The sequence below is a fragment of the Aedes albopictus genome, chromosome 1 (genome assembly GCF_035046485.1).
Source record: "Aedes albopictus strain Foshan chromosome 1, AalbF5, whole genome shotgun sequence".
Classification (NCBI taxonomy): Eukaryota; Metazoa; Arthropoda; class Insecta; order Diptera; family Culicidae; genus Aedes; species Aedes albopictus.
Window position 1 is genome coordinate 304471444 of NC_085136.1, and position 72089 is coordinate 304543532.

A 72089-nucleotide genomic window follows, 5' to 3' on the forward strand; every position below is an offset into this window, starting at 1 on the left:
TGTTTTCTTTCGTCATTTTCGTTGGTTCAGTCAAGAAGGTTGGAGGTGGATGTCACCTGCAGCAAGGCAGCAGCACACCAACTCAGCGACTACTCTCGGCTATCGTGCTAATGATAGTGCCAGGAATCGCATCCATGGCAACGGAGCGGTGGGCCAATTTTCGACGGTGTCCAGCATTCTCCGCAGAGAAAACCAACACGCATTGCGTGGCATGGTGAATGCATCATAATCGTCCATTATTCAAACCGGTTCTTTTCAGGACCATCGAAAATGAATCCTCAAGAGTTAATTAGATAATTTCCAACATCGATCGAGATGTAGTGCAACCAAAAAGCAAAAGACAGAGCATCGTTGCCAGCAATAGTGAAACTGGTCATTATTGTAATCCACGATCGCAATATGATGTTTGGGAAGCTATGGCTTAACGCCTTTCAATATTATAATCATTTCTGGAGCTCGATTTGAATAGGTCGTATGTGCTTTCGTCGATATAAAATTCGATCAGTTGGATTCGCTTATTGAAGCGAAAGCTGTTGAAATTAAACAAAACTTATACATACAGCCGATTCCTTACTTAGCAGGCTTTCCGTTCAATCACTAAAAGTCCTCGAAAAATAATTAATATTGCTATAGTAACTCAAATAAACTGATTGATTTTTATATCGACGAAAGCACATACGACCTATTCAAATCGAGCTCTAGATTTTATCTTTTCGACGAAAATTCTTTCAAACAACGGTTGAACATTTATCTTCAAAATGAAATAATGCTCAACCCCCAAGTGATGGCCAACCACGCGAGTTACGGAAGGTTTAACTAATTAACATCTTATGAATGCGTTCAGTGAAATGAATCATATAACAACTTTAATCAACACACCACTCCGCCGATTTTAATTTTGCCAGTATACATTGTATAGGCCTTTTATGTGATAAATCCGTTAGGCATTTATTTACGAAGGTCGGACAACAATGACCCGAAAAATCAGCTGATGTAAGACTTCAAATGAAAGGGCCCATTTTAATATATAAAAGTCAGAACTTCATTCCAGCCTTTGTCCTACGTCAACATTGCGGTTATGTCTCAAACATTACCCACCCCTAGTTTTTTTTGTTAGAATTGAGCACACATGAAAACATCAAGAACAGAATCAATCGGTTCCGTAATCACTTGTTTTCGAATGGGATGGATTTGGGTGGGTATGATGGCATTCAGCACCCTAGCACAACTTTTTAGAGCTGCTGGAAACACAACTCATCAAGGCACGAGCGGAGTATACCTTGCTTTATATTGCACATTTTTCCACGTGCAAACGCATGGTAATCGTAGTACACAGCGTTAGCAGCGCGTCCGGGTTTCATCGTGGTTCAGTCTCAGCATTCTAGGTTCAATTCCCGAAATAGAAATAAAACTCACCAGAACAAGAGAGCTGGATGAAAATGGTATAAGGAGATTGTTTTTTTCTTTTTTTTTTAGTTGCCTTAAATATACTTTCACATTAGCTATAGTTGATTAACAGCTAATATATGGCACAAGCCTTTTATATACTTTAGCAAAATCTACAGTAAAGCATGTTTTATATCAACAATAGTAGCGCCACTTTCGACTTTAAACCTACTTTAATGGTGCTTATACGACAAAAACCGCATTATACTGCATGCTTTATAATACACTATAAAGTGAATTTAATGTTCCATATACAGCTCCATGGTTACTTGGGTTTGTACTCGCAATATTTTTTATTACTTTATTTTCCATCTTGCATGAATGTATGAGGAAAAAAATATGTGGAGGAAAAATCTGTATCAAGATCATGAAATCTGTATTTTTTCTGTACTCTGTATCCTGTCTGTATCAACCTCTTAAAATCTGTATAATACAGAAAAATCTGTATATCTGGCATCTCTGGTCCCTTCTGTGCCAGCTTCCGGACCGATAGCATTCCGCAGTCTAGTTCCGGGATGTACAGCACGTTCTCCACTTTCACGGTGTTCATTCTTCCGTCTCCATCGACGCACTCCAGGAAGCCTTCTCCAACACCGGCGGAACTCAACACCGAACCGTCCACCAAGTTCACTTTCTGCATCACTTTATCGTCAATCTTCACGAAGAACTTCCGGTCACTGGTCATGTGGCTCGAGCAGCCACTATCCACGTACCAGGACCTCCGCTTCCGCTGACCTCCCACGCCGAAACAAATTCCAGGATTCTTCTTCACTGCAGCTTTCTTCACTTCCGGATCTTTTCTTCCTTCTTCACGAAGCATTGGGCACTCTCTCCGGAAGTGGCCCGGTTTCCGGCAGTTGTAACGTACTCGCTGCCGCACTCGTCCGTTTCGTCTGCTTCGCACATTCAGCGCCCGGTCGTGGCGCTCACCGGATGTTCCTTCTGCTCGCTTCTCCATCCGTCGGTGGTACTCGTCCATGAGCCGCTGCTTGACGAACTCCAACGACTGATCGGCGTCCGGACGGCTCTCCAAGGCCGTCACCAGTCCGTTGTAGGATTCCGGCAGACTCCGGTACACCATCGCTACCTGTAGCGAAGCTTCGATCTTCTGCCCCGCACACGAAAGCCGATCAAAAGGTTCTTCGATCGCGAACAGATGCTCCTCCATGTTCGCACCTTCTTCGTAGTTTAGACTACACAGCTTCTTCAGAAGCGACACTCGCGACGTAACCGTGGCTTTTTCGTGGTACTTCTTTAACTTTCCCCACACTTCGACCGCTGATCTCCCGTCTTTTATTAGCGGTAACTGACTGTCTTCGACGTTTAACACTATCAAGGCCCTAGCCTTTTGATCTTCTTTAGACCACGCCGTAGTCATCGGCACCGGTTTCGCTTCTGAAACCGTATGCCACAGATCGTAGCTGATTAATAACATTTCCATTTTGATCTTCCACGTTTGAAAGTTTTTATTGTTCAAACGCGCAATTAACACTTTCTCTGCCATTTCTTCGAAAATTCGTTTTTCCGTTGGCGCACACTGTGCTCACGAAGGTACAACCAACAACACTCGAACGTACCCGCCGTACCTACACACACGAAGGCGGTACACCGGCAGAGTTTCTTCGGTTCGATCACCTTTCGCTGGTCAAAATGGCACAATCTTCTTTCTTCACTTCGGCTGCGGGACAAAATGGTGCACCACAAAGTCTATCCGGCACCTTGCAACTCGTTCTGGGCGCCTCTTGCTCCGAAAGAGCAATAATTCCGCCGATCACTTTTACCACACAAAGTCTGTCCCAGTCACAGCTGTTCTTCCACCCCACAGCTGCACTCGCCGAACGAACGTTTAATTAATTTTTCTCCCACCGACCGGCACCACACAGAAGCAATCATCCGCGGGATGGTTTTGCACTTCGCGACTGTCCGAGCACTTTTACGGTTCCGCCGCCAGAACTGGGCCCATATAGCCAGTTGGATATGTCACTGAGGCCAACACTGTCTACGGGGGACCACTACCCAGGGCCACCCACAAATTACTGCGGGGGAACTTTCGGTTAGCGTAACGGCGGAGAACACGGGAGTACAAAGCAAGATGCGTTTGCTCGTCGCGGCGGTCGGTTTATTTACTAACAACAAACAATGTATAATGCAAAAACAATAACAATCAACAGAATACATACATACATTAGGCAGGGTCAGCGCAGGGCATTGATGATAAACATCGCAACATATATTAGGCTGGCCCAAATATTTCAACAGAGAATCCTCTCAGAATTCTGTGCAGAATCCTCTCAAGATTCTGTGGAGAATCCTCTCAGGATTTTGCAGAGAATTCTGTCACGATTCTGGAGTCCTGTTAGAATTCCGGGCAGAATCCTGTCAGGATTCTGGTCTTCATCAATAGATGCCTGCTGTACATAATTCGTGCATGGTGGTCTCACAGTTGGATCTCCAACGTGGAGCTTCATCGTCGATGTCTTAAAAAGCCGATAGCGACAGAAATTCTGGAGCGAAAGTGGAGGTGGGTCGGCCACACTCTACGCAGGGGCGGAAACGAAATCTGCAAGCAAGCGTTAGATTGGGACCCAGCAGGACATCGCAGCAGAGGCAGACCCAGAGGCTCATGGCGGCGCTGCAGTCTCAATAACGAAATCAAGCAAGTCGACAGAAGTTTGATCTGGCCACAGGTCTTTCAATTCGGCCCTCTGCATCACAGTGGGTGCCCAGGACTGAAAGTAAGTAAGTTCCATCAAGAAATGCTGCGAACAATACTCGGTGGCAAAGAAGAAAGCGGTATCTGGTGGCGTCGAAATACGAATTACATTGGCAATGTTGTGCGGTAAATCAAGGGCTTTCGGAGAGTTTGCGTCTTTTTTCAGTACATCAGCATCCGACACAGCATCAGTACTGTGTTATTAAATAAGAATTTGGATATAAATAATATCCGTCTGATCTATGGAAGGAAAAACTGGCATTAAGCTGAGATAAATACATTGGAAACTGTGGTTGGCAATTACAAATACTGTCATTAAAACATTGATCAAGTATGGTTTATTGAAGCCTATTCCCCTATTCTGTGGACATATGTGTTGTGATATTTCCAATCAATCGCACAAATTTGTTAAGGCCGGGGAAACCAGTTGCGATTTAAAAGCAGCAATTCATCTATATAATTCTTGTATATTGGGTCCCAGCACCCAGTCGGATCCGGGACACAGTGCACTACACAGTTCACCAGCTGCGATTTGAAAGCGGCAATCCCCTCAGATGACACTCGTCTGCCCAAGCCCAGTTCGAGGTATCGCAGGTTTGGATACTTCCTCGCCAACTCGAGCAAATCCTCGTCGGACAACCAATCGGGATGGTGTATTACAAATCGCTTAAGCAGTGGGTTCGTTGGCATATTACCTATCTGTGTATCAATTCCCTTGAAGGTAAGATCTTCTAGTTGATCTAGTTGCTCCAAATCAAGAAGGCTGCTGAGGGTTCCATTCCGATATGTCAGATCATCAATTACCAGACGCTGAAGTTCTCGGAAGTTTCGGCAGATGTGTTTCAATCCTGTCTCGAATGTCCAATCGTCGTCCGGAAAAATCGAAAGTGTTACATCCATGGCGATAACGTTCGGTAGTAGATGTCTTAGTCGTTCGATGCAACTCTCTTCACATTCAAATAGCTCCATGCTTAGGTTTTTCACGCTCACCAACGGATTGCATATTGGGCTATTTGCTGGAACTTCATAGACTGGTCCAAGGCCTAAAGTCTGAGAAGAATTGCAGTTAGTTAAAAACAAAGAAAGCAAAATGTTGCAACAGTTCAACTTACCTTCAAGTATTTAAGACACTCCAACAAATGAAACGGAATCGAATTGAAGCGAGGAACCTTGAATTCGAACAATTCGATTCCTGAACATGCCTTAGTTATCAAATCAATCCCTATTTCTTCAACGACGCAATCCAGTCTGACTTCCTTCAGAAGCTTAAATCCAGCGAAGAATGTTCGTAGATCCCTACCATTTTGTGTCACGCTCAGATTTTCGCCAATTTTCAGCACTTCAGCTTTCGGAAACTGGAGCTGTTCTAAAGGGATAAAAAGTTCTGTTGAATACAAATCCACGTTCTTGAGCTGAGGAGCTAGTCGTTGCAACACAGCCATGGAATCCATTGCATCCTTTGAATTGGTAAAGCTGATGCTGAGATGGGTCACGTTGGGAACATTTAGACTTTCGATCTGCAATTCGTTGTTCAACGGTCCTGGAGTTTGAACTTGCAAAAATGGAGGTATTGTATGCCAGTCCCTGAAGTCCAATCCAACTATCAATTGTTGCAGATTTGACAAACGGCTTAACACCATACATACTTGCTCTGAGCCTAAATGTCCCTTACACTGGAAACTCTCCACATCTGTAGCAAACCGATCCAAAATCTCCAACACATACTGGAAAGGAAAATTGCTGTAAACGTGCCTATTCAGCAAAATATTTCTATAACGGCGGTTGCTTTTGTGTATGAAGTTTCCAGGAGGTCCTATTTTGAGCGCTACTTTACGCAAGAATCCTGGACTGAAAGCCAATCTTTCCCACGTTGTACACACTAGCGAAGCCGACTTACGATCCAAAAATGGAAGAAATGAGAATATCTGCTCCAACACTTCTTCCGGTAGACCTTGGATTGGGAAAAGTTCGTTGTTTATCGCGGAATTGTACTCGAGTGTAACACTTTCAATGGAACTAGTGGTGCTTTCCATTTTGCTGTTTGTTTAGTTTCTTGAACCTAGGTACATTACTTGATCAATAGCACCATACGGACCACTTCAGTTGAGTTCTATCTCCACAGCTGAGTTGCGTTTGTATAACGAGTATAAGAATACGGCTGTAAGCAAATAAAAATAACGAATTTACCACATGCGTACAATCTTATTAAACCCGATTTAATCCACCTATGGTGAACAGAACCCTTCTTACACTTATTAAAACTAAATAGTTGTATATTATTTATTATTGTATTGTTGTATTATTTGTATTTAACATATTTATTTTGTGTGATGGACCAAAAGTTCTAGAAAATATTGTGGATTTGGCATCTAGTGGATTGGTTTCCAAAATAGCATCATGGACCATGGACTAAACTACCAGAAATGCCAGACACCTTCTAGAATCTTGTGTGAAATTTTAAAAAAATAGCTTACATATTCTGGAATATTGTATCTTTTAACTGCCAAAAGATCTTGAATCGATTAACAAATGGATAAAAAAATCAGCGAGATACACTTTGTCTAATATCTCTTAATCAGTCGAATAAATAAGCTCTGAAGTACTTGGTATTCATGGTTATGGTAGTATATCTACTATGCTAATCAGTTTTGGAAGTAGCTAGTTATTTTGGCTGTCCAGTTCATGCATTTCTTCCACAATATACAGGGTGTTAGGTTCCTGAGTGCAAACTTTTTAAAGGGTGATAGAGGACCATAAATGGAGAAAAAAAATGTTCTACGCATATGGTCAAATCTCAACCGTTACGTAGTTATTGAACGTCCCATGTTTATGACTCTTATTGCCTTAACTGGCAATAACTTGAAAATGGTCAAATTTATCGAAGTTTTTTTACCCTTATTCGAAAGATTATTGAATTTTCTAACAAATGGCACCTTTGAATCGATTGGTTCAGTTAAACAACTAAGTTTTCTAGAGCAAAATAGCTAAAAATAGTGTATTTTTTTTGGTTTTTGTCAATTATCTTTGAAACATGCGTAATGAATTAAAATTCTTTCTTTTGCAAAGTTGTGGCCCCTATTACACTCTACAATTCGTTCTTTGACACCAAACTTCTAGCTCTTATCGTTTAGTTGCAATTTTGATTTAAATGTGCGGCACAACGCGCAAAAAAGTGCTTTCCATGACAGTTGCAAATTTATGATCTGAAATGCGATGTTAAAATCGAATTTGCAACAAAACGATAAGAGCTAGAAGTTTGGTGTCAAAGAACGAATTGTAGAGTGTAACAGGGGCCACAACTTTGCAAAAGAAAGAATTTTAATTTATTACGCATGTTTCGAAGATAATTGACAAAAACCAATAACAATACACTATTTTTAACTATTTTGCTCTAGAAAACTTAGTTATTTAACTAAACCAATCGATTCAAAGATGCCATTTATTGGAAAATTCAATAATCTTTCGAATAAGGGTAAAAAAACTTCGATAAGTTTGACCATTTTCAAGTTATTGCCAGTTAAGGCAATAAGAGCCATAAACATGGGAAGTTCAATAACTACGTAACGGTTGAGATTTGACCATATGCTTAGAACATTTTTTTTCTCCATTTATGGTCCTCTATCACCCTTTAAAAAGTTTACACTCAGGAACCTAACACCCTGTATAAATTCAAAGCTTTCATTTAACATATTGTTAGTTTTCATAGAATTCTGTTTATTTTTAATTTGTTATTTATAATTTTATTGAAAACAATAACCTGCTAGTATACACTTTATATGAGGTCAGCATTATTCATTGAACAATAATTTCCCATAGACTGGTCAAAAGCTCATGCAAGATAACAAATGAATATAATAATAAAAAGGAATTCGAAAGATATCTCAGTAACCAAATGTCCAATCGAAATAAAATTTCAGGGTCTTTTACAAGGATACTGTAGCTTTCATTTGGTGCTAAGAGAACCCAAATCGGTTGACAGACGGCTGAGATATTTATTATGATACACTTGGTCAAAAATCTCTCAAAAGGTTAACCTGTATTACTCCCAAGTACTCTTTGCAAGATATCTCGATAACCAAATGTCCAATCCTAATAAAATTGTATAGGGTTCTACTAGGATGTTAAAGCTTTCATTTGGTGCCAGGAGAACCGAAATCGGTTGACAGACGGTTGAGATATTTATTATGAAGTTTAGTTGTATAAATCCAAAGTACTTTTCGAAAGATATCTCGGTAACCAAATGTCCAATCGAAATAAAATTTCTGGGCGATCTACTAGGATGCTGTAGCTTTCATTTGCTGCCAAGAGAACTCTCAAAAAGCTAACCTATATTACTTCAAAGTATTCTTCGAGATAAGTAAGCACAGCATGCCGCCTCATACATACTTTAGGGGCTATTCTCACTGCGACGTCCGAGCCGTGACATACATCACTTCGTTCTCACTACACCGTGCAGATCCGCCCCAAACATGTCACTTATTTTCTACAGCAAGTTTAACAGGTGGATCTCACTCGGATTGATTGACCTGAAGAAAAAACCTTTGAAACTACCGGAAACAAAATATGTTTTCTTGGAATTTGGATTGGAGTTTATTCTTTTTTCCTACAGAAATTTCTAAAATGCATTTTTGTGTAATAATCACAAATGAGTAATCCATCAATTTTTCGATAATTTCCTCCAGGAATTTTCCCAGTTATTCCTTCGGGAACTTCACTTTGGATTTCTTCAGGAATTCTTCCTGGGATTCCTTCAGGACTTCCTCCTAAGATTCCTTCAGGAATTCCACTTGGAATTCTTTCAGGAATTCCTCCTGAGATTCCTTCAGGAATTCCTCCTGGGATTCCTCTTGTGATTCCTTCAGGAATTCCTCCTGGGATTCCTTCAGGAATTCCTCCTGCAATTCCTTCAGGAATTCCTCCTGGAATTCCTTCAGGAATTCCTCCTGGGATTCTTTCAGGAATTCCTCCTGGGTTTTCTTCAGGACTTCCTCCTGAGATTCTTCCAGGTATTCCTCCTGGGATTCCTTCAGGAATACCTCCTGGAATTTCTTCAGGACTTCCTCCTAAGATTCTTCCAGGTATTCCTCCTGGGATTCCTTCAGGAATTCCACTTGGGATTCGTTCAGGAATTCCTCTTGGAATTCTTTCAGGAATTCCTCCTGGGATTCCTTCAGGAATTCCTCCTGGGATTCCTCCTGGGATTCCTCCTGGGATTCCTTCAGGAATTCCTCCTGGGATTCCTTCAAGAATTCCTCCTGGAATTCCTTCAGGAATTCCTTCTGGAATTCCTTAAGGAATTCCTCCTGGGATTCCTTCAGGAATTCCTCCTGGATTTTTTTCGGAAATTTCTCCTGGGACTCCTTCAGGAATTTCACCTGAGATTCTATAAGGTATTCCTACTGGGATACCTTCGGGAATTTCTCCTGGGATTCCTACAGGAATTCCTCCAGGGATTCCTTCAGGAATTTCACCTGGGATTCCTTCAGGAATTCTTCTTGGGTTTCCTTCAGAAATTCCTCCAGGAATTCATTCAGGAGGGAATCCTCCAGGGTTTCCTTAAGGAATTTTTCCTTGGATTGCTTCAAGAATTCCTCCAGAAATTCCTTTGAGAACTCCTCCAAAGATTCCACCAGCAATTCCTCCAGGGATTCCTTTAACAATTTCTCCTGGGATTCCTTCAGGATTTCTCCAGCAATTCCATCTGGGATGTCTTCGGAAATTGCTCCAGGGATTCCTTCAGGAATTACTCAAGAGATTCCTGCTGGAATCCTTCAGAGATTCCTTAAGGAATCCTCCATGGATTCCTTCAGGAATCGTGGATGGATTCCTTCAGGAATCCTGCATGCATTCCTTCGGTAATTCTCCATGCATTCCTTCAGGAATCCTCCAGGAATTACTTCAAGAAACCTCCAGGAATTACTTTAGTAATTCCACCAGGGTTTCCTCCAGGAAACCATCCAGGGATAATTTCAGGAAATCCTCCACAGATTCCTTCAGGAATTTCTCCTGAATCCTCCAGGGAATCCTTCAGGAAATCTTCCAGGGATTTCTTCAGGAAATCTTCCAGGGATTCCTTCAGGAATTCCTCCTGGAATTCCTTCAAGAATTTCACCTGGGATCCCTCCAGGAATTCCTCCTGGGGTTCCTTCACGGAATCTACCAGGGATTTCTTCAGGAATTCCTCCAGGGAATAATTCAGTAATTCTTCATGTGATTGTTTTGAAGATTCCTTAAAGGGTTTCCTACAGGAATCCTCTAGGCATTTCTTCAGGAATTTCTCCAAGGATTCCTTCAGGATTTCTTCTTGGGTTTCTTTCAGAAATTCCTAAAGGAATTCATTCAGAAGGGAATCTTGCAGGGTTTCCTCCAGGATTTTTTTCTTGGATTGCTTCGTGAATTCCTCCAAAGATTCCTTCAAGAATTACTCAAGAGATTCCTGCTAGAGAATCCTCTCAGGATTCTGTAGAGAATACTCTCAGGATTCTGTGGAGAATCCACTCTGGATTCTGTGCAAAACCCTCTCAGGGTTTTCTGCAGAATCCTCTCAGGATTCTATGTAGAATTCTCTCAGGATTCTGTGCAGAATCCTATCAGGTTTCGGTGCAGAATCCTTTCATTTTATGTGCAGAATGCTTGCAGGATACTGTGCAGAATCCTCTCAGGATACTGTGCAGAATCCTCTCAGAATACTGTGCAGAATCCTCTCAGGATACTGTGCAGAATCCTCTCAGGATTCTGTGCAGAATCCTCTCAGGATTCTGTGCAAAATCCTCTCAGGATTCTGTGCAAATTCCTCTCAGGTTTCGGTGCAGAATCCTTTCAGAATTGTGTGCAGAATCCTCTCAGGACTCTGTGCAGAATCCTCTCAGGATTCTGTGCATAATCTTTTCAGAATTATGTGCAGAATCCTCTCAGGATTCTGTGCAGAATACTCTCAGGATTCTGTGGAGAATCCTCTCAGGATTCTGTGCAGAATCCTCTCAGGATTCTGTGCAGAATCCTCTCATTCTGTGGAAAACATTCCCAGGATTATGTGGAGAATCCTCTCAGGATTTTGTAGAAAATCCTGTCAGAATTCTGGGCAGAATCCTGTCAGGATTCTGGGGGGAATCCTCTCAGGATTCTGTGCAGAATCCTCTTAGAATTCGGTGCGAAATCGTCTCAGGATTTTGTGCAGAATCTTCCCAGGATTCTATGCAGAATCCTCTCGGGGTTCTGTGCAGAATCCTCACAGAATTCTGTGCAGAATCCTCTCAAGATTTTGTGGAAAATCCTCTCAGGATTCTGTGGAGAATCCTCTCAGGATTTTGTGCAGAATCCTCTCATGATTCTGTGCAGAATCCTCTCAGGATTCTGTGCACAATCCTCTCAGGATTCTGTGCAGAATCCTCTCAGGATTCTGTGTAGAATCCTCTCAGGAATATGTGCTGAATCCTCTCAGGAATCTGTGCAGAATCCTCTTAGAATTATGTGCAGAATCCTCTCAGGATTCTGTGGAGAATCCTCTCAGGATTCTGTGGAGAATCCTCTCAGGATTCGGTGCAGCATCCTCTCAGGATTCTGTGCAGAATCCTCTCAGAATTCGGTGCAGAATCCTCTCAGGATTCGGTGCAGAATCCTCTCAGGATTCTGTGCAGAATTCTCTCAGGATTCTGTGCAGAATCCTCTCAGGATTCTGTGCAGAATCCTCTCAGGATTCTGTGCAGAATCCTCTCAGGATTCTGTGCAGAATCCTGTCAGGATTCTGTGCAGAATCCTCTCAGAATTCTGTGGAGAATCCTCTCAGGATTCGGTGCAGAATCTTCTCAGGATTCGGTTTTGAATCCTCTCAGGATTCGGTGCAGAATCCTCTCAGGATTCGGTGCAGAATCTTCTCAGGATTCGGTTTAGAATCCTCTCAGGATTCTGTGCAAAATCCTCTCAGGATTCTGTGCAAAACCCTCTCAGGATTCTGTGCAAAATCCTCTCAGAATTCTGTGCAGAATCCTCTCAGGATTCTGTGCAGAATCCTCTCAGGATTCGGTGCAGAATCTTCTTAGGATTCGGTTTAGAATCCTCTCAGGATTCGGTGTAGAATCCTCTCAGAATTCGGTGCAGAATCCTCTCAGGATTCGGTGCAGAATCCTCTCAGGATTCGGTGCAGAATCTTCCCAGGATTCGCTGCAGAATCCTCTCAGGATTTGGTGCAGAATCCTCTCAGGATTCTGTGGGGAATCCTCTCAGGAATCTGTGGGAATCCTCTCTGGATTCTGTGGGAATCCTCTCAGGATTCTGTGGGAATCCTCTCAGGATTCTGTGGGAATCCTCTCAGGATTCTGTGGGAATTCTCTCAGGATTCTGTGCATACCCCTTTCAGGATTTTATGCAGAATCCTCTCAGGATTCTGTGCAGAATCCTCTCAGGATTCTGTGCAGAATCCTTCCAATTGTGGAAGAATGTTAGGCGTTATTTCTCAAGGATCCGTAAATAATGTGTGTTCATATTTTAAAACTTGACCATGGGATTACCTGCAACTACGCACCAGATTTTTTTCTGAGTTCTAGTAAATGTTTCGAAACGAGAAGTTGTTATCGGAATTTCATCAGTTTTAATTTGAAAAGGATGATTTAAAAAAAACTACTGCTCTCAAAACAATTCCTAGCGAAAATGATAACAGGATTTAAGCCGTGAAATTCCACTCAAAATATATTAAAAATTCGAAAACGATGAGAAAACTCCCTTAGGAATCTCTTGGAAAATCACCACTAGCAATACATGACTAAAACTATGCTACCTGCCGTGCAGCCACCGGAGAGTGGCAGATATCGTCTCCCGGCACGCTGAAGTGAGAATAGCCCTTAAAAGTTGGAGCCCACATTGCGGCTCTCTATGCACTGCATGAACGTCCTATCAATCCAATCCATTTCGACGATCACATCACATCTGTTGGCCTATCGATAGATGGTCATGTGCGCATTGATCGTAAACACAGTGCGACAATAACCGTTACCGTTTGACAGCTTCTAATCTGAACACTTTTAATAAGACCCCCTCTAATCTAATAAAAAATGGGTCAAACGTCATTCTGATAATGAACGGGGTGAAATGGAACGCAGAATCAAAACAAAACATCAAATAAGGCTGCCAGCAGTGTGTTCTTCCATCGCCCACAGGGTTGCTAGAAGTTCAAACTAAAAATGAACCCCGTTGGTTTGCATAAGATGTCGTCCAAACCAACGCAACTTTCGCTCGCGGCAGCGATTTTTTACAGGCGAAGGTACTTCGAAACCGATCCACGCATGGTCAAGCGAACGCCATTGTACAATGTTTCCGTCGTATATCACTGGCGATACTCATGGACGAGGGTGCTATGACCGTAACCAATAGAATTGATCATGACCGTAACCAATACAATTGATGATGCTTCAAAAATTTTGGTCGTTGACAGAAGTTCACGACTTTTGTTTTATTTTGTAAACTAGTGTTATTAACCGTCATTGTACCCTTAACCCTTCAGCGCGCGCGCTGTTGTAAAAAGTACAGCACTACCAAAAAACCTCGCTTTTCGTAAACAGCGCGAGCGCGGTGCAGTTTCAGTTGCTTGATGTCGCGCGTCCTGGAAGGTTAATTGAATCTTTATTAGACGAGTATCAAAATACAACAGAATTCACAATATAACACTTAATTGCTGGAGAATAGACATGATCTATCATAACTTAACGAAAGTAATCACTGTGTAATGTCAATCAGTTTCTTCTCAACAACTTTAGACTTGACAACTTCGCGCAATTCACAGGCACTCAGCTTGGTTTAACAGACAGAAGTTTCATTGTTGATTCAGCATTGTACATATCGGACTCGACAAGCATGAGTCACATCCGGAAGCTTCCGAAACATATGTCTAGCAAACGAAATGCCGTTTATACATAAAGCTGAAATTCCGACATTTTGTCAAACCAACTTTGAATAGTAAGCCAGTCAAAATGTCAGCTTGATACAGCATTTCGTTTGCTAGATGTATTGTGAGTTTCATTGGCCACTGGATTCCAAGGTCGATTCGACACCATATTTCAAACGTGCTTTTCAACGAACCTCGTCAATTTGATGTCTCTTTGCTCCCACTTTTGCACACCTACCTTGTTTTTTGATGCGACCTTCTGCTGTCATCGTTGAAAAAAGAAAGAGAGCGAAGATGTAATGTGAGTGAGGCAGCAAAAAAGCACGTGCCACTGCGTCACTTTTGACACTTTCGACTGTGAAACCAGGTGTGAAGGCAAAAACGGACGATTTTTGGGACTGCTCGCAGTACGAACGTTCCGAGCCGACGACGGTTCGATTAGGGAATACCCGCACAATATGTTTGGGAAATGACAAAATGCGACTCCGTATAATCGAGTCCGACATGTGTAAACACGAAACGTACCCAGAGAACAAGTAAGACCGTGTTGTATCGGTCGGCAGCCAACTGTAGTACTGGCTTTCTAACTCTGCTGCTGCCTATGCTTGCTCCTAATGATAATCGGGCAGCAGGACGGAGAAACAAAGGCGGATGGGGTTTCAGTGTGTATTTATCATCGCAGATAAGGGCAAATCGCTCTTGTTGTGAATCAGCGTGGAGAAATGCCGGACTGGCAAAAGCGTTGACTCGATTCTCTGGACAACGATAATATTAGGCCAAGGTATTGCGGCGCTCATAATAAATCCACATTAGGCGGCGGCGATATGGCCGCTTGGAGATTCCCGCGATACAGACGCATTGTCAAAACAGAACAGATAGGGTAGTTGTTCCCTTCGTTGTGGTAGTACCTAATGTTGCGATAATGGCAATTGAGCACTTTTTCGACTAAAATATTACCAAAAGGTATTTTTAATAGATGTATGGTGCTTCAATTATGAGATTGAGCCTTTTATTTGCTTAAGATTTGCCGAAAAACCTATTTAAAAAAATATTTTCCTTAATGTGCTTGCTGCTGTGTTCCTATTTTTGCGGTAGTGTTCCTAATGTTGCGGTATCCCATATGATTTCAATGGGATACCGTTACAAATAGGAACAAATACCGCAACATTAGGAACACAATATTCGTTCAGATAAAAACGAATAAAATGTTCATAACAACACCAAAGTGGCAATATTTCGTTATTTTCCTGTAGATTAAGGATGGATTTCATTATTTTCAATTCAATCCATGTAAAAAGTTTGCTTGGGGCGATACAATTGTGGTTTAAACATGAACCAAGTGCTTAACTCCTCCATGATCGGATCAAATACCCTATGCAATTCTTATTAAACTTTTCCTAGCCGGGCTAGTTTGTATTGATCAACATACATTTAGTAAAATTCTGCTCCGCGAATGCGGAAAGAAAAAGCCACACTTCAATATTTTTGGCAAGAAATTTAAAGGCTACACCGTTTTCATTCTACACATCACTTGTTTTCTGATAGAATGCGTTTGGGAGCGTAAGATTACTAAAGGCACTGACACCCAGTCCCTTAATTTTCAGCCAGAACTGAAAAACTTATTTTGATCGGCTTTAGCATTGAACCAAATTAATCCAGATGATCGTAAGGATTAGATTGATTAAGGTCCATTTCCAAATCTTTCTCATTATCTGGAAAAGTAGTCTTATGTTTGCATGTTTCGTCAATCACATCAGACGGACATTCAAGCACCACAACATGGTGGCCATGCGAAGGATTTGTTGTTTGCCGAAAGCTTTCTTCCAGTAGTGGTATGGGATATAAAACCAAACTCCAAATATGTACCATGATAAGCCTCAACGACTGACGTCGGTAAAAGAACGGCCGGGAATTCGTTTTAGCTCCAACATCAGAAGGAAAGTGCACTAATTTCAGTTTTGGAATACATATAATATGTAATTCTCATCTCTCATACCTGTTCTTCAACATAAGTGTACCAAATTCTAATTTCGAATTAATCCTCAAAGTTGAACAGGTCCCCTATTGATAATTTGAAACTAACAAGAAACTAAGCTTTTCTGCTTAGAAACGAGAATTCGTGAGTGATGGATTGAAGAATTTGTGGGTTTTTGGAAAGCCGAAGATGTTTTGTCACATTTCGAGTGTGAGAGGAAAGGGCTTAATTAGTTCCGTAGATGTGTGCCGACGCGGATAGTTTCAATATTTCTTCGTTCGCCGCGTTCTTCTTCTGCAGATGATCGGATTGAAGAAAAAACTCACTTCGCGAGCGTGTTTGTGTGCAGAGATACTCTGTTCTCGTGAGGAAACCTTCAAAAATGGATTCCCCTGGGAGTTTTCGTGTTTCGGCGTGTTTTCAGTGCCGATTTGTTTCTGAACATGCGTGGATATTGTTTTACTTAATTGAATGCCGAACGGCAGCGCCGTGCCGAAGCTAAGAGTAGACTCCTAGAGGAAACCGAGTGCCTTCGCAACCTGATCTCCCAGCAGCTCCAGACGTACCAGGATCTGATGGACATCAAGAGTTAGCTGGACAAGCTGCAGTCGTCCGAGGAATTCCATATTACAGGGGTGATGTAAGCCAGACCATAGCACCAATGCGGCCAGATCAGAAGCGCTGAGTAATACACCACAGTATGTCACCGCCAAACGCAAGTGTACCTTGCTGGACGAAAAGGACGAGCGCAGTGTTTCGGACTTTTTGGTCACTTGGCCAAGGGAAACATCATATCAAATTAGATAATTTGGTGAGTTCGTTCTGATTTAATCTGGTAATCATGATCATGGAGTTCAAACTCCAACAATAACATTCCAATCGCAATGCCTACGTATAGTGAATTCTAGACCATTCCTTTACCAAAAACCCAACTTGCTATTTACGAAAGCGTCGGTGAGTCGCTGGCCTCTCGATAAATAGATGTCATCCCATCCCTACTTCCCCATCCCCTCCACATAACTTGTTTCTTCTCGTTTCAGAGCGCGAGCAATGGCGCTTAAACCTAGGCTTGTTAGCCAGGACACATGGTCCAAATGCCTGTGCCCCATCCCTGACGCAAAAAGGCCCAAGGAATGACAAAATCTCTTAGCTACGTCACTCCCAACGTTGATGTTTAAAGATACTAAAACACTTACACTCACATTAACAGATCTACATGATCTACTCAAATACACTTACACAATCTGAAACTTGTCGCATCACTCGCTTATAGTGAATCCTTAATCAACCCATTCCAAATATCCAACTCCTTGACACTTATGGGGGCCCGGTGAGTCGCTGGCCTTTCATAAAGTAGGTGTCATATTATCACATCTCTTCCTTTCCTCGTAACGGAGAAGATGGGCGTGGCCGGCAATGGAAGTGCTCATGTCTTTTTTGCTTCAACCTCTGATTGGATAGCTGTTCCTTCCCAAATAGCATTCCATAAGCAATTAGAATAGGAGTATTAAAGATTAAACATGACATCTTTCAGTATGCAATCTACGAATTACTCCGTTACCACGCAACGCAAGACCACGCGTCGCCTCTGTGCAGGAGTTCTTCCAGGGTGCGTTCAAATCACCCTTCAAAAATTAATTAGGAGATTTATTCAAGAATTCCTCTAATACCTTTGTCTGCAACTTCTGCACGAACAAATTTCTTCAAAAATTTCTCAAAAAATTCATCATGAAATTTGGACCCTCCAACGCTAAGGAGTTTTTTCCTACCCCCCTGTTGGGCAAAATAAGCCACTGCGTCAAATTAACTGAACTTTTGTGTCCAATCTCAGGAATTCCTCCAGGTATTCCCCAGGGACTTCTCCAGGAGCTCCTCAAACGATTGTTTCTGAAATTATTCCTATGAAACTAAATCTCATCAGAAATTTTTCAAACATTTCTATATAAATTCCTGTAGGTAATCTTCGAAGAATAACTCCAAAATGTTTGTAGAGGTTCGGCTGGGAAGTTGACTTATTTCTCGGGGATTTCGGCTTTCAGTCAAAGAAAAGCGTTGATTTTCTCATCTCATCGCCAGCGTTTCGATCCAGATGTTGGGATCTTCTTCAGGGCTCGAAATTAATCAATTTTGTCTAATCCCGTGTACATCTCACGGTTGATTGTCGCGTTTTGAATTTGCACTCGCAGTCTCATTTACTGCCAGCACCCTCGAAGGTAGTAGATGGGTGGAAAAAAATGGGAGGTCTACACCACGACACTTACCAACACTGCCAGAGCTAACAGCTGATCGAACATTACTTTTCTTTGACTGAAAGCCGAAATCCCCGAGAAATAACTCCAAAATGTTTATGTAATTTCATAAAACACTTCTGTGAATATCTGTGTAGGAATATCTCAGTGAATTTCCGGAGGAATCACTACACACTTAAATTCAGAAATTGATTTCGGTAAACGGTTTACCGAAAATCCAACAGCTGATATCTCGGTAAAATATTTACTGATTCTCGGTAAAAAATTTACCGAGATTTCGGTAAACCATTACCGAGTCTCGGTGAACTTTGCCGAGATCTCGGTAAAAAGTTGGATTGCCGAGATCTCGGCAAAGTTTTAACGACATCTCGGTAAAACTTTTACCGATATTCAGTAAAAATTATTACCGGATTCTCGGCTGTTGGATTATCGGCAATCTGTTTGCTGAGGTCGGCGATTTAATTTAAGTGTGTAAAAGAATTCCAGGAAATATTTCTGAAAGAACCGAAGAAGGAATTCCGAAAAGAAACAACTTTTTATGAAATTTCTTTGGTAACTCCTGGCGAAATTTTCTAATGGATTCCTGGAGGACCCTTGGAAGAATTTCCGAAGGAATTCCATAGTAAGTTTTAGATGGAATTCATGCAGCAATTTCTGAAAGAATCCTTAAATACATTTTTAAATAAATTATCTATCTAACTCCTGAAGAAATCGCTGGAGAAAAAATTTACCGAGATTTCGGTAAACCATTACCGAGTCTCGGTGAACTTTGCCGAGATCTCGGTAAAAAGTTGGATTGCCGAGATCTCGGCAAAGTTTTAACGACATCTCGGTAAAACTTTTACCGATATTCAGTAAAAATTATTACCGGATTCTCGGCTGTTGGATTATCGGCAATCTGTTTGCTGAGGTCAGCGATTTAATTTAAGTGTGTAAAAGAATCCCAGGAAATATTTCTGAAAGAACCGCAGGAGGAATTCCGAAAAGAAACAACTTATGAAATTTCTTTGGTAACTCCTGGCGAATTTTTCTAATGGATTCCTGGAGGACCCTTGGAAGCATTTCCGAAGGAATTCCATAGTAAGTTTTAGATGGAATTCATGCAGGAATTTCTGAAAGAATCCCTAAATACATTTTTAAATAAATTATCTATCCAACTCCTGAAGAAATCGCTGGTGATATTCTTAAACAAATCCCTGCAGGATTATGTAATAGAATCCCAGGGAATTTTCTGAAATAATTCTAGAAAGAGTTGCTAAAAAAATAGGTGATATTCCTACAAGGATTTCTTAAGGATTCTGAGTAAAAATTTCTAATGGTATGCTTAGGAAAATTTCTGTTGAAAACATTGTGGAATACCCGGAGGAACTCATTGGAATCACTAAAAGAATATCTACAGGAATCACTAAACATAAAGAACTTCAGGAAAGTTTCCTGGAGAAACTCCATGAAGCAATTTATAGAAGAAGCCCTGAAAGAATTTTCGAAGCAATCGATGGAAGAATTCCTAAAAGAATGCTGGGATTACTATGTAAATATAATTTCTGGAGTTATTTCTGAAGGGGGAACGTCCATAAATTTCGCCATGTTTTGAGGAGGAACAAGGTTCGAAGAGTGTCATATTTTCAAAGGGGGGGCCTATACAAAAAGTATGCCATATGGGGGAGGGATTGAAAATGAATATTTTTTCCATAAATCATTGGAGCCATTTCAGGAGGTTCTTCATAGAAATTCTTTGGAATTTTTTTTAGAGGAACTTAAGGCATCTCTTGAAAATATTTCTGAAGAAACATTCAGATTTTTTTTTTAAATCTTTGGAAAAATTCTGAAAGAATTCTGGGCTTAACAATAGTTCGCTGTTAGAATGTCTGGAATCCATGGATGATTTTGTGAAAGAATCACCTGAGAAATTTCTAAAATAATGCATACAGGAGCTTCTTAAGCATGTTTAATAGGGTGGCCCACACTTATATGAAAAACAAAAATTGCGAGAAATGTCAAGTCTTACCTCCTAAATCAGTTGTTTTGGACTCCCAGAAGCTACGTTCAAAATTTGAGCAAAATCGGTTGAGCTTAAGGGGGCGCTCAAAACGCTTGAAGTTTGTATGGGGAAACTTGGCCAAATGTATGCAGAAATTGAAAGTTTTCGAATTTTGCCGCTAGGTGGCGCTGTAAGCGTTCAATAATCCAACCCTTTGGTATTATTGTAGGTGACTATATGCCAAACAACTTTGTCGAAAACCGTGAAGTGATCCGACGGCTGTGAAAAAAGTTATACCTTAGGCAAAGTGAGGCAAAGTATTGAGATTTCATTATTGATATTATTCCTTTACATGTAGGGTATCGCGCTACTTGGGCGGTGGCTTCTATATTCGTCTGTTTGCCACTATAACTCAGTAAATTTTGAACCAATTGACTTGAAATGTTGTACACGGGTAGATACTATACCTATCTCACCACATTCCAAAAGTTGTGCCAATTGGTTCAAATTTGACTGAGTTATAGTGGAAAACAGACGAATATAGAACCACCGCCCAAGTAGCGCGATTCCCTATTGGAAAAACAACCATTAAGTCCACATCTAAGAATGTTAATAGTGTTGCGGGTGTTACACTGAAAGTGGTTAAATATAGAAGTGAACCAAAATCATGCATGCGAAACATTAAATCGTGGCTTTTTCAATACCTTGCCGAACGGTTAGCAAGAAAGTAGACTCGGATCACATCAAAAACTACCGGTAGTGATCTAAAACTGATTCCGGGTGCATGCGGCATGTCAAATAGCGGAATTACGAATGAGAAAAAAAAATCAATTCTAGCGATTGACCAAATCGTGGCTTTTTGATAGCCTGGTAAACTATGGGTAAGATTAAAAGTAAAGAAATGGTCTAAGTCTTCATATATGCAAGAGAACGAAGTTTTTTTCATTTTCTCTTGCGTCTAAAATTACTGCGCAAAACTTGGGTGAGGGTGGATGAGCCCTCGCTCTTCTCATTGCGATTGAAATTTGAATGGAAAATTTCCCTTTTTGCATTTTTCTCACAAGGAGGTAAAATTTTACATTAATCGTGTTACCAAGGATAATATAATATAGCTTAAAGTGTGCTAAAGAAAACTTTTCCGAAGATCGTAAAGTGATCTGTGGTTGTGAATAAAGTTAAGGTGGTCAAGCAGTCAACTGAGAGGTCTGATATTGTTTATCTCTATTTTGTCGTTGAACATAACATCAGAATATGTGTCATCAATAAGTTTCACAAATCGATGGCGGCTTTGTAAAATTATTGCTATATAAAGTGTTCCCAGGATTTCGAATTTTTCGGCTAACGTCGAAGGAATGATCATCAGTACATATTCGATGAGAAAGGCACTATCACCACTAGGCGGATTAATCTGTTTTTTTTTTCTAGCTATTTACAAAATGTTCCAATTTCCTTACTGTTACAATGTGTTGACTGGACCAAGGCAGCGGAAGAAATGTTAAACAGTTGGAGTTGACAAGTTGGAATGCGAGAACTTCCAAGCGATCACAATTCTGAATGCCGCCTACAAAGTGCTATCCCATATCATCTTCCGTCGTCTTTCACCTAAAGTTAATGAGCTTGTGGGAAGCTATCAAGCCAGCTTCGTCGATGGTTGCTCGACAACGAACCAGATTTTCACCGTGCAGAAAATCCTCCAAAAAATGCCGTGAATACCAAGTCTCAACGCACTACCTGTTCATCGACTTCAAGGCGGGGCGTACGATAGTATCAACCGCACAGAGCTGTGGAAAATGATGGACAAGAACGGCTTTCCTGGGAAGCTGACCAGACTACACATTATAACAGCGATTGACGGTGTGCAAAACTGTGTAAGGGTTTCGGCTGAACTATCATTACTTTCTTTTCTTACCTAACCGGTTAGACTAAGGCCTGAGTATCCTCTATTGTACGTAGGAGTCGTCTCCTTTCGACTCGGTCCATGACGGCTGTGCGTCTCCAGTCCCACCCCCTACGAAGGTTCCGCAAACCGCCCTCCACTTGATCGACCCCCCGCTCGGCTGGCTCTCGAGAACCATTTCAATCCAACAGCCTGATGACGTGACCCGCCCACAGTAGCCTCCCGATTTTCGCGGTGTTGATAATGGTTGGTAATCTCAGCAGCTGACGCAGTTCGTGGTTCATTCGTCATCTCCAAGTTCCGTCTTCCATCTGCACTCCACCGTGTTGCGTACCATACCTTCCTTGCGAAAACTCCAAGGGCGCGTTGATCGTTTGCAGGTAGAGTCTATGTTTTGTTGCCATAGATGACTACCGGTCTAATCAGCGTTTTTTTTAGGTTAGTTTACTTCGTATGACGGCGAACTTTATTCGATCGTAGAATACTGCAGAGTCCAAAGTAAGCTCGACTTCCTGCCACAATGCGTCTCTGAATTTCTCTGCTGGTGTCGCTGAGCCCGCCCAAGTACACGAATTCCTCAACCACCTCGATTTCATCACCGTCGATAAAAAATCGGGGTGACGGGCAAGTTTATTCCTCCCTAGCGCTCCTTGCCATCATGTACTTTGTCTTCGACACATTAATTATCCGATTCGTCCGGCTTCACTCTTTAGTCGGATGTACGTTTCCGCCATCGCCTCAAATTTACGAGCAATAATATCAATATCATCAGCGAAACCAAGCAGCTGAACGGACTTCGCGAAAATCTTTCCACTCGTGTATATCCCCGCTCTCCTTATTACACCCTCTTCAGCAATGTTAAACCTATACCTTGCCGTAACCCTCTGCGAGATTCGAAGGGACTCGAGAGTGTCCCTGATACTCAAATTACGCCCATCACTCGATCCATCGTCGCCTTGATCAACCGTATCAGTTTATCCGGGAATCCGTATTCGTGCATAATTTGCCATAGCTGGTCTCGATCGATTGTATCACACGCCGATTTGAAATCGATGAACAAGTGATGTGTGGGCACGTTGTATTCGCGGCATTTCTGCAACACCTGGCGGATGACTTTTTAGAGCGTCCATGGGTCAATCGGTGATGGACAGCGGCATAAAATTTGAGGGAGTATCTTGTAGGCAGCACTCAGTAATGTGATCGCGCGGTAGTTCCCGCAACCCAACTTGTCGCCCTTTTTGTAGATGGGACACACGGTACCTTCCATTCATTCCTCCGGTATTACTTCCTCCTCCCAAATCTTGGTAATGACCCAGTGTAGTGCTCGCACCAGCGCTTCTCCACCGTATTTTAAAAGCTCGTTTGGTAGCTAATCTTCTCCAGCGGCTTTGTTGAGTTTCAACCGGCAAACCTCCTCCTCTATCTCTTGGTGGTCAGGGCCGGAGGGAAACTAGTTATTCAGCTCATTCAAATCTCGCCGTGAGCTGCAACAAGGTGATAGTCTCTCATACCTGCTGTTTATTATCACCCTGAAAGGTGTTATGCGACGAGCCAGGCTCAACAGCCGTGGCACGTTTTTCACGAAATCCGGCCAATTTGTCTGTTTTGCGGATGACACGGATGACCCCTATGTTTTGAGTTGTATGTGGTATAATATGCCTGCGTAACGTTCCATCACAATTTTTGAACATCGAAGCAAATCGACAGGAAAGCATTAGGAAGAAGTCTTTGATCGTTAGGTGCTACGATCAAAACTCGGCGGCAGAGATGAAAACGGTATCTGGAGGCGTCGATTTACGAAGTTCATTGGATAAGTTATGCAACAGGTTAGGGGCTGTCCATAAACCACGTGGTCATTTTTTTGGGACTTTTCGACCCCCCCCCCCCGCGTGGTCATTTGTCCATACAAATTTTTTAATTTGTCCATACAAAATGGTTATTGGCCGAACCCCCCCCCCTATGACCACGTGGTTTATGGACAGCCCCTTAAGGCTTTCGGATAGTTTGCGTCTTTTTTAACAGCATGTCATAATTTATACAAAATCACTACTTTATTATTCATTTGGTTCAGAGTTTCAATAAATTTTTATATTAATTATCAGCCACTTGTTTTGGTCTAAATTTAGCGATTATTTGCTAAAACTCTACTTAATATTGTATCTGACGGGACACAGTGCACCGCACAGTTCACTAGTTGCGATTTGAAAGCAGCAATTCCCTCAGATGTCACTTGTCTGTCCGGTCCCAGCTCGAGGTTTGGATACTGCCTCGCCAACTCCAGCAAATCGCCGTTGGACAACTGCTCGGGATAGTTCATCACAAATCGCTTAAGTAGCGGGTTCGGCGGTATATTTACTATCCGTGTATGAATATCCTTGAAGATAAGTTCTTCCAGTTGATCTAGATGCTCCAGGACCAGAAGGCCGCTCTCTAACTTTCGATTGCGAGTGGGCCTATCGGAAACTTCCAGACGTTGAAGTCCTCGAAAGTTTCGGCAGATGTGCCGCAATCCTCTCTCGAATGTCCAATCGTCTTTGAGTGTTACCACATCCATGGCGATCACGTTCGGTAGTAGATGTCGTAGTCGTTCGATGGAACTGTCTTCACACTCAGAAAGCTCCAGGCTAAGGTTTTTCACGGTCACCAATGGGTTACATTTCAAGCTGTTTTCTGAAACTTCATAGACTTGTCCTAGACCTAATGTCTGAATGGAAATTTAATTAGTAAATTACCAAGAACATAAAATCTTGCAACAGTTCAATACCTTTAAGTGCTTTAGACGCTCCAACAAATGGAATGGGATCGGATCTAATCGGGGAACATTGAATTCGAATAACTCGATTACTGGACACGCCTTAACTATCAAATTGCCGGCTGTTCGGGCTCTAAAGAAGTTGATCATCAATATTAATTTCTATTCCCGATCAGCCTAGATAGCCGTGTAGTGGCGGTAGCAGTTCCCTCAACTGGCTAAGAATATCACTACGGATTGCCTGATCCGGTGGTAAAAGTCCACCAAACAAGCGACCCCTAATTCATGGTGTTAAGCGTACCGTGCCTAGGAATGAATGGTTAGGGGGGTCTTATAAAAACTTAACCGTGAACGGAGCCTGTGGAGTACCAGGGCACCCTCCACAGTATGTTGCCCTTACTGTGTTAAACGGAGCAATGACGCAGTGGACCTTATTTGTCTCCGGGATAATCGGCCACTTTTCTTACGTCTCAATTCCGAGGCTTAATAAAAGTGGGTAAATGAAATTTTTTTTTTTTATGACAGGAATTAAGTTCGTACAGGTAAACCTTCATCACGCAAAAGGTGCTTCTGCTGTGTTGAGTCGAAGGTTTAAAAAAGAAGGACTAGAATTGGCGCTTATTCAAGAGCCATGGTCCAATAAACGAAAGATTCTTGGAGTTCTGACACAAAATAGTAAACTATTTTATGATGAGCAACAAGATTCACCCAGAACCGCTGTCTTAGTACGCAAAACGTTAAAATGCTATCCTATTACAGAGTTTATCAGAAAGGACATTGTTGCGATCATGGTAGAGGTACCAACCACTAGGGGTAAAACTGAGATCGCTGTGGCTTCAGCTTACTTTCCTGGTGATGTTCCTGAGGCACCTCCTCCTGAGATCGCATCATTTGTCCAATTCTGTAAAGAAAACAACAAATCGTTTATCATTGGCTGTGACGCCAATGCACATCACACGGTTTGGGGTAGTACGGATATTAACAGTCGAGGTGAGTCACTATTAGAGTATCTGTCTTCGAACAATATAGACATTTGCAATAATGGTGATAAACCTACTTTCTCAAATGTAATCAGACAAGAGGTCTTGGATCTAACACTGTGCAATGCTGCAATCTTTGACAAGATCACAAACTGGCACGTGTCAGATGAGATTTCTCTATCTGATCATAAACACATAATCTTCAATTGGAATGGTGGAGATTATTCTAGAACCGCATTTAGAAATCCCAGGAGGACAAACTGGGATCAATATGTAGAATTGTTGAATACGCATTCATTTACAATGGGAGAAACTATTGATTCAACCCAAAAGTTAGAATCATTTTCTCAAAGGGTAAATGAAAGTATCATCAATTCCTTTAACAGAAGTTGTCCCACCATACAATCGTCTTCTACTAGAGACGTGCCATGGTGGAACTTTAAACTGGATCGCCTTAGAAAATTTTCTCGTAAAATGTTCAATAGAGCGAAACAAACGGGAGATTGGACTCAGTACAGGAAAGCCCTGACTGATTACAACAACGAAATACGAAAATCGAAAAGAAAATCTTGGATGCTGACATGTGAAAACATAAACAGCACTCCTGTAGTTGCATGACTACAGAAAACGCTTGCAAAAGATCATTCAAATGAATTGGGAAACCTGAAGCGCGACGATGGAGCTTTTACCAAAACTCCTCGTGAAACATTGGATTTAATGATGGAAACCCATTTTCCAGGTTCGGTTCTAAGTGTGGATTCCAATGACACTATATCTCTGGAAGGTGAAGGATGTCCTAGTATAAACTCATCAGAGTCAACTAGTACAATAAACACCGCCTCAGATTTAGCTGATGAAATCTTCACGAAGGCCAGAGTGGAAAATGCAATTAGATCTTTTCAGCCTTTTAAATCTGCAGGAGTTGATGGAATATTTCCAGCACTGATTCAAAATGGAGAAGCCGTGTTGGTTCCACCACTAATTGAGATGTTCAAGGCTAGTTTAAGATTGGATTACGTTCCATCAAAATGGAGACTTGTAAAAGTTATCTTTATACCAAAAAAGGGGAAGCGAGACAAGACGCATCCCAAAGCATACAGGCCAATTAGTCTTTCTTCAGTTTTGTTGAAGACTATGGAAAAGGTTTTGAAGGATTTTATCAATTCTTCTTACATAAAAGAGCATCCCCTATCTGACTTCCAGTTTGCTTATCAATCTGGTAAGTCAACGGTTACGGCACTTCATTCGCTAGTAACAAAGGTGGAAAAAACGTTTTCAGCAAAAGAAATAGCTCTATGCGCCTTTTTAGACATAGAAGGAGCATTTGATAATGCCTCCTATTCATCTATGAAGCGTGCCATGGAGAACAAAAACTTCGACCAATGTATCATACATTGGATTTATATTGTGCTTGCAAAAAGAGAAATCACCTCTGAGCTGGGAAGTTCTTCTATAACAGTAAGGGCAACGAAAGGTTGCCCTCAAGGAGGAGTCCTCTCACCACTATTGTGGTCCTTGGTTGTAGACGATCTTCTAAGAAGCTTGAAGGAAAAAGGTTTCGAAGTTGTGGGCTTTGCAGACGATATAGTCATAATAGTGAGAGGAAAGTATGACGAAACTGTTTCGGAGAGAATGCAAAGGGCCCTAAACTATACACATTCATGGTGTATTAAGGAGGGCCTTAGCATCAACCCGTCAAAAGTCGTAATTGTCCCTTTCACTAGGAGAAGGAAGATCAACCTAAAAGCTTTTCGGCTTGGAGGGATACAAATTCATCCTAGTGATCGAGTCAAATACTTAGGTTTGATACTGGATGCTAAACTGAACTGGAATGCTCAAATTGAGTCCGTGATCGGTAAGGCAACAAGTGCGTTCTGGTTATGCTCCAAAACTATTGGCAGGAAGTGGGGCTTGAAACCAAAAATGATAATGTGGATTTATACTGCCATAATCCGCCCAAAAGTCACGTATGCTTCGTTTGTCTGGTGGCCAAAAACAAAAGAGGCTACCACGCAATCAAAGCTTGCGAAAATTCAACGTCTTGCGTCCATTGCTGTTACAGGAGCGATGCGAAGCACACCATCAAAAGCTTTAGATGCGATTCTCAATCTGCTACCCTTGCATGAGTACGTGCAATTAGAAGCAGAAAAGGAATTGCTGAGACTTGAACGAGTTGAAAAGTTTATGCCAGGTGATCTTGTAGGTCACCTGAGCATTTCACAATATTTCCAAAATAGGCCAGTAATGAAAATGATTAAAGACTGGATGAAACCTGTGGAGAACCATGATGTTCCTTACAAGTTGCACGAAACAACTCGTGCAGATTGGGAAGTCGGAGGTCCCACTGTTCGTCAAGGATCAATCAAATTCTATACAGATGGCTCAAAAGTTGGAATAAAAACGGGAGCAGGAATCTACGGCCCTGGAATAAAAATTTCAGTGGCGATGGGACACTATCCTACGGTGTTTCAAGCAGAGATTCTTGCTATTTTGAAATGCACAAATATCTGCCTTGAGAGAAAATACAGATATGCAAATATTTGTATTTTCTCAGATAGTCAAGCTGCACTAAAAGCATTGTGCGCTTACAAATGTACTTCAAAGCTTGTCTGGGAATGCATTCTTTCACTGCGCAGGCTGTGCCAAGGGAATTCAGTAAACTTATACTGGGTTCCAGGTCACTGTGGCATTGAAGGAAATGAAATGGCAGACGAGCTTGCTAAAAGTGGTTCCAATTTACAGTTTGCTGGCCCAGAACCATTCTGTGGTATATCAAACTGTACAATTAAAATGGACCTGAAACGCTGGGCTGAGCAGAGGGTGATATCCAATTGGATGGATGTCAAAAATTGCAATCAGTCAAAACGATTTATAACACCAAATGCTTATAAAACCAAAAAGCTCTTAGAGCTCAACAAGAGAGCTCTATGTACATACACTGGCCTAGTAACTGGACACTGCCCGAGCAGGTATCACTTGAAAAATATAGGCCAAATTCAGAGTGATATCTGTCGTTTCTGTAATATGGAACGTGAAACCTCGGAACATCTGCTTTGCAGTTGTGGTGCTTTATACACGCGCAGGCAAAGATTTCTAAATAGTGGTTGCTTGCAACCCAGTGAGATCTGGTCTGCAAAACCTGGGAAGGTCTTGGAGTTTATCAATTCCATTGCACCTGACTGGGAGACGACGCGTCGTGGCAGTAGCTGATTACTTGACACATGGTAATTAGCTGGCTAGATGCGAATATCAAAACGGGACATGCCACAAAAGTTCAGCCTATTGGACGCAGTGGCTTAATTTCCCCAACAGGGGAGGAAAAAAAAAAAAAAAAAAAAAAAAACTATCAAATCAATCGCTATTTCTTTGACGACGGACTCCAGTCTAACTTCCTTCAGAAGCCTAAATCCAGCGAAGAATATTCGTAGATCGCTATCGTTATCTGTAACGCACAGACTGCCACCAATTTTCAGCACCTCAGCTTTCAGAAACTGTAGCTGTTCCAAAGGAATGGAACGTACTGTTGAATACAAATCCACTTTCTTAAGCTGTGGAGCTAGTTGTCGCAAAACAGCCGTAGGATCCCATCCATTCGCCGGATTTGTAAATCTGATGCTGAGTTGGGTCAAGTTGGGCATTTCGATCTGCAATTCGTTATTCAACGATCCTGGAGCTGGAAGTTGCATGACCACAGGGAACCTTGGGCCCCGATACCAGTTCGTGACTTCGGATTCAACTGTCCACTGCTGCAGTTTTGGCAAGCGGTTTACCATCATACATAGCAGCTTCGTGCTTACGTACCCCCTACAGTGTAAACTTTCGACATCTGTAGCGAACAGTTCCAACAACTTGAACAGATGTTTGTAAAAGAAGTGGTTGTGGACGACGTGCTTATCAAATATAACGGACATATTGCTATAGCGGCGTTTGCTTTTGTGCAATAAGGTTTCTTGGGATCCGATTTGGAACACCACTTCGCGCAAGAATCTACGACTGAACGCCAACTTTTCCCAAGTTGTACACACTAGTGAAGCTGATTTACGGTCCGATAATGGAAGAAATGAGAATATGTGCTCCAGCACTTCTTCCGGAAGATCGTTGATTGGGAAAACTTCGTTGCTCATCGCGGAACTGTGAACGAGTGTAACACCTTCGATTGAACTATTGATGCTTCCTTGTTGACTGTTTTCACTTTAGTATCTTGTATCTTGGAACATTACTTGATCAATGGCACAAAACGAATGTGTTCTATTTTTAATGTTTCTACAGTTGAGCCACGTTGAGCTGCCTTTACATAATGCTTATCGGAATAAACAGATTGTCATAACTTATTTACCTCATGTGCTCAATCCGATGCAGAAATGTACAAAGGTCTGTTTTTGAAAACATGATTAGCTTAATCGACTCTACTCAATTCAAAACTAGAAAACACAAAGCGCAGTACATTTACAGTTTTGTTTTTTTTTTTCAATTCAATTCAATTTATTTTAAAAAAGCATATATCCTAGGTGTACCTGGTTACGATCCCTAATGAATTACATTCTTTCAAAGGGTCGTTAGATTGACCTAAGCTAAATCTAGTGTGCTCTTATACATTATGGTATGATATAATTATTAACATTTTCTTTAATATAACTTTTCAAACATCTCTTGAATTCTAGGATTGAGTTTGAGTTTTTTATATATTCTGAAAGCTGATTGAATATGTTAGGTCCCATATTGATAAATCTTCGTCTTCCTACTTCACTTCTAAAACCACTTTGTTGTAGCATATGAGCATATCTTGTTTGATGTTGATGTCGTGCGCCGCTGAATATCCAGTTGTGGTGTAGGTTGAAATTGTTAACGACTTTGAACATGGTCATTCCTATCTGGAACGTGAAGAGTCCCAACACTGGCAGAATGTTATTCCCTGTATTGTATAGCGTATTTGTAGGTTGCAGGAAAGGGAGATTATAGACAGCTTTCACACACCGATTTTGTTGCACTTGCATTTCTTTCAGGTACGTGTGGCAAGATGTACCCCATGCTGCTATACCGTATTGGTATCGACTATGAATGAAAGCATAGTACATTTTCAGGAGAACGTGTTGAGGAACGTAGGGTGCTAGTCTCCGCAGGATTCCGCATAAAGATGAGCAGCTTGCGACTGTTTCTCGGATATGAACATCCCATTTTAATCTGTTGTCAATCCAAACTCCTAGGTACTTAAATCTGACTACTTCTTCGATAGTAGCTCCATTTATAACCAACCCCATTGTGGCGTCTAATGTCTCTCTTTTTCCAAACAGCATTATTTTGGTTTTCTGCAAATTTAGCGCCAAGAGATTGTTTTCGAGATACTGCATAATCAATTTTAGATCATGAGACATATCACGATATAGTTCTGAGACAGTCTTGGCTTCGTATGAGATCGCCGTATCATCTGCAAAAAGCCTCAGTTGTCCTTTCAAGTTCAGTTTCGCTATGTCATTGACGTATATTAGAAACAACAGGGGTCCAATATTACTACCTTGTGGGACGCCACAATTAATAGTGGACGGTGTACTTTTGATTCCATCTATCACAACCTGTTGCCGACGATCCTTTAAATAGCTCTCCAAAAATTGATTGGCCACACCACGAATACCATAAGCTTCTAGTTTTTTCAGTAGGATTCGATGATTTATGGTATCGAAGGCTTTCGAAAGGTCAAGAAAAACGGCTGCTGCGGACATTTTCTTATCTACCGAACGGGAAATATCGTCGACCAGCTCAAGGACTGCTACTTCAGTTGATGAACCTTGTCTGAAACCAAACTGATGCTGGAACAGTAAGCCGGTGGTATGCATGAAGTTATTGAGGCGGGAGCATAAAAGTTTCTCGAAGATTTTGTTAATAGAAGGTAGTACAGATATGGGTCTATAGTTTGTCGCTTTTTTGGGGTTGCCGTTTTTGAAAACCGGATACACTAGAGCTTGCTTCAAACCGCTTGGATAAATGCCAAGAGAAATACTGTCGTTGAAACAGTCACACAAAATGCTGGAAAGTAGCACACTGTGCCTTTTCAGAGCCCCCACTGGAAAACCATCTATACCTGTGGCTTTCGAAGCATCCAGACCAGAAATAATATTTGAAACTTCTACTTGTGTAGTTGGTCGCAGGAACATCGATGTGTTGGATATCGTCATGGTGCCAAATTTGTTGATGTTTCCATCAGAAACGAGGGTGCTGGCGAGGTTATCTCCGATGGAAGAGAAGAAGGTATTGAAGATATCTCCAACTCTTGCTGGAACATCCGTTTCCACTCCATTAGCTTCTAGAATCAGCTGGTATCCATCATCCGTTGCATTAGCCTTCACCGAAAAGTTTAAACCGTCTCGTACACAAACTACCACACCACCAGCTGAGTTACGACGACAAGAGTAAGTGCTTTGGTATCCAGGAATATTCTAGAAATTCGATCTGCTTTCCTTAATCCAGGTTTCCTCAACTACCAGAACATCGATCGTTACTTCCAAATTATGTAGGAAAATACAGAATGCGTCCAACTTTTCGAAGTTGTTCATTCCTCGGATATTAATTTGAAGCATATTGAAACCATCGCATGAGGCTATTTGGACATCAGAATTATTCAAACGGAGATTTGTAGCACGCGCTAATTTGTTCAATTTACGGCGAATAACAGGAAATATTACTTCCTGCACGATATGAGCCTATTCAAATCAGCTCGAGATTGAACTTTGATAAGCTTCGAGTTTTTAGACTGTTTGGCTAGTATAATGCCGTTTCGTCCAGGCCAGACGTATTGAAGATTCAACGAAACTTGTTTCTTTTTTAAGTCCCTGAGAATTTCCATTGACAACGGAGACAAATCATCTCTGATGTGGACCTTGTTGGACCAGCCACGAGGCCAACGAACGCCAGCGATCATTGATACGGTCAGCGAACCGAATTTCTTTTTCCTTGCAATTAAAGTTTCTTTGTCGTGGACATTTTTGAAGCGAACTCTTATTGGGTGATTTTCACCCTTCGAGACGGCCACTCTAGTACAGGAAACAATTGAGTTGCTATTTGTTTCAATGCCTAGAGTACGACAGGTTGCATCAAAAAGCGTTTCCGTGTTTTCGTTTGGAATACGTGGAATCCCCAAAAGTATTGCGTTGGCTGATAAATGTGCCCGTTGATGCAAGTCAAGATCAACTTCCTGCTTGTGAACTGCATCTGAAACAGTTGCAGCTTCAGTTGAAAGTATTGCCAAGGATTTTTTTAACTGTTCGTTTTCTACTTTTAGCTTTCCGATTTCAGCTTTGAGCTTGAATATCTCGTCATTGAAATCATCAAGCTTGTCCGACAAGAATTGTTGACTTCGTTCGATTTTACCAATCAACTTATCTGCATGTTTAGACAGATAATCAGATATAAGTTCTGGCAGCTCTTCCATTTTCCAGCGAGACATTGAGCTCCTAGTTCTAGTATCCTCTAAGAGATGGCGCTATACAGATAACAATCGACGTGCAGTTGTCTCCGGTAGCGACAAAATGTCAGACGAGAATCTGTGACAGCAACGTTGACTATGTGGATGAGTATTACTTACACACGGATAGGGATGATCTTCATATGTAGCTGTGTTTAGACGGTGAGCGATGATCGGATTCGATGGATTCGATGCAACGTGCTCGTATATGATCTCGAGTGTCCGCTTTCGTGGGTTACGTAGGATGACGTCAGCAGCAGCGAAAGACTTGGCAGTGAGCAGCTGATGGAGGGTGGGCAGGTGGTGGTGGGTGTTCGGTCGGTGACGGGGGAATGAAAACAACCAGCAAAAATCTCCGTTTATTGCAGCACTTTCACGATTACAGGACTGATGCTAACTTATGTCACTTATTTAGGCTGGATAGTGGTATGGCGGTATCAGAGCGCAGCGAGGATTTTTTTATTAGGGCGGCAGTTCATTAGCAACAGCAACAGCAAGGCAAACATCAGCAGCAGCAACAAACAGCGCAGATTTGTTTACATCTGTATAGGCACTTGTGGTACGAAATGATATGGCCGTTCGACTTTACAACAGCAGCAGCGGCAGCATATTTCATGGGTTTCTCTGGTGATTCTACTCACGGAAACGCAGATATTTGGTGCGGTGGGGCAGCAATGATCAATCGGGATCTTTGAGCAGTAGATGGCAGAATTTTGGTGATGATTGTCACGAAGATTTTTGTGAAATTAATCGGAGCACAGAGCACAAACAGCTTGGTCACAGCAGGGTTGCCAGTTCTTCTTGTTGCGGCATAAATGATGATGCGAGTAAAAATACCGTACCACACTTGTTTAAAATCTCTGCGAAACCTCCTGAAACGCCTTTAAACGCTTTGAAACGCCTCTGAAACCTGCATGAAAACTCCGTGAAGTTCACCTGCGAGCCTCTGAAGCCCCCTTAAGGCCTCCTTACTCTCCTGAAACGCACTGAAACGCTTTGAAACACTTTGAAAACCCCGTTAAAACCTGCGTAAAAGTAACCTGATAGCCTCTGAAGCCCCCTGTGAAATGTCCTGAAACACCTTAGAACGCTTTGAAGCGCCTTGAAACGTTTTGAAACGCCTCTGAAAACCTTATGAAATTCACCTGCGAGTGTCCCCATTCTTCTTTCCTCTACTGTAGTAACAGGTGTCCGCTTTTTCACAACCCTGTGTGTGCTTTTTATTATCAACAGTATTATTAAAACAAGCGAAGTTAACAAACGTGTTTTTCAATTCTTAATCGATTCGCTTAGTTTGTCGCGTTTTAAAGTGCTCCATCCGAATTCCCACTTTACTGAGACGCCCTGAAACGCATTGAAACGTTCTGAAACGCTTTGAAACGCCTCTTAAACCCGTATAAAACCTACGTGAAATTCACCTGAGAGATTCTGAAGCCCCCTTAAACCTCCTGTAACCTCCTGAAAGCCCACGAGACGTCCTGAAACGTCTTGAAACACTTTGAAACGCCTCTGAAACCCTCATAAAACCTACGTGAAGTTCACCTGTGAGCTTCTTAAGCCCCCTCAAATTCTTTGGAAACCTTCTGAAATGCCGTGAAACGCCCTGAAACGTCTGGAAACGCCTTGAAACGCTTTGAAACGCCTCTGGAACCCCCATGGAACCTCTGTGAAACTTCCGGGAGATTTACCTGCGAGCCTCTGAAGCCCATTAAATCCCACGTTAACCTCCTGAAACACATTCAATCGCCATGGAAAGCCTTACAAGGCTTTGAAACGCCTTAAAACGCCTCCAAAACCCCTATTGAACCTCCGTTAAATTCACTTGCGACCCTCTGAAGGCACCCTTAAACCTCCTGAAACCTCTTGAAAGACCATGAAACGCTCTGAAACGCCTCTGAAACCTCCATGAAACCTGCTGAAACACCTTGAAACACCTTGTTGTTTTTATTTGTTTGTTTCAAACAAAAAGTATTGGTGGCCCGCAACAAATTTTGTAAGCACTTGTAATTAGGGAAAATGTGCTGGAAAATCGCGTTTATTTTTTTCAATCTCAAGCAAAAGCAAGGAAGCCAAGGAAAGCTTCATCAGGTGTACAATGCGATCTGTGCCAAACGATCCTTTCGGTGGGCGAAACCGAGTTCAGCAATATCTGCAGCATTATCTGATTCATGCCAAGGACCTCTGGAGCAAAAGTTTTGCACAATAAGAATGTTTGAGGATTTCAGAAAATTTTTAGATTATTTTTGAGTGACAAGTTGGAAAGTTTCAGGATATTTTAAGAATATTTTTATTCACTTTTTCATGCCAATAATTTTTGAGGGAAAGTTTTAACATAATAAAAATGTTTGAGGATTTCATCGTCCCAAATTTCTTCTGAGTTTCCAGAATTCTTTTTCTCCAAAGAATCCCTCCGGATCCGAGGTTCACCAAGGATCCGCTAATTCTCCAGGCATTCCGTCTAAATTTTTCATGGAATGCTTTTCGGGATTTCTTAAGAAATTCCTTCTGGAATTTATCCAGGCATTCTATCTGGGCTTCCTCCAAGACTTCCTCCGGGGATTCCTCAAGGAATTTCTCCGGAAATTCCTCCTGGAGTTCCTCCTGGAATTTCTCCAAGGATACCTCCGGTGATTCCTCCGAGTATTCCTCCAGAAATTCCTTCTGGGATTCCTGAGGATTCCTCCGAGAATTCCTCCAGGGATTCTTCAAGAAATTCCTCCGGGTATTCCACCAAGAGCTCTTGCAGGAATTAGTCCAGGAATTCCTTCAGAAATTCCTCCAAATTTTCCTCAAGAAATTCCTCCAAATTTTCCTCCAGAAATTCCTCCAGGAATTCCTCCAGGAATTCCTCCAGAAATGCGTCCGTGGATTCCTCCGGCAGTTCCTCCAGGAATTCCTCTGGGAACTTTCCGGAAATTCCTTCGGGAATTCCTCTGGGAATACCTCCGGAAATTTCTCCGAGAATTCCTTCGGCAATTCCTCTGGGAATTCTTGAGGGAATTTCTCTGGGAATTCCCCCGGGAATACCTCCAGGAATTCTTCCGAGGGTTCATCCAGAAATTTCTCCGGATCTTCCTTCAGAAATTTATCTGAAAATTCCTCCGGAAATGACGGGAATTTCTGCGGATGTTCCTTCAGAAATTTCTCTGAAAATTCCTTCGGGAATTCCTCGGGAATTCGCCGGGGGAATCTCCAGATAAATGTCTAGGGGAATCTTCGAACGAATTCTAGGAGGAATATCCGAAGAAATTTGAAATGAAATTGCCGGATGAACTTCCGGATTAATCTCCGAATAAATTCTGGAGCAATCTCGGAGGATTTCGTGCAATAATCCACATAGGAATAACCGGAGGAATTGCTGGAGAAATTTGTGGAGGAATTCCTGTAGGAACTCTTGTAGGAATGCCAGAAGGAATTAACGGAAGAATCGCAAAAGAATTGTAAAAATATTCCAGGATGAATTTCTTATGAGATTTCCGGAGGAGTTCCATGAGGAATCCCAGGAGGAATTGCTACAGGAATCTCTGGATAATTCCTGGAGGAATACCAAGAGAAATACCCGGAGCATTTTCTAGAGTTATCTCCAAAGGGATTCTTGAAGGAACCCCCCCAGAAATTCCTGGAGGCAAAGGGTTTCTTGAGGAGTCAAAGGGGAAAATGCTATAGGATTCCCCGGAAGAATTTCTTGAAGATTCTCGGGAGGAATCCTCGGAGGAACTCCTGGGGGATCTCCGGAGGAAATCCTGGAGAAATCCCCGGAGGAACTCCTGGAGAAGTCCCCGGAGAAACTCCGGGAGGAATCCCCGGAGGAACTCCGGGAGCAATCCCCGGAGGAATCCCGGAAAGAATCCCCGGAAGAACTCCGGGAAGAATCCCCGGAGGAACTCCGGGAGGAATCCCCAAAGAAACTCCGGGAGGAATCCCCGGAGGAACTCCGGAAGGAATCCCCGGAAGAACTCCGGGAGGAACCCCGGAGGAGCTCCGGGAGGAATCCCCAAAGAAACTCCGGGAGGAATCCCCGAAGGAACTCCGGGAGGAATCCTCGGAGGAACTCCGAAAGAAATCCCCGGAGGAACTCTGGGAGGAATCCCCGGAGGAACTGCGGGAGGAATCCTTGGGAGGAATCCCCAAAGAAACTCCGGGAGGAATCCCCGGAGGAATCCCCGGAGGATCTCCGGGAGGAATCCTCGGAAGAACCTCGAAAGGAATACCCGGAGGAACTCCGGGAGGAATCCCCGGAGGAACTCCGGGAGGAATCCCCGGAGGAACTCCGGGAGGAATCCCCGGAGGAACTCCGGGAGGAATCCCCGGAGGAACTCCGGGAGGAATCCCCGGAGGAACTCCGGGAGGAATCCCCGGAGGAACTCCGGGAGGAATCCCCGGAGGAACTCCGGGAGGAATCCCCGGAGGAACTCCGGGAGGAATCCCCGGAGAAACTCCGGGAGGAATCCCCGGAGGAACTCCGGGAGGAATCCCCGGAGGAACTCCGGGAGGAATCCCCGAAGGAACTCCGGGAGGAATCTCCAAAGAAACTCCGGGAGGAATCCCCGGAGGAACTCCGGGAGGAATCCCCGGAGGAACTCCGGAAGGAATTCTCGGAAGAACTCCGGGAGGAATCCTAGGAGAAACTCTGGGAGGAACCCCCGGAAGAACTCCAGGAGGAATCCCCGGAGAACCTCTGGGAGGAATCCCCGAGAAACTCTGGGAGGAACCCCCGGAAGAACTCCAGGAGGAATCTCCGGAGGAACTCCGGGAGGAATCCCCGGAGGAACTCTGGGAGGAATCTCCAGGAGGAATCTCCAAAGAAACTGCGCGAGGAATCCCCGAAGGAACTCCGGGAGGAATCCTCGGTGGAACTCCGGAAGGAATCTCCGAAGGAACTCCGGGAGGAATCGTCGGGAGGAATCCCCAAAGAAACTCCGGGAGGAATCCCCGGAGGAACCCCCGGAAGAACTCCGGGAGGAGTCCCCGGAAGAACTCCGGGAGGAATCCCCGGAGGAACTCCGGGAGGAATCCCCGGAAGAACTCCGGGAGGAATCCTCGGTGGAACTCCGGAAGGAATCTCCGAAGGAACTCCGGGAGGAATCGTCGGGAGGAATCCCCAAAGAAACTCCGGGAGGAATCCCCGGAGGAACCCCCGGAAGAACTCCGGGAGGAGTCCCCGGAAGAACTCCGGGAGGAATCCCCGGAGGAACTCCGGGAGGAATCCCCGGAAGAACTCCGGGAGGAATCCCCGGAAGAACTCCGGGAGGAATCTCCGGAAGAACTCCGGGAGGAATCCCCGAAGGAAGTCCTGGAGGAATCCCCGGAGGAACTCCGGGAGGAATCCCCGGAGCAACTCCGGGAGGAATCCCCGGAGCAACTCCGGGAGGAATCCCCGGAGGAACTCTGGTTGGAATCTCCGGGAGGAATCTCCAAAGAAACTCCGGGAGGAATCCCCGAAGGAACTCCGGGAGGAATCCTCGGGAGGAATCCCCTAAGAAAATCCGGGAGGAATCCCCGGAGGAACCCCCGGAAGAACTCCGGGAGGAATCCCCGGAAGAACTCCGGGAGGAATCCCCGGAAGAACTCCGGGAGGAATCCCCTTAGGAACTCTGGGAGGAATCCCCGGAAGAACTCCGGGAGGAATCCCCGGAGGAACTCCGGGAGGAATCCCCAAAGAAACTCCGGGAGGAATCCCCGAAGGAAGTCCTGGAGGAATCCCCGGAGGAACTCCGGGAGGAATCCCTGGAGCAACTCCGGGAGGAATCCCCGGAGCAACTCCGAGAGGTATCCCCGGAGGAACTTCTAGAGGAATCCCAGAAGAAATTCATGAGGGAATCCAGACGCTATGTTTGGAGGAATCCTCGAAGGAATTTCTGGAGGAATCCCGGAAAGAATACGTGGAGGCATCCCAGTAGAAATTCCAGGTGAATTCCGGAGGGAATTCCTTTCAATAACATGGAAGAATTTTTTGTAGAATTGCCAGAAAGAATTCCTGTTGAAATCTCAAGAGGAATTTCTGGAGAAACCCCGGTAGGAATTCCTGGGGCAATCCTAGAAGGAATTCCTAAAGAAAACCCAAAACGTATTCCTAAAGGACTCGCAGTAAGACTTCATGGAGAAATACCAGAAGGAATACCTAAATACAATTAAAACAACTTCTGGGTGAATTCACGCACAATTGAAATTTCCGGAATTTTAGTGAGAACTGCTTGTATCCCGGAAAAACTCCTGAACAGATCTTAGAAATAACTCTTTGAGGAATCCTAAGCAACCCCGTCCATTACTCTAGAAGAAATTCTTGGAGAAATCCCAAAAGTATTCCCGAATCAATCTCTGAAGTTCCTGGATGAATCTCGAAGGAGTTTCTGATGGAATCCCAAGATTTCCGGGAGCATCACTGAAACAATTCCTGAAAAAAACGTAGAAAGAACTCAAAGAATTGCTGGAGGAATTCTTTTGATAGTTTCGAATACATAAATCCATATTCACCTACGGAACTGTCTTCAATCTTCCATTTAACTTTTATTTTTGGAATTCCTTTGTAGCTGGAATCCCTGCGGTGGATTACTCTTCTGGTTTTTATGAGGGTCTGATCCTCCAGATGTTTTGAAAAAAGTTCCAATAATTGAGCTCTCAGATTCACTGTGGATGGCGAGCCGTTAGGCCGTTTCGTAGTATGCCAGCCGGAAAAAATGCCACTGGCGTAGCTGAGGATTTGGGGGCCCGGTGCGGAACCAAATTTGTGGGTCCCATGAAAATTACATACATAGACATACATAGACAAAATGATCGGGACAGGCAAAATTTTCACTTTTCAAAAAATGTTCAACTAGCTGTAACTTTTCGTAAAGTGCATCAAATATTCTCAAATTTTTACTGTAAGTTCATCAACTAGTTGTGTATCAATGGTCAAAATTTGGGAAAGATCGGGCCATTTTCCACGAAGTTATAAAGATTCTTGTAAAAGGTAAAAATATCCGATAGTCAACTTTGAGCTATTATATCTCCGGATTTAATAAACCGATTGCAATGAAATTTTGACCATACATGACTTATATAATGAACTATTGAAAACTTTTGACTAAACTTGAAATATTCAACAAGAGAAAAAATTATAGCGATTTTATTTTTTTCACGATTTTTTAGCAAATTGGTCTATTTTTAATATGTATTCCATTACTTTTTCAAATTGTTGGCGGCTATGTTGTTACTTTCCTTCAAAACACGTTTATATATAAGTCAATTAGAGGGAAATTAAATTAACTATAATTTGCATCTTGAATTTTGAAACGATGTTGAAGTTTTTCATAATTTGGTGTTTTATTAGAAAAATAATCTAATCGTTATAATTTTCTTCCGTGTTAAGAATTTCAAGTTGATCAACGGTTTTTCATAGCTCATAAATGGTCATAAATGGTCAAAATTTCATTGCATTCGGTTCATTGAATCCGGAGATATAACAGCTCAAATTTGGCTTCCGGATAATTTTACCTTTTCCAAGAATTGTTATAACTACGTGGAGAATTGCCCGATCTTTCCCAAATTTTGACCACTGATACACAACTAGTTGATGAACTTACAGTAAAAATTTGAGAATATTTGATGCACTTTACGAAAAGTTACAGCTAGTTGAACATTTTTTGAAAAGTGCAAATTTTGCCTGTCCCGATCATTTTGTCTATCCCCTGTACATATATACATATTTTATAATGATAAATCTATTCTTCTAACTCTTAAATAATCACGCCGATGTATTTTGTACAAAACCTTGAAAAAAAATCTCAACTTTTCTCGACTCAGCATTAGTGCTATGCTAGCAGTCAGTGGTGACCAACTGACTGACGGAAGGTTAAAAATTATTTTCTGTATTCCTTTATGAATTTCTTCGGGGATTTCTGCAAGGATACATCCCGTAGCTTCATCAATGAGCGTAAGATTTTTTTCTATGAATTATGTCTAAATTTTTTAAAAATTTGTTTAGAAATTGCATTAAGTCATCCTTTAGAAATTCAAAGAATGTTTTAATGTTTTGTTTGAAAAAAACTTTCTTGAATAATAATTTGTCTTCAAGAATCTATCAAATTATTAATGCAAGGGTGTCATTCAATATTTCTCTAAACACTCTTTCAGGTATTCTTACAGGAGATATCCTAGGATGTTTTCAAAAGCACTTCAAAGTACTTCAAAAGATTCTTGCAAAGGCCTCATCGAGTATTTCTCGAAGTATTTGTTCATCTTAATATGAAAGAATTAAGACATTCTAGATAAAATCACTACAAAAAATTTCTCAATGATTTTTCTGTACCAGATATTTTTTTAAAGAAATTACATCAGAATTCCGTCAGAGGAAGACAAGTCCTTCTAGAATTTCTTCAAACATTCCTCCATAGTTTTTTTTTAGGAGATCCTCTAAATATCCTTTAAATAATTTTTCCACCGAAGTAAAGTATTTCTCCATTGATTTATCCAAGAATTTATCTTGGCATTTCCTCAAGCATTCATTACTCATCTTGGCGATCCTTTGAAGATTTTTTAAGATTTTCTATATTCCTCCAAGGATTCTTTCAAGAATGGCTGCAACGTTTTTTTTTATTTCTGCAAGGATTCTTCAAAGAATTACTTTAAAATTTTATTAGGAGATTCATCCTAGAAATCCTCCAAAAAAATTCAAAAGAATCCATCAATAATATTAATTTTAAAAAATCCACCAAGGATCCATACAGAAATTTCTCTAAGAAAATTCTTAGAGGAACTTCTGCAAGAACTCTTTCCAAAAATTCTTCTGGATTTCTTCAAATCAATTGTTTGATATCCATCTACTCTAGAAGTTTCGCCAAGGATTCCTTCAGGAATTTTTGCTAACATTCCTCAAAGAACTCTTCTGAAAATTTTCATAGCGACTTTCTAGCAGAGTCCTTAGAAATTCTTTCGAGAAATCTTCCGAAAAATCATTCCAAGTTGACATCGACCATCCCAGTCAAGCATTTATTCAGGATTTATTATTGATTCCTTCAGAAATTCCTCCGAAAATTCTTTCAAAAAAATCCCTGAGGATTCCTGGTAGGCTCAGCGTGCCTTAGTAATCCTATAATCCCAAATTCATCCTATTCGAAAACAGAGCGATTACCGCATCGATTGATTTATTAATTTTTGTTATCATTTGTGCTCACTTCTAACAAAAATACAAAAAAGCGCTTCATTCCATTGTTTTCAGCAGGATGGAAATAAGAGCATATATGCTTAAATATTAAGGGAACAGATGCTTGATTTGATAAGATAAAATCAAAAAAATTCTTCAGAAGTTTCTTCAAGACTGTTTGTCACTTTCTTCAAGAATTCTTTGATAATTCCTAGAAGCATCATTAACTTGCATTAATCACAAGTTTAAGATTTCATACAGAATCATATGGGATCGAAAATTTTTCAGGAATCGCTTCAAAAATTCATGCGGGATTGATTCCAAGGATTTCTTAAAAATTTCTTCAAAAAAATCATTCGGAATTTCTTCAAAGATCTTGTTAGGGACCTCTGTGAAGGTTTCGGATAAAGCATTCTTTGCTTAATATATTCAATAATTTCTCCGAGAGGAGTTCTTTTGGACTTATTCCAGGGTTTGCTTTAGGAATTCTACCAAGGATTTATTCAAAATACTAAAGCAATTCCTTCAAAGAGGTTTTTAGAAATTCCTCCCAAACTTCCTTCATAAATAAGAATTCTCACAGAAATTCCCCCAAGAACAGTGACAAATAAAGAATAAAAAATCTACTGGTATTCCTTAAAACATTTTTTTGTGATTTAAAAAAAATCTCAAAAGTATCAATAGACGAAATTCCGTAATTCCCTATCAAATGAAATTTTGAGAGGAATCACCAAAGGAATTTTCTGAGAAATTATCGGAGAAATTTTCTTAAATTTCCGCCTCAATTTACGTATTAACTTAAGACTTTTCAAAGTACCTGCTGAATGAACTCCGAAAGGAACTTTTGAAAGAATTACAAAAGTAATTGTCAAATGTATCTTAGCAAAGGGACTGCCGGTGAAACTTCCAAAGAAATTACCCAGGTAACCACTAAGCATTTGAATAAGCCGTGTATCAGCCCGTATTATGCATTTAAACTGCTTGCTGCCCTACATAAGCAGTTCGAATGCATAACTGCCTTGAGTTAGCATAAGCTGTGCTGCTCAAAAGCTTTTGGCTGTTAATTAGCATTTCAACTGCTTGAAGTGTTTTCACTTGGGAGCAATCAGAATGCTTTTTAACTGCTCTTTAAATGCTAGGAGCAAAAAGGTTGGGAGATATGTTACGCATTTGACAACACATACTGTCTCTCTCTTACAGAGCCTATGCTTCTGTTTACAAATTTGTGCATCTTATTTGTTTCTTCATTTTCCCTTACTCATCCAAAAGCACCAAAGAAAACATTACTGCAGCTGGATTGGATTGGGAACTTGTCCATCAAAAAATCACCAATTATTTATCATTTCGTCAGAAAATGTGTGCCGAATAGGTGGATGCTTTGGTGGATCATAGGATTGTTTGAAAGAGGGAAGAAAGAATCATATTCCATATATATTTAAAAGAAGGGATCATAATGCTCTACCACAATGAAATATCTCAATGAAAACAAGTTTTGGGTGTTGAATCTGAAGCGGTTATCGAATCATTCTTTATGTTGGCGATTAATTCAACGCACGCCACCGGAACAGCTTTAGCATCGTGGATCAAGAGCAACAGAATCAGAAGCAGATATGATTCATCAATCTCCGGATCGTAAGTTCAAACCTACATCACTACAAAAATCAGCAAAAAAAGTACCACCTAGCATCGGCTGGAATATGGAAGGACGATGGGGTACCAGACTTGAGAGAACGAGAAGCAGACGTCAATCTTTTTTTGTTTTTTTTTTGCTCGACGAGGCGTTACGCTTCTTTGACATTTCGTCACGACGTTCCTGAAGGGATAGCACTAAGCCAGCCCGTTATTTTGCCAAAACCTGCTGTGAGGTAGCACTAGAGGCGCATATACGGCTTATTAGCATTAAACGCCTTGTCGTAAAGGCTACTATAATGCTGAAGGAATGCTATTTTAAATGCTTACTGGTTACTTGGGTACTGAAAGGAATCTCGCAGGGGTTGCCTGAAAAATTTCTTAAGCTATAGCCCGAAGAATTTCGAAAAGGGATGCAGTAGGTGTTTTCAAAAATAAAAACCTAAATCAATTTCGAATATTATTGCCCAGAAATTTCCGAATGAGTTACCGAACCAAATTTCAAGGCATTGCCGAAATAATTTTCAAAATAAAAAATGTTCAAGAAACCCCCAAAAATAATCGTATAGGAATTTTAGGATCAAATCCAATAAAAATGGCCAAATGAATTTCCAAAGGATTTGCCAAAAAATCTCCGCCAAAGATTTCCACGGGGTAGCTCCGAGAAAATTCGCCAAATGCATTTCCAAATTAATTTATTCCCAAAGTAATTACCAGATAATTTTTCAAATGAATTTTCTGCAGAAAAAAAATTCTGAAGAAGTTTGCAAAGCCATTGCCGAGAACTGATCAAAGAAGTTCCCAACGGAATTGCCTTACAATTTCTCAAAACAACAGCCGTAGAAATTTTCGATAAAACTTGTAGAGATCCCAAAAAAAATATGATAATTTTTACCAAAGGAATTGCGAACACAATAGCTGAGACAATTTTCAAAAGAAAAGAATTTCTTTAAAAATATTGAAGGATGAATTCAGAAAAAGTTACTCAAGGAATTCCCAAACAAATTTCCGATGGAAATTTTCAGAGTTACTACCGAAGGAGTTTAAAAAAAAAAATTCAAAGATATTCCCAAACGAATTACTGCACGAATTTCCAAAGTAATTACTGAAAAAGTCCCAAAGGAAAATTATAATAAAAACAATCTAAGGATTCTTTCAAGAATTCTGACTGAAATTCCCCCAAGAAATTTTATTGGATTTTTTTTTCAATGAAATCTTTAGGCATTCTTCCAAGTTTTCCATCTATTGATACCATTAAAGATTTACTTAGCGATAACACCAATTTCGTCCGGATTTTTTTTACGAAGCTATTAGGATTTTTCTTCTAAGGATTTCATCAAGCATTTGTTCCAAATGAGGAACTTCAAGAATTCTTTCTTAGATATCTTTAATGATTCATCTAAGAAATACTTCAAGGACTTCTTTACAAACTCCTCTAAGATTTGCTTCGAACTCCTCCAAGTGTTTCTGAAGGAATTGAGCAAATTTCCCAGAGGAATCCTGTAGAAATTCTTTCAAGATTTGATTTCCGGAGGGTTCAGCAACACCTCAAATGGTTTTTCTTGAAGTCCTATCAAGGTTTTCTTATGAAGCATTGTTTAATGATTTCTTCAGAAATTCTTCTAATAATTGCTCTATTAAATCGTTCGAAGACTTCTTCGGTTTTTTTTTAGTTACTCTTTCACGATTCGTTAATGAATCCTTTAAGAAATTCCAGTGAAGACTTATTTTTTTTCTTCAAGGATTTTTCAAGCTATAGAAATTCTTTTGCAAATCAACATCAACGATTTTGAGAGGAATTCTTTGGAATTTATGCCATAGATTTCTTTGAAAAATAAATTAAAGCATTCCATAATTAATTCTTCCAAAAATCCCTTTGCTATCAAAATTTCTTCAGGGATCCTTTATGTTATTCCTCATAGCAGGGTTTTGAACTACTTGGGCACCCTCGTCAATTCCAGGCACCTCACAGCAAAACAAATCAAAATATCACTTTAAAGACAATTCACACCGTCTTCAGCCAGAGGCTGCACAGACTGAACACATTACTTACACTAGACAACGGACAACACAGAACACCCAGTGGCCCAGTGATGAATTTTTCGTTTGACGAAAAGTTTCCACCGACTGGAGCGGGAATCGAACCCACACTCCCTGGCTTACGATACGCCTAGACGACTGCCGCCGCTAACCGCACGGCCACGAAGCCCACAAAAATATCACTTGCCGCATATTTTCCAAACGCACTTCCGTAAGTAATCATCTCCCGCAACATTTCCGCAACGGAATCCACAGTCAATGAGCTACATTTTCACTCTGAAGCCGCACAAGTGCTCAAAACAAATATTACACGCAGACGAGTGCACTTCGGCAGCACAAAGATGGGTGTCGAAGAGATTTCCCATTTGATTTTGCTGGACTAGGTGCAGTAAACTCGTTTAAAATCAACTTTCCGGCAGAAAATCTTCACAACAATTAGTGTTAACAACAAGTTTACGCAATAAGGTATCTGATTCAGATGGAAAAAAAAACTGGACGAAGACGGTCATTGCGTTGTGAATTTAGGTAATGCACAATTTTGTTTACCTGTTGTGCCGGTAAAGGGGTTAAAACCCTACTTCTTATATCTACTACTACTACTTCATAGTACTGTAGTACAGGTCGGACTCGATTATCCGGGGATTCTATTAACCGGGGGCCCGATTATCCGGGGCTCGATTATCCGGCAAAAATTGCTCGATTATTCGGGGAAAAGTTAGTTTTTGCTTAGTTTACAAATTTTTAATTACCATATATCAAAAAACGTGATAAACATCAAATACAACACCTGTAAATAGGATTTAGCCTATTAGAAAATTGTTTTTATTTTTTCACATTTTTCATCCAAAATTTCATTTTCAAAAAACATGGTTATTATAATACCAGACGTTGAGTTTAGGCCCTACAACGTCACGTGTGATAGCTTCTATGTTTAACGAACTGTTTTTGATTGAAGAACATCAAAAATAAAAGAAAATAAGCATGGCTCGATTATCCGGGTGATTCGATTATCCGGGGTGAAATAATTTTGGAGTCACCCGGATAATCGAGTCCGACCTGTAATCGGTCAAGGATGTTATCAAAGTTATAAACAAAATTAACCCAATGATTCATTCCGAATACATCTTAGAATTCATCTAGAAGATTCTCCGATGATTCCTTTGAAAATTCCTCCAAAACTTCTTGCAAGCATTTTTACAAATTCCTTTAGAAAATCTCACAAGGATCCATTCAGAAGCCATACCTGATCAAGCATGATATCAGAAATTCATCAAGGATATTTTCCTAGAGGAACTCCCGCAAGAATCCTTCTTGAAGAAGTCTAAAAGAATCCATGAAGAAATTCCTTAAGGTCCATCTGAAGGATTCGTTGAAGAACTTCATGACATACATAATCCTGAAAGGACTTGATGAAGGGATCCAAAGAGGTACATACATACTTACGAAGGCAAGGTAAGTATTTACCTTTCCCGAAGGAATTCTCGCAGAACCCCTTCAAGAAATTAAGCCCGTGCACTAGGGGGGGGGGGGGGGTTTGGGTGTTAACCCCCCCCCCCCCCTACCGACACTTCATACACTAGGCGCCCCTCCGCCTTCTGTCGAAAAAGGGAAAAACCCCTCCCTTGGCGCCACTTCTGTGGACGGGCCTGCAAGAAAAACTTGGAAAGAAATATTGCGCATTGCGCAGTTAAAAGTGCGACGATGAAGTGCGGAATCTCAAATAAAAGTGCGATTTTGCGTCGGATCGTTTTGGTGTCTTCACCGCACTCATTCATTAGAACATGATGAATAAGTGCGGTGTAGACACCAAAACGATTTGATGCAGTATAGCACTTTTATTTGAGATTCCGCACTTCTGTCGCAGTCCAGTTAGCAAAGAAATTAACTATACTTGATGAAATCGTTGAATACGTTGATTGCACTTATTTTTCATACGAAAGGAAAAAAAATGACAGATGTCAGAATATTTTGTTATACCGAAACAATATTTGGCAACGACCGGTACGGAACTCGGTAACTAAATATAGTAGCGACCGGTGTGGAAATGGGTAACTAAACTAAAATGACAACTCCGTGGGCAATCATTTCTTCGCCCAGATAGTAGCCCCCGGTAAACTTGCTCTTAGATTCCTTACCGAGCGCTTGAACGAGTCGGTCGACAGGTTCCCGGTCTCCACACGCGGCACTTGTTTGCAACAGTTTTATTATTTGATCTTTTTGCCCCACCGCACGTGTGGGTTTTTGATCAGTTTTGCTATCAAGTTATCCCCAATTAACAGTGCAAAATAGTGTCATAGGTGTGTGCGCTTAGTGAAGGAAGCGAACTAGCTTGACTTAAAGTCAACTAGTATCGTGCCACAGTGTTTAATTCGACATCACTATAAGCCAACAGTGGTCGATTCATTCCCGCACCAACAGCAGCAGAAAGGCAGCAGACGGCTCGGATTGTTTTCTACCTGTAGTGCGGACGGCTTGCTGCTGTAGCTACAACGAACATCGAACGGCTAAGTAGCACTTTTTATTATCCATTCGCCCCCCATTGTGTTGAATTTGTTTTGCTCATCCAAACCAAAGTCGGTTCAAGGTTGCCCAGGCATATTTTCTGTCTCTCACCTAGTCCGAGTTTTGAACTCATATAGGGCGTTACAGAATAAGTATTGCAATCGGACATAAAATATTTTGCAGTTTTTTCCTTGATTTTTTTTTTCTTGTTTTTTTTTTCTTCCATTATAAATTAAATTTTCAAAGATTTGCTTCTGTTTCATTGACGTTTTACTCTTCTGCGGTTGATTTTTTCCCGCATGGACGTTTCAAATGGAGGCGAAACGCCTCCCAATGATATCATTGCTCGTACGCGGTTTTATCAGCCATCTTCGCCTGGACCTTGGGTTGTCTATTTCCGGCGCAAATGCAAACCATTGAATATGCTTTCGATTTCTCGAGAGCTGACGCGTAAGTATCCTGGGACCGTTATTCACCAAGTGAAAGCATCCAAGCTGCGTGTTACCGCACCTAGCTACAAAGCAGCAAATGAAATTGCTCAACACGAAGCGTTTACTGTTGAATACGCGGTCTATGTGCCAGCACGAGAAGTGGAGGTGGAGGGGAAGATCCTCGACGAAATGCTGACATGTGAGGACATCAAGACCGGCTTTGGTCGATTCAAAAATAGGTCAATTCCTGATGTGGCTATCCTAGACTGTAAACGCTTATCTAAGGTTTCCATGGAAGGAAATAAAAAGGTGTACTCGCCTTCAGCGTTTTTTCGAGTGACTTTTCCAGGTTCCGTCCTCCCGGAATTTGTTGTAATTGATGGTGGTTTTTACCCAGTGCATCTTTTTAGGCCGAAGGTTTTTAATTGTACCAAATGCAAGCAGTTTGGTCACAGTGATAGCTTTTGCGACAACAAGCCCCGTTGTGGCAAATGCAACCAAGCTCATTTGGAGGACTCTTGCACACAGGAAGCGGAAAAATGTAGCTACTGTGGCGGAGATCCACACGACTTGCAAGTTTGCCCGGCTTACAAAAGACGCATTCGAAATGAGAGTCGCTCTATCATAAAGCGCTCCAAACAGACATATGCGGAGATGGTGAAATCTTTTAAAACACCAGATTCCGTGTCTGAATCAGCTGTCCCAGTTGAAAATCCCTATCAGGAGTTGTCTTCCGATGATCAGGACGATGGCGAAACTGATGAGGGTGGATCTCTTTCGGAGGTACACGCACCTGGAAAAAGGAAGTCATCATCTTCCCCGGGATTGCGCCGAAAGGTCTTTTTAAAGTCTTCCCTCTAAAGTTTGCCTAATGTTAAAGGAGACGGGGTAAACTTAAAAACTCCGAAGAATCAGGTTCCTCTAGCTTCAGATCCATGTTGTAGCAAGAACCTGTCACACCCGTCTCCGTCTGTTAAATACACTTCAAAGAGAAATAATCGACAAGGTAGCAAGAAAAAAGCTACCAAAGTTCCTCGCAGTTCAAGTAAGCCTCCTAGACCCAAGCGAGGACTATTTACTTTTAGGGTTCTCGTGGATCGCTTATATAATGCCCTCAGCCTTCCAGAAACATTTAGAGGCATTATTGATATGTTTATACCTACAGTAGAAGAATATCTTCGGAATCTGACACAATCATGGCCCCTCCTTGCTGCGATCATATCTTTCGATGGATAATTCATCAAGTGAGGTACAAGATATGATCACTGTGCTACAGTGGAACTGTCATAGTCTAAGACCTAAATTAGATCTGTTTAAGTTTTTGATTCACAACTCTGATTGTGATATATTTGCCCTTTGTGAAACATGGCTTTCTTCTGAAGATGAACTCAACTTCCACGATTTTAACATTATACGCCAGGATAGAGATGACCATTATGGGGGAGTTCTTTTGGGGATCAAAAAGACTTACTCATTTTATAGAATTCCAATCGCGACTCATCCTGGCGTAGAAATCGTCGCTTGCCAAATAAACGTAAAGGGTAAAGAACTTTGCGTAGCTTCCGTTTACATTCCTCCAAGAATTTCAATCAACCGCCGTCATCTTTGGAATGCGGTTTCTGCACTATCACATCCAGTTTTAATTCTGGGTGATATGAACGCACATGGTACAGGGTGGGGCGAACCATATGACGATAATAGAGCGGCCATTTTCTATGATTTGTGCGACGATTTCAATTTGAACATTTTAAATACAGGTGAAGTGACACGTATTGCATCTGACGGCAAAGAAAGTCGTCTCGACCTATCACTGGGGTCAAGTTCACTATCATTCGATTGCTTGTGGAAGGTAATCGAGGATCCTCATGGTAGTGATCACTTACCCATTATAACCACCATAAAGCATAATAGTGAAAAGTCAGACCATCCAATTCAGGTTCCTTTTGACCTCACAAGGAATATCGATTGGCAAAAGTATGCAGAAGCGGTATCTTTTGGCATCGAATCATTCAATCCCCTCCCACCTTTGGATGAGTATCGATTCCTGTCTGAACTGATATATAAGAGTGCATTAGAATCACAAAAACGACGTGTTCCAAGTGCAACCTTCAAAAGAAGACAAGCCACACTAGGCTGGGATGATGATTGCACCCAGTTGTATCTTAAAAAATCTGATGCTTTCAAAACTTTTCGTAGGCACGGTACCTCAGATCTTTATCAAGAGTACGCAAAGCTCGAAAGACAGCTGAGAAACCTGCTGAAAGCGAAGAAGCGTAGTTATTGGCGACACTTCATTGAGGGTCTCTCAAGAGAAACTTCAATGACAACGCTTTGGAGAGTGGCTCGCAACATGCGAAACCGCTCTTCTTCTAATGAGAGTGACGAATACTCCAACCGTTGGATATTCAGCTTCGCGAAAAAGGTCTGCCCAGACTCAGTCCCAGCACAACCGATTTCTTGGGAAACATCCCCAAGAGACGGTTCTCTGGACAGACCCTTCACTATGCTGGAACTTTCTATGGCTCTTCTTTCATCAAACAATTCCGCTCCGGGACGCGATATGATCAAGTTCAATCTTCTTAAGAATCTCCCAGATATCGCGAAAAGACGATTACTGGACCTGTTCAACTCATTCATGGAGAACAACATCGTTCCGCATGAATGGAGACAGGTCAAAGTAATAGCTATTCAAAAGCCTGGTAAACCAGCGTCTGATCATAATTCATACCGCCCAATTGCTATGTTATCATGTTTAAGGAAACTGTTGGAAAAAATGATCCTATCGCGACTCGACCATTGGGTTGAATCGAATAGCTTGCTTTCAAATACGCAGTTCGGGTTTCGCAAGGGCAAAGGAACAAACGATTGTCTAGCGTTGCTTTCAACAGATATTCAACTGGCCTTTGCGGAAAAGGAGCAACTGGCTTCAGTTTTCTTGGATATTAAGGGCGCCTTTGATTCAGTTTCCATAGGAATATTGTCAGAAAAACTGCACAATAGTGGACTTCCAGGAATTTTAAATAATTTCTTGTATAATTTGTTGTCAGAAAAACATATGAGTTTCAATCTCGGACAACTGACAACTTCCAGAATTAGTTACATGGGCCTACCCCAAGGCTCATGTTTAAGTCCCTTGCTTTATAATTTTTACGTGAAAGACATTGATAGTTGCTTGGAAGGACAATGCACGCTAAGACAACTTGCAGATGATGCTGTGGTTTCTCTAAAAGGCCCACATGCAGAAATGTTGCAAAGACCATTGCAAAGTTCCTTAAACAATCTGTCCATTTGGGCAAGAGATTTGGGGATCGAGTTTGCTCCGCAAAAAACTCAATTGGTTGTGTTTTCTAGAAAGCGGAACCCAGCCCAACTGAAACTCAATCTTTTGGGAATAGAAATCGACCAGTCTTTGACTTCGAAATACCTTGGGGTCTGGTTTGATTCAAAAGGCACTTGGGGTACCCAAATCAAGTATTTGGTGCAAAAATGTCAACAAAGGATCAATTTTCTACGCACAATTACCGGAACATGGTGGGGTGCTCACCCGGAAGACCTCATAAAACTTTACAAAACGACTATTCTCTCTGTTATTGAGTATGGCTCTTTCTGCTTCCACTCAGCAGCAAACTGCCACCTAATAAAGTTGGAACGAATTCAATACCGTTGTTTGCGTATTGCTCTCGGCTGTATGCACTCAACGCATAATGCGAGCCTTGAGGTCTTGGCAGGGGTGAAACCTCTCCAGAACCGATTCTGGGAGCTCTCGCTAAGGTTACTTATCAAGTGTGGAGTGAGCAACACACTTGTCATTGAAAACTTCGAAGAAATGCTCAGTCTGAACACTCAATCAAAATTCATGAGAATCTATCTGTTCTACATGTCATCTGACATAAGCCTACCAAGTTATAATCCTCCCCGTGTTCACTTCACTAATGACAGTACCTCTGTTAAATACGATCTGTCCATGAAACAAGCTATTCAGGGAATACCAGATCAACTTCGGTGTATATCTATTCCTCGCATTTTTAACGAAAAGTACCAAAATGTCAATTCCTATAAGAGATTCTTCACTGATGGGTCCCGCATAAATGGATCCACTGGTTTCGGTGTTTTCAATGAAAATTTCACCGCCTTCCGCAAACTTCAGGAACCTTGTTCGGTTTATGTTGCTGAGCTGGCAGCAATCAACTTCGCTTTGGGGATGATTTCCAACATGCCCGTAGACCATTTCTTCATCTTCTCGGATAGCCTTAGTTCGATTGAGGCACTCCGGTCGATGAAACCTGTAAAACATTCATCTTACTTTCTTACAAAAATAAGGGAGCAGATGGGTGCACTGGTCGAAAGATCATACAAGATTACCTTTGTATGGGTCCCCTCACATTGCTCAATTTATGGCAATGAGAAGGCGGACTCTCTCGCAAAGGTGGGCGCACAGGAAGGTGAGATCTATGATAGAAGAATTTCACATGATGAATTTTTCCATTTTGTTCGCCAGAGTTCTCTTCAAAGTTGGCAAAATGATTGGCGAGATGGCCAGCTGGGACGGTGGTTACATTCCATTATTCCTAATGTTTCTTTGCGAGTGTGGTGGTATGGTCTGGATGTAAGTCGCAATTTCATTCGCGTGATGTCAAGACTTATGTCCAACCATTACTCGCTAGACGCGCATTTACACAGGGTTAACCTCGCGTTGAGCAATGTTTGTACTAAGTGCGGTTCCGGTTATGATGACATCGACCACGTAGTTTGGCAATGCCCGGATAATGACGCCTCCAGAGCGCTACTTTTGGATACCCTTGAGACCCGAGGTAGACAACCCTTTGTTCTTGTGAGAGATGTGTTGGGGACCCGCGATGTCACATACATGGGATGTATTTTCGACTTTCTTCGCTCTGCTGGTATAAAAGTTTAATTTGCTTGTGTTTTCTTCTCCAGTTTTTTTTCTCTGTTTTGTCCTCTTTGTGTTACCAAGCTGCCCCTGGCCATCCGGAAGACCAAGTCCCACAACAAGTTGGTACCAACACCACAAGGCACCGAATACGCTAGTAAGATGCGATTCACCCCCGGATGAGCAGCAGTGAAACCTTTGGCCCAATCCTTACCCTGTCCATCCCTCAAAATGTGACCTTCTAACCTCGAGCTGCCACGAGTACCCTGGCTTCCACCCATTACTAACAGATATCATTAAAAAGTTATTACTCTGTATAATGTATACTATTAAGTACAAAGAAAGATCCTCGGCTCCGTAAAGCGTTATACGCGATTGAGCCCCAAATAAACGAACTAGATAAAAAAAAAACTTGCTCTTAGGCAGCCCCGGCTCGTTGACTCGTACATATATGAAAAACTTGAGCGGCTAGACCAGTTTTACAAGCTTGCCTTTTATGATTTTTTGTATGGAAAAAAAATAAAAATTGTCAAATATTGGGGGGGGGGGGGGGGGCAGAATCATGCTTGTCCCCCCTCCTCTAAGTTGGCGCCTATGATCTCCAGTATTTAAGGTAGGGGTCATCGACCTGTTACGGTGCAGTGAGAATTGTCCTCCTTTTCACTCTACCTTTGTTACCAACCTAGACGCATCGTCTTATTGCAGTATTCACACGGTAATTTAATGAGTTATTTGTCTGTTTTCCAACTATGGATGCACGTCTTAAAAAAACAAACAACACGCTCACGAATGCGCGACGAAAACCGCAACTGCCCACCAGAATTATCAACGAGAACTCCTTGCCCGGATCCCACAGTTTGTTTACTACTAAAACTAACTTAAATACACTGGAAAAAAAACATTCGCATTTCCTATAACTGACATTCCCAAAACGGAGCCACCTGCCAAGCGATTGCTTCCTCCCTTAAATTTTCCCAGCCGCCCTTTTCGAAAAGTTTCGAACATTGTGTCAAACCTCCCCGCCTTACCAGTGATAGATAAATCTAGATTGAGTTTAAATAAGGGCGAAAGTAACATGAGAGAGTTCTCTTCATCGACTCTCTCTTCTTCAAATTAAAGTGCCAAGATGCAAGTATTGTTAAACTTTTTGATCATAAATCGCTAGGTTGCGATGCAATCTAGCGTCTAAGTGTAAAAAAGTTCGATTGAATTTGCATCTTGTCACTTTAATTTGCAGAAGAGAGAGTCGATGAAGAGAACTCTCTCATGTTAGTTTCGCCCTTATTTAAACTCAATCTAGAAATATGTGGTGGTTTGTTTTCCGTTCTTCGACGGAACGTCATTGCTCCTGTGTCGTGTTCTCTATCTCTAATATCTCTCTCTCGCCGATCCGTGCAAGATTGTGAGTCCATCATCATCCGTCCGTCGCCTGTTTGTGTGCAGGTGCAGGTGATAAGAGCTCCTCTGTGTGCCATGCGCATGAGGCGTCCGCCACTCACTCTCTCCGCTCGGACTGGACACTCATTTTCTCACCACCCACTTTTCCCATTCGTACCGTACGCTATCGACGAGCCACCCTCCCGATTGACATTTTCTTTTCTCGTCGGAGAGGCAAGGTGAGACGGGTGGTTGCGCGTGAGTTCCACCTCACACCGACAGTGTCACCTCAGCGAGCGAAAGAGGACGAGAGAGGCTGAGCAGGTTGTTGTTTCCCGGCACGATGACCGATGGTCCGATGATGACGATGACGGATGGTGAGTGCGAGGAAAAGCGTTGTTCGAATTGGAAAATTCGCTCCCGCTCGCGCTCGCTCTCTCTCTCGCACACACCATCAACTCGCGGAAAATTCGTCTGTGTTTCACTGTTTTGCGGATTGGAGCAGCACCAGCAGCAGCAGCAAATTTTGCTCGGTCGTTTCGAGTTGCATCCACATCCAGAGGAGGAAACCTGTGATAATTTACGGTGTTTATTCGCGGACGGATTTCGGGATTCGGAAACTCGGCGAATTGTGCTCTCGGGTGTGCGTGCGTGGTGATCTGATTGCGGATCTGTTCCCGGGAATCGCGGGCGAGCACCGATATCCTTGCCTCGATCGAAGTAGGCTGGATAGAAGTGGTGGAAGTTTTCCCAGCGAGTGGTCGCCTACTAGGTTGCCAAGTCAAGCAGCTAGGCAAGGGGTGCCCCAACAGGAGCGCCACGGCCAGCAGTGGAACAGTGTGTTGTGCGAAGCTGTGCGCGAGTGTTGGTGAAAAGGTACGAGATTTCCACAGAAACGGGGTTTTCCGGGGCTCCAGAAGAAGAATCCTACCGTATGGAGCCCGTGTCAAATCGGATGATTAAGTGTTCTTATCAGTGTTTTCATCGACATCCTTCCAGTGGTGCCCCCCTTGCCAGTGTTCGTTACGAAAGAAGCCTCTGCCTACGCGACAGTTTGTAGTGCCCAATCAAGCCCTATCTACGTCATAGCTCTACACATATGATAACGCACGTAGACTACAGTTTGTCTAGCGAGTCCCGGGGAAGGGGTGACCCATGTGCCCCATCCTCCCGCGCTGCTGATTGTGATTGCTCAAACACTGAACCGCGAGCCAAGCAAGAGCAAATGCGCTCTCACCAACACAGCGGAAATGCAGGAGCACGCAGACTACTGCGATCGGAACGAAAACATTCGAATTTTCGGGGTCGTCGCCGTAAGCCAATTTATTGCTCAGCAGGCGTTTGCTTGTTTTGATGCCGTCGCATTTTGACGTTTTCCCAGCATGGGAACTGTCGGCGATGCAGCTGGTTTTTACATTCCCGCGGACTTGTTACGATGGGTATGTCACGCGCGTGCCTGACTGTTCGATCGCGACAATCGGATTATTTTGCTTCCAACCAACAACCGTAGACGACGCCGCGTCGACCTATAAATAGACGACGAAGTGAAGCGAAGAAATGCGCACCCAAAACTCGTAACAACAACGTAACGTCGCCAATGAATGCGGAAAAGGGATTGCCATGCATGGGGAGATCGGGGTGATATGAGCCTCCTGAGGAATGTCTAGGTTTTGGCCTTGAAACGTCAGGGATTTATCCGAGTTTACGATACCGTATTACCCCGCATATACGACACTGACTGTTTTCGAATAACCGGGGTAAACTTTTAATTCGACAAACTGGTCACCCTACACCAACTTGCTCATTGAATTTTGGCAACTCTATTTTTGTTTTTGTTTTGTTTTCCGGATTTGTTATGGAACACAATTTCAACAGATATTGCGGTGGTGCGAATGGAAAGCTCGTTCTTTCTACGATTGTTGCCATCCTCAGTTCATTCCGGTTAGTCTCCAGGCGGTTTGGGCGTCGAATAGCACCAAAACAGAACTTGCGGAATTAGCGGCTGCAAAAGGAGCTGTTGCGGGTGCGAGTATAAGCGCAATATCAAACTGTTATGCGTTTACTTCGCAACGTGCGAACGGCCGCTGTATATGTTTTCTTCCAAATTCTGAAAACTCAGTATCGGGTTCAAATTTTTCACTGCTACGTGGCGCTAGTTGTCAAGTAAAGTTTTAAACATGGTTTTAAACTTCTATATCTCGAGACCCAATGGAGACAGAAAGGTGATGATTAACCTGGGCTTGTTAGGGGAATATCTGTAAATAAAAAGAAAATCGGGTTAAGTACGGTTCCTTTGAATTCCACTATGAATTTGCATCCTTTGACAGATACGTATTTCGACCTCAACTGTAAGGTCGTCTTTAGTGTCTTGTACTTGACTCGACTCGAGTCAAGTACAAGACACTAAAGACGACCTTACAGTTGAGGTCGAAATACGTATCTGTCAAAGGATGCAAATTCATAGTGGAATTCAAAGGAACCGTACTTAACCCGATTTTCTTTTTATTTGACAGAAAGGTGTCGTTTTCGACAAAGTCCTTCAAAAGTACAAGTACAATCTGGTGATACACTAATTAGTTGGAGATTTCACCGCTAGGATGAGATGAGAAAACGCCGTCTTTGGAAATGTTGTCACATGCGATATCTCAAGATCAAATTTGTTTGGAATAACGGAGTCTTCGGCAAAGTTTTTGAGAAGATCAAGAACAATCTAATAATTTACCAATAAGTCGGTGATTTCACTATTGGATGGCGCTAGTTGTCAAGTGAAGTTTCAAACTTCAATATCTCGGAATCCAACTCAGATAGAAAAGTGTCGTCCACGGTAAAGTTGTTCAGAAGTATAAGAATAATCTGATGATTAACCAATTAGTTGGTGATTTCGCCACTAGGTGTCTTCCACAAAATTATTTTGAAGGATAAGTTCATTCCGATGATTCTCCAATAAGTTGATAATTAAAAAAAAAACAAAACAAACTGAAAACTAAAACTTTGTGGTTAAGTGGCGCTAGTTATCAAGTAAAGTTTCAAACATCTCGGAATCCGGATCAGATTCAAAAGTGTCGTCTTCGGTGAAGTTGTTTAGAAGAATTAAGAACAATCTGACAACTCACCAATTATTGTCGCTAGATAGCGCTAGTTATCTAGTGAAGTTTTATACTTCAACATCTCCTCAGGATTCAAAGCAAATAGAAAAGTGTTATCTTCGGCAAAATTTTCAGAAGGATAAGAACAATCTGGTGATTCACCAACTAGTTAGTGATTTTGCCGCTAGGTTGCACTAGTTGTCAAGCAAAGTTTAAAACTCCTCTGTCTCGAAATCCGAAGCAAATAGAAAAATGTCGTCTTCGGCTGCGGTCAAAGAAAAACGGTTTCTTAAGCGATACCCTACAAACAAAATTAGCCACGTAAGAGCTTGTGGTATAAACTCACTCGGACGAAAGCTCCAGCAAAAATGTAAGTTGGGTACAGGAATTCCCTACGCACTTACCCCACGCCTCCACTAGACAGAAATGTCTTGCCTTTTTGCCAGAAAGTGAAAACGTAACAGAAATGTTCAACACCGCTGTTCTCTTTGCAAACAGCGAGGATTTCTGTCATGACACATCTGTTCGGAAAAAAGACAAGACATTTCTGTCCAGTGTAGACGTCGGCTTAGATAGGCCAGAAAATTTGTTCTGAAATGCAAATAGCCTTTTGAGGGCTTCATACGTGGCGTATATGAGACTGCACTTCGTGGTTGTGCTATGTGGAAATTCTTCAAGTCTTTGCTGTTTTGTGGCCTTTCCCGAGCAGAAGAGAATAGCAAAATAATAACTACAAAATAACATAACCAGTTTTTATATCTTGTTTTGTTATTAATAACTTATCAAGGAATTACTTTTTCATAACATGGTTTGTTGGACAATCTTATTTTGTTATTATCCAGCAACTGATATGCACAAATTAAACAACATTTAAATATCATGTTTTGTTATGGTTTGCTAAGTTATTATATTGATATTGAGTGTGTACAAATATTTGATAAACAATATCAAAACAATAACAAGTTTTGAAATTGTAACTACAATATTGGAGATTTACGTTCTTTACAGCATTCCGTACATATTAGCTAATTATTCTAATTATTTTTCTTGTCAGCTTATTATTTTATGAACACTTCGACAATTAAGCCCTGTTTTATTTATCATTTTTTGTATCCAGTTACATATAGTCGTATCAATTCCATAGAAAATCTCAGAATGTTGTAATACTTGGTTGATTAGTAGTTCCTCGGAAATAGTTAGACTCATATGTTATAATTCGCAATTAGCATAACTCTATCTGAAGGGTGGTCCAAAAAATTTTGCTTTTGGTTTGTTATCAATAACTTTTGAAGATCAAAATTTGTTATTGAAATATTTTCCAAATTCATTGTTATTAAGTTGTTATTGACACAAACAAAACATGTTATTAAATTTGTCTTCCAGGAACATTTTTTTGTTATGATATTTGTTATTTTGCCGCTTATGACACGCAAGTTTATAACATAATATGTTATGTTAATAACATTAAAATAACTGACTTCATTACTTAGTTATTTTGCCAAAATAACGCATTTTATTATGCGATTGTTTTTCTCTTCGGCTCGGGTTATGTTAAAGGGGTATTCGCGCGCATTGAGAATTGTGCTTATTTATAAATTGCTCATGAGAGCTCCTTCTGGAATTCCACCAGAGATTTTTTTTTATTTCTACAGAAATTAATCCATTAGATCCTCCAGAAGTTCTTTTAGAGGTTCGACTGGGAAGTTGACTTAATTCTCGGGGATTTCGGCTTTCAGTCAAAGAAAAGCGTTGAGATAAGAAAATCAACGCTTTTCTTTGACTGAAAGCCGAAATCCCCGAGAATTAAGTTCTTTTAGAGTTTACTCCAGTTTTTATCCTGAGATTTTACCTAGAGTGTCCGCTAACATTACTCCAGGAATTCCTGAAGGGATGGCTCCAGAAGCTTCTCCCCGATTCTTTCAGGAATTCCATCCAAAACTTCTGCATGACTTCCATCTGGGATTCCTCCAGTAGTTCTTTCTGGGATTCCTTTGGATTCTTCTCAGATTATCCTGGAGCTCTTTGTAGGATACTTGCAAGAGTTCCTTAAAAAATTGCTCCTTCTAAGATTTCTGGAGATGTTTCTGGAGCGATTCCCCGAGCAGTTTCTTCCGGGACTTTTCCAGCAATTTTATACGAGTCTCCTCCAGAGATTTGTGTAGAAATTCCTACTGTTATTCAGAAGCTCCTTTTGGGATTCCTCCAGGAGTTTAAATAGGACTTCCTTCAGGAATTCCTGCATGATTTTTTCCAGAAGTTCGTTCTGGGATTCCCCTATAAGTTTATTCTGGATTTTTTTTAGCTTCATTCTGAAAGTCTCTTCAATAAAGACAAATCAATCAATTTAGCTTCATTCTAGATTTTTATTTCGGGATCTCTCTGGAACTTCTTCTAAGATTCTTTTAATGCCTTTTTCTGACAGGATTCCATGACTACGATGGGAACTCTTCTGGGAATACTTCAAAATTTTCTTCTGAGCATACACCAGGAGTATTTTCAGTGATCCCTCCAGGAGTTTAAACCGGTATCGATCTTCTTGAAGTAATCCCGGAAGGACCTAGTAGTGGTGTCCTGGAAGAAACTTCTAGAGGAACTTCTGGAAGAATCCCGACAGATATCCCGGTTGAAATTCCTGGGGAGGTGTCGAGAGGAAGTTTTGGTGGAATCTGAGAAGGAAACTCTGGAGAAACTTCAACAGTAATCGCATAAAAAAGACTTCTAGTTAATCTCAGCGGAAAATATTGATGGAATCCCAGACAGAACCTCTTCATGAATCTCAGAAGCAACTTTCCAAGCAGCACACATGTCGCAAAAGAGTATTGGCAGCGCAGGTTTTTTGTTGAACATGAGATTATTCTGCCTATGGGTTAGAATTACATGAGTGTAGCTCCCGTACAACCAAATACCTGCGCTGTCGATACTCCTCTGTGACATGTGCTGCTTGGGTTCTGGAGAAATATTAGATCTTCCTGAGAAATCTCAATAAAAACTTCAGGAGGAATTCTGGAATACATTTCTGAAGAAATCACGGAAAAAAATCTTGGAGGAATTCATGCGGAAATCTTAGAAGGTATTCTTGGTAAAATTCCTGGAGAGATTCAGGAAGGTACTCATTGAGGATTCCCACAAGGAGTGCCACGAAACTTTTTCGAAGTCCGAATCGTCCATCTTAAATGTTACTCTTTCTCTCTCTCTAATCGTTTCATTCAATATTGTAAATTTAGCACTAATTTACCATTTCTGCATGCTCTACAGGACGATTCACGATGAAAAAAAAAAGTACCGATGCTGCATGCTTGCAATTGTTTTCGATAAAAAAAAAATGGAAAAGATAGGTAAAAGGACAAACACCCCAAATTCCATGAACATAATTCATTGCTCGTAATAATGTTAGAAGATATTTTATAATTGGAACCAAGCCCGTGCACAGGTTTTAGGGGGTTAAACCCCTCCCATTGCCGATGTTCAATACACTAGGAGCCCCTTCGCCCTTTGCCAGAATTGAGAAAAACCCCTCCCATGTCGCCTTTTCTATGCACGGGCCTGATTGGAACATATTTACAACTAAAAAGCCAACTCAAACTATAATGCATTGGAATTTTGGAACATTTTTGGGATAAATAAAAGAAAATCGCGTTAAGTACTGTTCCTTTGAATTCCACTAAGAATTTGCATCCTTTGACAGATACGTATTTCGACCTCAACTGTAAGGTCGTCTTCAGTGTCTTGTACTTGACTCGACTCAAAGTTGTTTGGCATATAGTCACCTACAATAATACCAAAGGGTTTGATTATTGAACGCACACAGCGCCACCTAGCGGCAAAATTCGAAAACTTAAAAATTCTGCATACATTTGGCCAAGTTTTCCCATACAAACTTCAAGCGTTTTGAGCGCCCCCTTAGGCTCAACCGATTTTGCTCAAATTTTGAACGTAGCTTCTGGGAGTCCAAAACAACTGATTGAGGAGGTAAGACTTGGTATTTTCCGAAATTTTTGTTTTTCATATAAGTGTGGGCCACCTTAGAGTCCATCCAGGAATATTTTTAAGAGTTTTTTAATGCCTTTAAAAGTATCCCCAGAAGTTTCTTAAATAATTATCCAGGAGCTTCTTTTATTTTTAAAGATTATTAACAGACTTCCCAAAGATTTCTTTATGGACAAACGTCTTGAAATCCCGCAAAAAAAGTGCATCAGAACTTCAGACGCACAAATCTCAAGAAGCAAGCTTCAAACAACGGTGCATTTTTTTATTCTGTTCTTGCTCACTTGCATTAAGTTTAAAATGAGAAGCTCAGGTGCGCTGGTTTTGTTTACGAAGAGATTTGTGCCCTCAAAATCCTGAGTAGGTACCAAAGTCGACCATTGTGGCGGCCATTTTGGAATTCTAACAAGTCTGTCCTTAAGAAATTTCAGTTACAGTTTCTTTAGAAATTAAAAAAAAAACTCCTTGGCGTTTCTTCAGTAATTTCTTTTGAAGTTTATTTTGGAAATCGTTCGGGGAATTACTTTAAAAATTCCTCTAGAACTTCGTTCAGAGAACCCCGGAAAAGATTTTTTTAGAGAAACTTTTGAAAGAACTGCATTTGTAATTGTTTAAAATACTTATAGAGAAATTCCTGCATGAGCCATTTTTACAGGTAATCCTGGAGAAGTTGCCGAATAAAGTCCAAGATAAAACTCCTGAAACATACTAGGTTAACTCCTAAAGGAATTTTCATAGAATACTTAAAAGAATTTCGTTCAGACAAGATTTGTACAACTCGTGTAAGAAAAAAAAAATAATACAAAAATATGGCCAACAGTTGACATGCTTGTTGAGGAAATCTTCGAAAAGTTTATGAAGGAAACTCTGGAAGAAATTCCCGAGAATCTGTAGTGATATTTAATATTTCCTATAAAAACTTGTAAGGTAATTTTGGATTGCTAACGAGAATTTGAAATACCCGGTAGTACTACTGTAGGAAGTCCATTGCAGATTCCTAGAGGAGCACTTTATGAAGCTCCTGAAAAGACTGCTGAATTAACAATTTTGGAAAAAAAATAACTAAAGTACACATTATTGAAACCGCTTTCTGACGAACTTTAGGACACTATGGAGAAACATCCACAGATGCATCTGTGAGAACTCAATCAATTAACCCATGTTTCTTCACTGGGACTTTTCGAATTATTTATGTGAAATTTTGTATTTATTATGGAACGTTTTATTGTCTACCAATGTTGTACTGCTATCGAAGAAAAACGGTTTCATGAGTGTTACAGGGATTTCCTACTCATTCAGATAGGCCGGAAAATTTCGATTTAGGACAACGTTTTTCTGGGAATCTTCCACTCTCTGCCTCCAGAAACTTCTGCTGGGAATCCCTCAGGAGTTTCTTCACGGGTATGATGGGATCCTTTCTGAGATTCCTTCAGATTTTCTTCTGAGAATATGCCAGGAGTTCCTTCTGGGATCCCTCCAGGAATTTCAACCGGTAATACTCTCGGAATTTCAACAGAAGTTACTTAAGGAATGCATCCAGAAGTCATTCCCTTCCAGTTATTCCAGAAGAAACTCCTTGATGAATCTCAGCAAGAGCTTCAAGAGGTATTACTGACGGAACTTTTGTACGAATCATGGAAAAAGCTTTAAGATAAATACCAAAAGGAACTCCTTGAGAATATTTGGATGGAATTCCTAAAATAGTTCAGAAAAGAATTTCTTGGAGAAATCTCGGAATTTATACCTGAGTGAAACAACTCAATCAAAAAGGCATAACAGAAACATAACAGAATTATATCAACGATTGTTAGTTATATTTAGAGATATTAGATTGAATTGGCCTGAAAACAAGTTTGTTTTATATCATAGTTATAGCAACGTTGGTTACAATTAATTATCTGATAGCAATACGAAGAACCATTTGAGCTTATATCATCCTTCACTTCAACTACTGCGATTGCCGCACTGATGAAAACCAACGGATTCCTCTTTTAGGTTGGAGGCGTCCTAGGTTTGAATTCCTGGGTTTTTTATATACTTCGTGGAAGTAGTTTTTGATGCCTATAACTGTTTTACTGAAAAGAAAATATCAGTCTCAAAATAAATTATCAAAAAAATGTGTTATGTGTACCCTTCGTAGTTTTTACCCAATTTATTTGTATCTGTTTATAACAACATGTGATATAGTTTGATTTTTCTCACTTGATGTTTTAAATTTCACTTTATTATAAGCTTGTTAAAATTCTATCAAGGTCAGTTACAATTATGCTATAGGTAGATCAATTCTTGTTATATTTTTTTTTATTTTAATACATGATCAACGTATTTTATTACACATTCTGTTATAAAATTTACTTTGAAAGAATAATAATTCCATCGGTTATAATTTGGTTATGTCTTTCTGATCAGGAAGAAATGAATTCTTGCAGTATTCTCGGAAGGAGCTTGTAGAGGAATCCTGGATGGAACTTCTGGAAGAATTACGAAAGATATCCTGATTGAAATTCCTGGAGAGATGTCAGGAAGAAGCCCTGGAAAAATCTCAGAGGAAAACCCTTGGGAATACCTTTAGGAACTCCTGGAGGAATCCTAAACAAGAATTTCTGGTTAATCTCAGAGGGAAATCCTGGAGGATTCCCAGAAAGGTACTTCCGGAGAAATACCAGATAAAACCTCTTCATGAAAAGTGTGGAATTACACACTACGAAAAAATCAAAATTACTCGTGACGTAAATTTATAACACAAGACGTAAACAATTTAATGACGTAAATTTATAGGTCTTCTGACTTAATAATACGTCATTCTTGTAAAATTGAGTTCAAGGTGACGTAAACAATTTCTGAATCGTGCATCATTACGTCAGTGTTGAGAATACTCACTTGCAAGAGCGATACTCACTTGCTTCTATCTCAGTTCAGAAGCGCGCTATCAAAATATGATGTTTGAGGGGCTTTTAAATTGTAGTTTAATCTAAAAGTTTGCCGAATAAAGTAAAGGTCGCAAACGCATACCAAAGTCGTGAGAGAGATGTGATTACGAGGTGAGTAAAATTCGTGTAATTTATACTCACCTTGTGCTCACAGCTCTCTCACGGTTTTGGTATGCGTCTGCGACCTTTACTTTATTCGACAAACTTTTAGATTAAACTACAATCTAATAGTCCATCAAATATCATTTTTTGATAGCATGCTTCTGGACTGAGATAGAAGCAAGTGAGTATAACTTTTCGCAAGTGAGTATTCGCAACACTGCATTACGTTTCATATGACTAAATATTCAGTCAAATGTGACAGAAAATTACGTCACTTGGGTGTTTAAATCTACGTCATATGTGTTGCTTGAATATGTGCATCCAGGGTGACGGAAATTTACATGATTTTTTCTAAGTTTGTAGAAACAGTAATAAAGTAATAAAAGTTTTAAAAAAATCTATGAATCTCAGAAGAAACTCTTTGAAGAATCCCAGACTAAACTTCTTCAGGAATAGTAGATAGAACCCGCGAAAAATCCCATAAGCATCTTCCTAAGGAGTCCCAGAAGAAACTTGTGGAGAAATCCTGGAAGAAATACCTGAAGCAATCACAGAAAATATCTCTGGAAGAATCTTTCGAGAATTTCTGAAATTCTTTCAAGAGCTCCTGTTGAAATAGCTGCAGATTTTTTTTTGATGTTCTTGCTCATTTTATTGCTTATTAAATTTTTTCACTTTTGGCCAGAATAATAGAAAGTCATCCAGTAATTGATGCATGAATGTATCCCCTTAAGCACTTGCTGATATTCTTGCGCTAATTCAGGAACGGTTGTAGGATATTCTGCTACAGTTTCTTCAGAGGCTCTTTTTGGAATTTTTCAATAATCTATAGGGAAATGCTTTCAAAGTTTTACCTACAAGTTCCTTCATAAATTATTTAAAAGCTTATCTAATTTCCAAAGATTATCCACAGACTTTTCTACGATTTCCTGTAGAAATTTCTCTAGAAGATTCTTCAGGATTTCTTTCAGAACACCTTTCCTTTGCGTTCCATCAGGAGTTTTTTTTTCGGATATTGTTTTGGGAGTTCCTTTGGAATTTCTTTGAGATAATCCCGGAACATCCTTGGAGGGCTGTTTGTTTTTTTCTTTTTTCACATTTTTTTTTTCGAGTGGCCCTCCAGAGCGAGTGACCCTCTCCAAACCAAATCAATATTGATTGTTCCACCTGGGTGAAAATCTGAAGGTAATACTGGATGAGTTTCTACAAAATAAAAAAAAATAAAAAAATATATCTTCATGGAACTTTGTCCAAAAATTTGTGAAGAAATTTCCGACATTTTTTTCTTGGGAAACTTTCGAAGGAACTGCATTAGTAATTGTTGAACTCATAGAGAAATTTCTGCAAGGAAGCATTTTTACTGGGAATTTCCGAAGAAGTCATCACATAGTTCCTGAAAGGTTTTTTTTTTAAGTATATTTGAAAAGGACCCCATAAAAAGTCAACATACTAAATTTACTCCCAATAGAATTTTCAAGGAGATACTTGAAAGAATTCCTGCAGAAAAAGTTGAACAACTCGCGAGAGAAAAAAAGTCACACAATCATCTGGACAACAATTCCAGATATACTTATTGTGAAAATCATCGGAAAGTTTATGGAGGAACCTCTGGTAGAAATTTATGAGAAACCGAAGTGGAATTTTAAAATTCTTACAAAAACTTGTTTGGAACCTTTTGACTTACCTAAGAGAATTTGGAACAATTCCTGAAGGAATTCCATTGGAGATTCCTAGAGAAACACTTCAAGAAGTTCCTTAAAAGACTACTGACAGCCCCACGGAATCCAGTTAGATCCTGTTCCATTCCTTCTTAATAAACCAGGTGTTTCTACGAGGAATTTTTCTCCTGGACTAAATTCTGAAGATTATCTTAAATGCTTTAGAGAACGTTCCGCAGGAATTTCGATAAGATTTGTTGATTCCTGAAAAAATTCAAGAAGAACCCCTATAATAAGGATCTGAAGTAGAAATTGTCGCTAAGACTTTTGGTGGAATCCACGAAAAAAATAATCAACTAATTCCTGAAGAAATTTTTGGAGTGTTTTGTAAATTATTGTTATTAGCTTTATTAAGAAGATTTTCAGCCCGCGATTGGTTCAGCTCCGAACACTATTTTGTAAAAGAACTTCTCAAGGAGTTTCTACTGTACCACCAATTTTGACTCCTGAAATAACTCCGAAAAAGTATACTTGCTGGATGCCAACAGAAACTTTATAAAAAGTCCAATGAAATTTTCTCTAAAATTCATCTTATTGTTGAAGTTGCGTGCAATTTGGCCTAGTTTTTGTTCTCAAATTTTCGAAGATATTAATTAAGCGTATGATAAATTTGTTAACCATCTTTTATCCATTTTCATTATATCTTGAGACTGTTTTTTTTAACACCCTGTGAATTCAATGAATTCAATTGGTTGGTAATCGCTGGAGCAACTAATAATGGGATCCTTGTGGAAATTGATGAAAAAGATGTTTTGTCCTAACTGGAAGTGAATTTTGTTGGTTAAATGTGGATGATAAGTAGAATAGATTTTAAGCCTTTAGAAGAAGAGGAACAAAAAGAACTTAACTCCCAGGGACTTTTGCTTGCTGAAAAAAAAAGAATCCCTGATGAAATTGCTAAAGAAATTTCTGGAGATTTTTTGTCGAAATTCTAATGGAAATATATGGTAAAATCCATAAAAGAGTTCTGGAGAAGTCCTTTATTAAAATTCCTGGCCATTTTTTTTTTTTGCAGAAACCCTTAAACGAAAAATTCGAGAAACAATTGTATTAACCATTGTAAAAATTCCTTGAATAATCTGATGAGAAATTTTCAAAGAAATCATTGTTAAAGTTCCAGTTAAAATATTTCTGTAGAAGTGCTTAAATGATTTCCTGCAAGATTCCGTGAATTAATTCCTAGCGATTTTCTTGGAGGTAATCCTGAAGGAATTTCTGAGAAAAAAAGCACGAAGAAATACTAGAATGAATTTTTAGAAAAAAAAATCACCTTATGGATTTTCTCAAGAATCTCTGGTAGAATTTCTGTTGGAATAGCTAAAAAAATATTGCAGGAACATTTTAGGGATTTTATAAAAATGTCTCTGGGAATTTCCATCGGTATCTCTGGCGGAATCCCTAAAGAAATCCTTGGAGGAAATTCTAAAGAAACCCCTAGAATAATTTCCGCAAGAGTTCTTAGAACAATCTTTGAATTAACCCTAAAAGGGATACCTGGTGTCCATTGGACCCCAAGCGCCTTTCAGAGCTCGTCTTTGATGGAACACACTCGGCGAGGTGACGAAACTGAGGCGATGAAGGTATCCCTTTTAGGGTTAAAAAAAATCTATAGGCATCCCTGGGGAAATTTCTAAAAGAATCGCTAGTGGATTTTCTGGAAGAACCCCAAATAGATTTTCCAAAAGAAAACCTGGAGAAGTTTCTGAACAAATCCATAGAATACTTTCTTAAAAGCTCCGTGGAGTAATCTCCGAAAAAAAACATTAACAAATGGCTGAAGAATTCTCTGGTGAAGTTCCTGTAAAAAACTCTTTGAAGAAAGCACTGGAGAAATACCTCGAAGAATTCAATTTGGATTTTATGAGGGAATTCCTGGAGTAAATCTTGAATGAATCCGTGGAAGATCTTTTCAATCAATTATTGGAGTAGTTTATATAGATTCCATGCATTTTGGAAGAAGCTCAGGTTTTTTTTAAATAATCGTAGTTGAAATTTCTCGAAGATTCCTGCAGGAATTTGTGAAAACGTATTTGAAGTGAACTCCAAGAGAATTCCTAGAAGAATTTACGAAGGAATATTTGGGGAAGGAGCTCAGATTTTCTGAAGAAATCGCTGAGCATTATGTGAAAGAATCTCCGGAAAGGTTTCTGAGTGAATTCATAGAGGAATTTCTGAGGAAGTCTATGGAAGTTTTTTCCAGAGAAATCTTTGAAGAAATAACTAGAAGAAATCCCAGAGGAATTTCTAGAGGAAGCACTGGATAGTTTTCTGAAGAACTTCATAAAGAATCCATTGAAGCAATCCATATAAGAGTTTCATTTTAGAATCCCTCTGGGAAAATTTTTGAAGCAATCCGTGGAGATTTTTCTTTAAATAATCCATGAATCGTTTTCTAAAAGAATTCCTAGAAATCCTAGAGGATCTACTGTCAAAATAAATTTTCGAATCATTTCTTATAGAAAATGTGGATGCTGTTTTTAAGAAACACGTCAGGAAATTTATACAGCAACTCATCGAAGATTTTGTTAAAGAATCTCTCAAGAAATTTCAGAAGCAGAGGAATTCTGAATAAATCCTATAGAACATTTGTGAATGAAGTGGAAAACTTGGAGAATATTTATGGAGAAATCTTTAGACTAATTCCTATTAAAATGCTTGAAAAACTTTCTGAAGCCTTTCCAGAGAATTTTTGAAGAAATCCTTTGAAAGGTTTCTAATGGAATACTAGGAGGCTGTTTTGGATAAATCTCTAGACAAATTTCCAAGAAAATATTTAATTTCTGAAGTAATCTATGCAAGCATTTCTTTAAAAAAACTGTGAGATTTCTGTTTGTTGGTGGAACTTTTTTTAAGTATTTCTTGAAGAACATTTGCCAACAAATTCTAAAAGGTTTCTTTAATCCCTAGAATTCTACGAAAATGCATAACTTTCAAGAAAAAAATCGTGGAGTAATTTATATAAGCATTTTTTTTAAAGATTTTCCGAAAACCCTGCTGAAGAGTTTTTGGAGGAATTCCTGAATATATTCCTGAAAATATCTAGGTGAACTGCTGCTGGAGTTCTTGGACTCATTTCTGATAGAATCCCCATAGGACTTTCTGTTGAAAACCATAGAGGGATTTCTGAAGCATGTATGCAAGATTTTCCTAAAAAACATTCTCGAATTTCTGGAGAAATTTCTAGAAGAATTCCTTCTGAAGGAATAACTCCAGGAGCAATTTATAAATAAATTCTTGGAATCTTGTCTGAACATCAAGTAAAGGAACTAAGCCGGAATTCCTGGAGGAAATCCGAAGAATTTACGAAGGAATCTCTGGGAGAAATTTGTTTAAGAGTTTTTAGAAGAAACCCCGTGGAAATGTCAGAACATATATAGATGATTTTTTTTAGGAAAACCTGAAGAAATTTCTGAAAATAATTATGGTCGTATCTCTGAAGCAATTCATGCAGGTATTTGTAAACATTTTTGTAAAAATCGGGGAAATTTATGGAGCAACCACTACTACGATTTCTGAAGGAATCCATGGAGGTTGCTCTGTAATCTCTGAATACAATTTTTAAATGAATCCTTGGAAGATTTTTGGTAATAACCTGTGAAAGGTGACCTCGAAGAATTTCTGGATTTTTTGGAAGATTTTTCTAAATTTATAATATTACCTTAGAAAGATGTGGCTAAGGAATCTTCGGGGAAGTCTCTAAAGAAATTTCTAGAAACATGTGAGAAGGATTCCCTAGACAAATTTCGGAAAGAACTCCTGGTGAAATTTCTGAAGGATTCCCACAGAAGCCGCCACACTGGTGATGATGAACTTCCTCCACAAATATGGGCCCTGAGGAAATCATCAAAATCAGCAATTGGACATTTCCGATTCTGAGTACATATTCCTTTTCTTATGAAGAACTTTGGAAGTGATCTCTGGGAGAAGTTTCATTCTCAGAGATCTAATGGACATACAGGATACAAAAATAACGGAAAGAATCTGACATGTAATTATGTTGTCTTAATTGGGGTGCAATTACCCAGGATAAATCAGATAGAAGATTTTTTTTATATTTGGGAGCAGAAGGGAGTTATTGAGCCGTTTTACCCCAATGGCGTGCATTAACCCTTTTCCCCCCTATACGACCTAAACACAAACTTCATTCGCGCGGACAATCTGCAACAACCGCGACCGTCATCCGTCATCATCGGTGGTGCTGTGGTCCTTTACCCCCGTTGTTGTCGTCGATCGTCGATTGCTCTTCGCTTTTGTTCAGCTGTGTGAGTAACCGCTGGCGAAAATGTTTTTCACGGCGGTAAGGTTGGTAGCTCAGTACGTCGTCCGTCACCAATACACCAACGCAACGCTCGAATGAGGAGGTGGTTTTTCCGACCGACCGACTGACCCCCCTCAAACCGTATATTTATGTTTACAGATTTTGACAGTTGCTTCGTCCCCTCTCTTCGATATCGCTTTGGTTGTGCGTTTTGTTCGCTCATTGGTATCATTATTTCGATACGACGGCGATGCGATTGACGACGATGACGACGACGACGTGTGGTAGAGCCGTAATTGGTCCACTTTTGGACGGGGATGCATCGGAACGTTTTTCGGTGGTTCAAGAAAAAGGGAACCGAGCGGTTAGTTTGGTGATGGCGTGATAAGGGGTGCTTTAGGTATCGTTTTCTTCCCCCCCGTCATCGATGCGATGCGATGGTAGAGTAGGCGGCGATGGATTAATAATGTGCATGGGGAAATCCCGGGCGGGCTGTTCATGAATGATTGATGAAATACTTTAAGGAACTGGTGAACAGGGTTCAGCGATTGTCGATTTAGAAACAGATTCATCCAATTAGGAAGACGTAGGTATTGGTTGGAATTTCTAATGAGCCTTAAAGTAATAAAATATTAGCATACGAAGTTGAACTTTTTCAGCCCCCGACGGTAGTCCTAAAGTAGTCTACTGC

At 40.8% G+C, this 72089-nt stretch overlaps 3 protein-coding genes across 9 annotated transcripts in view; 1 reads left to right on the forward strand and 2 right to left on the reverse strand.

Annotated features, from left to right (window-relative positions):
• Positions 1–4490: 4490 nt before the first annotated feature.
• LOC109623197 (uncharacterized) lies at positions 4491–14670 on the reverse strand. Of its 6 annotated transcripts, none has more exons than XM_020077680.3 (3): positions 14275–14397; positions 5272–5525; positions 4491–5209 (listed from the first exon to the last, which is right to left on the reverse strand). In XM_020077680.3, the coding sequence occupies exons 1-3, from the start codon at positions 14303–14305 to the stop codon at positions 4568–4570; spliced, it is 927 nt and encodes a 308-aa protein (XP_019933239.3). In that variant the 5' UTR covers positions 14306–14397; the 3' UTR covers positions 4491–4567. The 6 variants fall into 6 exon arrangements, 5 of the variants coding, with proteins under 5 accessions (XP_019933239.3, XP_062703058.1, XP_062703059.1 ...); XM_062847074.1 differs by lacking the exon at positions 14275–14397 and adding an exon at positions 14562–14670 and having other exon boundaries at positions 4494–5209; positions 5272–6317; XM_062847075.1 differs by having other exon boundaries at positions 4494–5209; positions 5272–6317; positions 14275–14413.
• A 9590-nt stretch (positions 14671–24260) lies between these two features.
• On the reverse strand, positions 24261–30160 carry LOC134292027 (uncharacterized). Its single transcript, XM_062860686.1, has 2 exons — positions 29260–30160; positions 24261–24842 (listed from the first exon to the last, which is right to left on the reverse strand). Exons 1-2 carry the CDS (start codon positions 29992–29994, stop codon positions 24261–24263), a joined length of 1317 nt encoding a protein of 438 aa, XP_062716670.1. The 5' UTR covers positions 29995–30160.
• Positions 30161–55645: 25485 nt separating this feature from the next.
• LOC109417328 (uncharacterized protein DDB_G0283357-like) overlaps positions 55646–72089 on the forward strand; it is a 1264336-nt gene continuing 1247892 nt past the window's right edge. Inside the window, exon 1 of one of the 2 annotated variants that reach the window (XM_062847080.1) lies at positions 55646–56252. The gene's annotated coding sequence lies outside the window, so the exon portion shown is untranslated. The remainder of the gene's footprint in view (positions 56253–72089) is intronic. The other variant, XM_062847079.1, reaches the window with a different exon arrangement.

Excerpts from the sequence above, each read along its gene's own strand:
- LOC109623197 (XM_062847074.1), bottom strand. The coding sequence starts at position 6,192 with ATGGAAAGCACCACTAGTTCCATTGAAAGTGTTACACTCGAGTACAAT. Across the intron at positions 5,210-5,271 it reads AGTGTCTTAAATACTTGAAG|ACTTTAGGCCTTGGACCAGT; the intron begins GTAAGTTGAACT and ends AATTCTTCTCAG.
- LOC134292027 (XM_062860686.1), bottom strand. The coding sequence starts at position 29,994 with ATGAGCAACGAAGTTTTCCCAATCAACGATCTTCCGGAAGAAGTGCTG. Across the intron at positions 24,843-29,259 it reads GATTTAGGCTTCTGAAGGAA|ACATTAGGTCTAGGACAAGT; the intron begins GTTAGACTGGAG and ends ATTTCCATTCAG.